Source organism: Grampus griseus, assembly GCF_964374135.1.
Source record: "Grampus griseus genome assembly, chromosome: 17".
In the NCBI taxonomy this organism is placed as follows: domain Eukaryota; kingdom Metazoa; phylum Chordata; class Mammalia; order Artiodactyla; family Delphinidae; genus Grampus; species Grampus griseus.
The window spans coordinates 6203298-6275386 of NC_139011.1; the positions used below are offsets into that span (position 1 = coordinate 6203298).

A 72089-nucleotide genomic window follows, 5' to 3' on the forward strand; every position below is an offset into this window, starting at 1 on the left:
TTTTATTGGAGTATAGTTGATTTTAAATGTTTTCTTAGCTTCTACTGTACAGCCAAGTGAATCAGTTATACATGTACATATATCCACTCTTTCTTTATATTCTTTTCCCATATAGGTCATGACAGAGTATTGAGAAGAGTTCCCTGTGCTATACAGTAGGTTCTTATTAGTTACCTATTTTATACATAGTAGTGTGGATATGTCAATCCCAATCTCCCAGTTTATCCCTCCCTGACTCCTTCTCCCCGATAACCATAAAAGTTTGTTTTCTACATCTGTGACTCTATTTCTGTTCTGTAAATAAGTTTATTTGTATCATTTTTTATAGATTCCACATATAAGCAATATCATATGATACTTGTCTTTCTCTGTCTGACTTGCTTCACTCGGTATGACAATCTCTAGGTCCGTCCATGTTGCTACAAATGGCATTATTTCATTCTTTTGTATGGCTGAGTAATATTCCATTGGATACGTGTATCTCATCTTCCATTTCTTAAGTCATTAGAAACCCGTGTGAAGGAGGGGTGAGTAGTTGGCATCCTCAAATTCTTCCCATTTACCCTCCCGACTGATATCCAGATATCACTGGGTGGTTAAAATCCTTGAATATGTCCCCAAGGCTTAAACTTGGCATAAAATTAAAACTATTTAGAATAATGATAAAAGATGTTTCTTATATGGTCCTTCTCTACCTATCTACCCATCTCTCTCTCTCATCATAGTCCTCCTTTTAGCCTAAATCTCAGCTATACAAAGCCACTGAGAGATCCCTCTGAAATACTGCAGTTCTGGGCATCTCAGAAATACCCCTCTGGGCTTCCCTGGTGGCGCAGTGGTTGAGAGTCCGCCTGCCGATGCAGGGGACGCGTGTTCATGCCCCGGTCCGGGAAGATCCCACATGCCGCGGAGCGGCTGGGCCCGTGAGCCATGGCCGCTGAGCCTGCGCGTCTGGAGCCTGTGCTCCGCAACGGGAGAGGCCACTACAGTAAGAGGCCCGTGTACCGCAAAAAAAAAAAAAAAAAGAAATACCCCTCTGCATGGATTCTGTACCCATACCTGCCCTCCTCCATCTCCACTTCCACATACACATAATTCACTGCTTGGCAAACTTCTACACTTCCCTCTAGAATATGCTAAAGGTTTACAACTTCAATGAGAAGACCAGATTCCAAGTGACTTGATTAGCCAGGATTTCAGCCAAGTTCAAGTACACAAAGGCCACTTATGAGTGATTTAACATTCTTCTTTCAGTTTCTCTATTCTTAGTTTAAATGTTTTCCTTTTTTTTCAGTTATGGTAAGAGCACCTCACATCACATCACCCTTTTTCCAGATTTTTAAGCGGCAAATAATGCTATGTGCAGTATTACGTACAGGCACGCCAGATCTCTAGACCCCTCTTGCATATCTGAAATGTTATAAATGTTGAAGAGCAGCTCCCCATCTCTTTCTCCCTTGGGCCCCTGCCAACCACCATCCTGTTCTTCGCTTCTGTGGATGTGTCTGTTTTAGCTACCTCATACAATCATGCAGTATTTGTTCTTCCGTGATTGGCTTATTTCACTTCGTACAAGTCCCCCCGGTTCATCCACGTTGTCACAAATGGCAAGGTTTTCTTCTTTTATGAGGCTGAATAAAATACTCATTGTATGTATTTACCACCTCTTCTTTACCCGTTCATTTGTGGACTGGGGTTTGGGTTGTTTCCATAGCTCGACTATTGTGAATAATGTTACAATGAACACAGGCGTACATATACTTCTTTGAGATCCTGATTTTAATTCTTTCAGATAAATACCCAGAAGTGGGGTTGCTGGATCACATAGTAGTCCTACTTTTTAATATTTTGAGAACCTTTTATAATGCTTTCGATAGCAGCTGCACTATTTTGCATTCCCACCAGTACTGTAAAAGGGCTCCAATTTCTCCACATCCTTGCCAACACTTGTTGTCTTTTGACTTTTTTTTTTTTTTTTTTTTTTTTTTTTTTTTTTTTTTGCGGTACATGGGCCTCTCACTGCTGTGGCCTCTCCCGTTGCAGAGCGCAGGCTCAGCGGCCATGGCTCACGGGCCCAGCTGCTTTGCGGCATGTGGGATCTTCCCAGACCGGAGCACGAATCCGTGTCCCCTGCATCGGCAGGCGGACTCTCAACCACTGCGCCACCAGGGAAGCCCTGTCTTTTGACTTTTTGACAAAAGCCACTCTCATAGGTGTGAGATGATATCTCATTGTAATTTTCATTTGTATTTCTCTGATAATTAGTTATGTTAAGCATCTTCTCATCTGTATATCTTCTTTGGAGAAATGTCCATTCAAGTCTTTAGCCCCTTTTAAAATCAGGTTATTAGTTTTTTTGCTATTGAATCACAGGAGTTCCTAATATTTTTTTGGAAATTAACCAGTTATCAGATATATGGTTTGCACATATTTTCTCTCATTCCACAGGTTGCCTTTTCACTCTGCTGTTTCCCTTACTGTGCAGAAGCTTTTTAGTTGTAGTCCCATCTGTCTAATTTTGCTTTTTTTGCCTGTGCTTTTGGTGTCATATCCATTAAATACATTTCCAAGGCCAATGTCAAAAAGCTTTTCCCCTGCACTTTTTTCTAGAAGTTTTACAGTTTCAGGTCTTACATTTAGGTCTTTAATCTGTTTTGAGTTGATTTTTGTGTGTGGTATAAGAATCCAATTTTATAGTTTTGCATGTGGATATCCAGTTTTCCCAACACCATTTGTTAAAGAAACTATCCTTTCCCATTGTGCATTCTTGCAATCCTTGTCAAATCAGCTGATCATATATGCATGGGTTTACTTCTGAGCTCTCTCTTCTGTTCCATTGGTCTATATGTCTGTCTTTGTGCCAGTACCATACTGTTTTAATTACTGTAATTTTAGAAACAAATAGCACCGTCTCCTCTCCCCTTCTATTTCCTGGAGTCAAATTACACCCTGGACCTGAATTGCTTGGCTTATCATTTTGATTTAGCCGGTACTCTACTGAGACTGAGTAGGGATATCCCAGATTATAATAAAGTCCTTTCTCATGCCTACTTTTGAACGGTAAAGATAATAGCCTGAATGTCATAAAGATAAACTCATGTAGTAACATCATAAATTCATTCATCGATTTTGTTCAACGAATGTTTAATGAACACCTACTTTATGTCAAGCCTTCTGCTATTCCTTGAGGATTTGAGGATGATTAATACATATGCCTGTGCCTATGAAGTTCACAAATTAGAGGAGACGGAATTTAGATAAATGTAATAAAATGTAAGGGAGTGATGGATAGGATTCGATAGGGTCAGAGAGAAAAGCGAACTTCAGTCTCCTTAGGGTAGGTAGGACATTTTCAGAGAGGAACTAAAACTCAGCCTGGGCCTTGAAGGATGAGGAACAATTTGCAAAGGGGAGAGGAGACGCTAAAGCAGTCCAGAATATGAACGTGAATGAATGCTAGCAGGTAACACAACGGGGGGAATGGCTTCAAAAGAATATTCTACAATCCAGTGTCCAGAAGGTTTTGTTAACTGTTCGCAGATCCAGTTCTCTACTAGCGAATACGAAGCCTTAGCAAAGATCTCTATAAAATGGAAAACCTGTCCTTTTCAATAATTATTTTCAGCAATTTCTACAGTGATGGTGCTAGTAACTAATACTGGAAACAGAGTTCTTGCTATGTGTCAAGCACTCAGCTAAGCACTTTCCATGTATTACCTAATTTAACATACAGAACCCATCTGTAGGGTAAATACTATTATTCACATAGTTATTTCTTAATTAAAATTCTTGGGTCTTAGTCAACAGCAAATGGGGAATGTCACTGATTGTTGGAGAACTAATAATCATTTGCAGGCTGGGAAGAGAAGCAGAACAGATAAGGGCGGCAGAAGAGGAGTTGCTGTGGACAGCACACCTGCTGTTCAGAAACATGTCAGTAGCTGTGAGAGGCACCTGCCAGAGTGGGCAAGGTGTGAGTATACACTGATTCCTGGGCAGTGGTTAATGGCTTAGACAAATAATCAGGAGCTTGGTAGGCATGTGATTAGAAAGTTAGAGAAAAGAAGGACTGGGAAACACATGTGAATGGATCGATAATATGAGCTACAAATTATTAGGCGGCTCTTTATGCCTCCAATTAACGTTCAGAGCTCACCTACCACACAGAAGGCACTAAACAGTCATGCGCATGGAATATCCCGTCCCCTCCCTTTAGGCACCCCAGTACTTGTGCAACAGACCCATGAACATGTTGTCTACGGTGGCACATATGGGGTTTATGCACAAACTTAACGACACAGGTCTCCTCTATCTGGGATGACAGCCACTGACAATGTTGGGTGCCCAACATGCCAGCAGAGATCAGCGCAAATCTTCTCTATGGCATCATTCTTCGGGAAGATAGGTGAGCCCCTAAATGGGAGGTTGATTACATTATACGCTTTCTGTGCTGAAGGAACACTGATTTGTCCTTACTGGAATTGACGCAAACTCCAGATACTAGTTTTCCTTTCCTAACTACCGTGCTTCCTGCAGCACCATTCCCAGGATTTACAAAATGCCTGACCCATGTTATCCCACACAACACTGCCTCAGACCACGGGAGCCATTTAATATATAGAATCAACAATGGGCCCACAGCCATAAGTGTCCCTGGTCTAACTGTGTGTCCCATCACGCAGAAGTCGATTGTCTAAAAGAATCATTGCTTAAAAGCTCAAAGGCATAGCTAAGACACCACCTGGAGACAACACCTTACGGAGTTTGACTACTGACTTCCAGGATTTGATTTACACATTAAATTAGGAGTCGGCAAACCACTGTCTGCATGCCAAATTTGACCCAACGTCTGTTATGTATATCAAGTTTTATTGAAATCGCCATTTTATTTGTTTACCTATTGTCTGTGGTTGCTTTCACACTGAAATGGCAGATATAAGTAGCTGAGAGAGAGAAGGTAGGGCCCACAGAGTCTAAGCTATTTACTAATATTTACTATCTGGCCCTTTCCAGAACAACTGTGCCTACTCTAAATCAATGACAACCATGTGCTTCTGCATCCTCAACAGCTAGAATAAATGGGTCTAGAAACCACAAGCTGCAGAGTAGAGTTGGCCCCTCACGCCATCACTTCCAATGACCCACCTGGAAGAATGTATGCTTCCCATCCCTCAATCTTAGGCTTAACCCAGTTTAACGTCCTAGTTCCAAGGGAGAGGACTAGATAGGAAACTATGATGACCACATGTCCTCTCTGGGCTCCCCGTGCCAATAAACCAGCAAGAAAAGAAAGGAGATATTAACTTTCTGAATGTAACTGACCCTGATTTGCAGGGTTGCTACACAATGGGGGAAGGGAAGAGTTTATTTGGATGCCAAGTATTCAGTCCAGTGTCCCCTGATGCTCTTGTGTACCATTAGTAGTCAACTGGAGTAGTCATGACCTCTCAAGGGCTGAGAATTAAAGGTTCAGATCCCTCCAGAATGAAGATCTGGGTCACTAGGCCGGCAACCTAGAATAGCCAAAGTGCTGTCCAAGGGTGAGGAAAATCTCAAATGAGTGACAGGGAGTAAGATGATGAATATCACTTATGGTTCCAGGATCAGCTGCAGCACCAAGGACTGCAGCTGGGTTTGTTAATCCGATCTTCTGAGGAGTCTGCAATTGGCCACCATTTTGAAAAAGTAGATAAATAAGTTCATCTTGCCCTAGTCTCACAGTGTGAGATCCAAGTGTTCTCTGATAGCGAGTCGCTCTGAGTGACACAGGAGGTAGATTTACATAACCCAGTTTATATAATTCATCAGATTCCCTTGGCCCACCTGCCGCCCAGGTTTAGATTCTAGCTCCTGCTGTCTCATCTCCTAACCCTGCTGGATGTCTCATCCTAACCTGGCTGAGGGCTGGGCTTTGATACGTCCTCTGTTGCACCTGCCACAGTCCTTCCGAAAACCAGGTCCAAGCCAGCTGGACCCACAGATGACCTGACTCTTCCCACCACTTCTGATTTCAGATGAAAGGCTTCACCATGAGACATGAGTCTGTCCTTCTCTGTGGCTTCCTGGAGAGGCGTAGCCATACCACTCAGAAGTGTAGGTGAGCTAACACTTTGTAGGGCAAACATGGACCAGTAAACCAGGAGATGGGAAGAAGCTGGGAGATAAACATTCCTCCGTCCTCCCTTGGACTGACTGCTCTGAGGTGATGTGCTACCATTTAGCCGGTCTAACAGTGACCCTCGTGCCATTCATGAGCTGTGTGTTTCTGTGACCCTATGACCAGGTTGGTAATGAACCTCCTCTTATGCTTTCCCTCCTTCCGTGTCTCACTTTCTCTCTCTCTTGCTACCCTGATATCATACCTCCCAATAAAGTTTTAACGCGCGATGCTTATTTCAGCTTTTGTTTTCTAGTGGAACAGAGCTAAAACCACCTGTTTGAACATCAATCTTGAATGAGGCTTACCCAAGGAGAATAATCACAGAGGTTATTCAAAGCTTTTCACCTTGGAAGCCAGCCAAGATAGTCTTTATTCCCAACTACTGGGATCCTATTAGGCAGAAGTAAATATAAGCTTTGAGATCGGACAAATCTAATTTCAATACGTGGTTCTGCCATCTGCTTAACCTGGACAGATCACTTATCTTCTCTGAACCTCAGTACCTTTGTCTAGAAGCTGGATACAACCATATCTGTTTAATAGGGCCATTTTTAAAAGGCAGCAAGGCAACATACAAAGAACCAGTGTGTCACTTAGCACATGATAGGTAGTCAATAAATATTACCTTTCCTAGTTTGGGGTCCTGACTCCTAGGTATTGTAAGAACTGTGGATATCCTAAAACCAGAGCTCTCTAGCTTCTTTTTGTTTAAGTTCTATACAGAGAAGCCATATATCACAAGAGACCAGTGGTGGCTGCCTGGGACAATACATTTTCAGAATGGCATCCACATGGAAAGGGACTGACATTTCTGGCACCCAGGTGGCCCATTTCCTCCCAGATGCCTGTCACATCCTAGAGACCTTATGTCATTCGTCAGAACTGTCTTGCCAGGGAACGTCTTCCACGTGTGGCTTCTACCTCTACTCTCCTTGTGGCAGAAGACAAATGAGAAAATATAACTCAGAGCCACTTTCACACAGTACAGAAAAAGCAGCTTGGTATTTAATTTGGCAATCCTGCCCAATGAACTTCTCCTGAATCTTAGGATCAAGTTCTCTGAATAAACTGTCATTTCCAACCTTCTGTGTGGGATATTCTTTCCCATTCAATCCAGGAATATATCTACATAAGTACGAATATTAACATGCAAATGTATGGAAATGAGGCCCAGATGGGGCTAAATATAGGGTTGTAAAAGAAAATTAACTTGTATATGTGGGCATATAAATGTTCTATATGAAAAAGGCATTTAGTTATTGTTCTCTATGTTTACGAAATATGTTCAGGAGGAAATTGCCTACAACGAGAGAGATCTTAATTAAACACAGGGAAGGACTTGATTTTCTCAGGGCAGGAAAATAAACAGAAATCTAGAATGGGCTGCTGAGGAAAAGTGTGGCAACTGCGTCCAGTCCGCTTTAGGCAGAACATAGAAAATGTTTAGAGGTCAATACACGTGGAGGCGTGGAGAAGAAGAGGATGTTTTTGATTCACAAGATGTCAAGGCAGGGAGAGATCTGAACACGTATGCATCCCAGGCCCTTCACTAACCTACGTCCTATGTAAGGACACGAAGGTCCAGAGAAGTGGGTCTTTACCCCTCAGAACTTCTGCTGTCCCCAGGCTGATGGAATGTTATAAAAAAAGAGACAGAGGAAGACAAATATCCTATGATACCACTTATATGCAGAGTCTAAAAAAATTTATACAAATGAACTTATTTACAAAACAGAAACAGGCTCACAGACTTAGAGAACGAACTTTTACCAGGGTAGGAGAGAAAGAGAGATTGGGAGTGTGGGATTGACATGTGCACACTGCTATATGTAAAACAGATAACGAACAAGGATCTACTGTATAGCTCAGGGAACGCTGATCTATATTCTGTAATAAGCTAAACGGGAAAAGAATTAGAAAAAGAATAGATACATGTATACGCATAACTGAATCGCTCTGCTGTACACCTGAAACCAACACAACATTGTTAACAACTGTGCTCCAACATAAAATTAAAATTTTTTAAATAAAATACAATTTTTAAAAAGAGACTTGGGAAAAAGCAAAGAGACAGATATGCGTGGGAGCAAAGGGAAGCGAGGGGGAAGGAGAACCCTGTGGGGCTGAAAGTTGTTTTGACAGTTTCACCCTCATGAGGGGAGTGATCGCCAGCCTTCACTCCCGTCTAGGGCTAATTCTTGTCAATCTGGGTCCCAGAGCTCACCTCACTAGGAGGAAATGTCCTGCTGCATCACATCTAGAGCCGGTACAACACCGTGCGGGGAAGGTCAGAGAGAGATTCAGAGTGAACCTGCAAAAACGCACATCTGATCTCCCCTCCTAGACGGGAAGTTACTTCTGGAGAGATGATAAGGAGCTGAGTCTTATTCATCCAAATTGGCCCCTTGGAACACCTAAAGCAGAGCTTACGAAATAGTGGACTCTTCAGCAAACGCCCCGCACATCCCATCACTAACTCACTCAGCCTTTACTGGGTTTCCCGACATGACTACCAGCCATGCAGAGCCAGCCTCTTTCAGCTGTAAACCACTCAGTATGTCTCACTAGACTTCCGGCCACCAAGGAGCAGGTGTTGTCCGAAGCTGCCCCATCCCTGTGGGCGATACCCCATCTCCCCAGGCAGGGTCACTTTGCTTCCAGGTTCCCTTCTTTGCCATTTGTCCCGTTGCCTACCAATCAGCTAAGCATTTCCTATCTTTGTGGTCTTCCCATTTAGGAAGCAAAGCGTGGCTGAACTCATCAGAAGCTCAGATGGAGACTCTGCCTTTTCTCTTCCAGAGTAAAAACCCCAGTCACTTAAAGGAGTGAAACAAAGGCCCAAGTAAGAGAGTGAGTGGGGACTGGAGAACACGGCCAAGTGTGCAACACCGAATGTGCTTGAAAACAAGGGCCTGCTCACCCCTTCTGTGTGTCAGAGGAAATGCTTCTGCTACTTTCAAGTTTTCTGGATGGACTCTGAAGAGTGAGTAGAGTTTGTTAGGAAGACACTAGGGAGGAGAAGGGAGGCCGGGAGGCAGGGGCCCTGAGGTGTGCAGGAGGGGGAGCTGTTTGGGGAGCTCAGCGTGGCGCCCTGTTAATTCTGCTAGGTACCCAGATGGGGTCCTTCAGACGACTTCTCAGAACTGTGGTATTTGAGGCCGACAGCCAAAGAGAGATGGCTGGGTAACAGGAGGGGCCCGAAGCCTCCCTCTCTCCCTCATTGACAAGGGACCAGGAAGAGAGAGCATCTTTGCCATACCTTGGCCCAGAGAAACAGGCCCTGCCCAGCCCTGCTTACTTTCCACGTGGGCACAAGAGGGAGGAAGAACAAGAAAGAGGAACACATGGGCTCCTGCCCCTGCGGCAAAGGAGACCTGCCCCCTGGCCCACGGCCGCCCAGTGTTTGTCTTGGGTTCGGGACCAATCCGATTCTTCCTCCTCTTGCCCAGCGTGGTTGCCAAGAAGTGGGTGGGCAGCTAGCAGGAGCAGACGGCTGGGAGGCCACCTCCGCCGCACTTGGCATCTAGAGGCGGGCAACAGTAGACAATTTCGTACATAGAAATTAGGAAACAAAATAACAGAAATAATAGCTAACATTTACTGAAGCAGCCTCAAAAACTATCTAGCACATTTGAGCGATTTCGCATCTATTATTTGTTTCAACCTTCCCCAAAAGTCCATGATGTCTGCGTGACTAATATCATCTCTGTTTGACAGATAAGGAAACTGAGACACAGGGAGGCTCTCTAGTCTGTGATTCAGAGACTTACAGAATGTTCTGGAAGCCCATGAAGGTGTGTACATGTGTGTATGCGTGTGCAGAGGGTCATGTGACCCGATTTAACGGGGACACAGATATACAAGAGAAATAGTGATCGGGGTGTCGTCCTTGACTCCCCCCTTTCTTTCATTTCCCACACGCTATCTCCGAGAAAACACTCAGGTCTACCCTGAACACATGTCCGTGTTCTGACCACCTCTCAGGACTTTCCCTGCTACTGCTCTGGCCCAAGTCCTCGTCATCACCCATCTGGCTCAGCGGCAGCCTCCTAACTGGTCTCTCTGCTTCCACTCTTTTCCTCTTCAGCCTACTCTCAACACAGCAGTCAGAGCCAGCCTGTTAGAATGGAAGAAGGTTCAGATCGCTCTTCTGCTGAGAACCACCTGACAACCGTCGGAGGACGGTGAAGTAGGACCAAAATCCTCAAAACGGTCAAAAGTTCTACAAAACCTGACCTCCAGTTTCCTGTCTAACTGCATCTTCTATTTTTCTGTGCTTTCTTTTGCCACATTCCAGATGTACCGGTCTCCTCCCCACTCCTGGAATAGGCCAGGCACGCCCTTTCCTCAGAGCCTTTGCATGGCCTGCCCCCCTCCCTGGAATGCTCCTCCCACAGATATCCGTAAGTCTTGTTGACTTCCAGTCTTTTCTCGAAAGCGGTGTATCACTGAGGCTTTTTCTGAACACCCCGCTAATTTTACCCCTCAGCACCAAGTACTAACACTTACCATGCTTTGGCATTTCTAAGATGATTTTTTTTTTTTTTGGTTTTAACATCTCTGAGATCAGGATGTGTTACACAATTGATGGTGAGCCTTGGCATAGGTTCCCCTAAGGAACAGGACTGGGCTTGAGGTGCTACATGCCCACACCCAGACCCCCACGTCGTTAACTTCCCCCAATTCAGGGGTGTGTCTGTGGTCTCGGCTAAGCAGCGTTTTGTGGCATCCTAAAATCACCATGGTGCTCATAGAAGGTAGGCCTCTGACCAGTACAGGCGTGACCCACCACAGCTGCACAGAAATCAGGTGACAGCTGGGATCACAGGTGTCAATTACAGCTCATCTTAACTTCTGGGGTATCACTCCTTTCTTACTGGCCCATAAAATGGCAATGCAAATTACAATCAGTATTCAATAATGTCTTTGACCTGATGAAAGGTGGTAATTTTCTTACCTGTTGTGTATCTCTGCCACTAGAAGCCAGTCTCCATGAGAGCACTGATGCCCCAAGATGGGTAAAAGAAGAACAAGCTGCCCTTTTTGGATATGCCTGGCACACAGTCTTCTTTAATAAATTATTATTGAATGAACAAAGCAACTGAATAAATTCTATATGCAAATGCAACTAAATGAACTGTCCACAGGGATCCTCTGTTAAAACTGCAACCACAGAAAAACCTAAAATTATTTAGCAGGATTGTCGAAGTTACCCTGTGACCAGAGGTGGTCTCCTTGACATGGTTAGTGACACTGGTCTCCAAGGAAGTTCCAACACCCCTTACCCAACGTCTGCCAGAGAAGGAGCTTGGATATGGATCAAAGTCAAGGATGCTCTCTGGCTACCTGGGGAGTGGGCGTGGCTGGCTGGATGTGGAGGGTGGGACCGGAGGAGAGACTTTGCAGTGAGGAACAGAAGTTTGGTGAAGGCTCTTACCTGTGGGTGGTACAGTCTTCCCTCTGGGATGTCTGTTGTTCCTTTAGGATGTATTTTTTCTCTGTTCCTACACTGGGTCTGCTGTAGCATAAGGGGCCAGAAGAAGGACCCTCACCCGTTCCCTGCAATGCCTAGCAGGAAGTGGCCCCGGGGGCGGCAAGCAGCCCTCAACAGGTGTCTGTGGCCGAAGGGAGAGATGGTCTCTTTCCTTCAGGATCTGGGTTAGACCACATGCAATTCGCAGGTATTCCTTTGGACCCAGTCCAACTCTGTGTGCTGAAATTCCCTACAGGGAACAGTCACCAGTGGTGACTTTTTCTCCGAGAGCCTCGTCCACCTGTTTCTCACGTGACACTACATCCACTGACCGCTGAGGGGAGAGGCAGGGGTTTGATACTGCTTGAATATATTTCCTTGCATTCCAAGGAAACGATACAAATTCAGAATCCACAAAGGGGCAGACCAGCGAAGGCGCCTCTGAAGGACTCTCACCATCTATACTTCTGTATCTCCAGAATCTATTACGGTGCCCACGAATAATAGCTATTCAATGAAGTTGCAAGCAAGAGAGTCAAGGGAAAGCTTCATAATGATAAATAAATCAGCACTCACTGGTATTTTGCCTTAAATGTTTCCTTCTGTTTTACATGGAAAAATTAATACACAAAAACATGGCTCTGCTTAACACTGGACAAGTCACTTCCCCTTCTGGGTTTCCATTTTCCCATCTATAGAAATAGGGCACGATCCACATTACCCCTAAGGCCTTGGGCTTCCCTGGAGGCGCAGTGGTTGAGAGTCCGCCTGCCGATGCAGGGGACACGGGTTCATGCCCCGGTCCGGGAAAATCCCACATGCCGCGGAGCGGCTGGGCCCGTGAGCCATGGCCGCTGAGCCTGTGTGTCCGGAGCCTGTGCTCTGCAGCAGGAGAGTCCACAACAGTGAGAGGCCCGCGTACCGCTAAAAAAAAAAAAAGAAGAAGGCCTTGCTCTGCAACTGACCGGATGTGAGAGGTTAAGGGGATCAGAGGATAAAATCAGCTCCTGAAGATGAGGCTACATGAGCACAGCATCACTACCTGTGCAACATTCCTCACGGGCAAGAAAGTTAACCTCAGAGAAGAACACATTACCCCTGGAAATGTGATAAACTAAGTAGCCACTTCATGTGGAACACACTGAAATAACTATGTTAAGGCCACACAACTCGTTAAGCAGGTCTAACTCCCATGTGTCAGGCCATTGGCCTTGCTCTTTTCCCTGCATGGCATGTCCTCCAGAAATACCAACTTCAAGTAGGGTCCACGTGAAACAGACTGAGCAGCAGTAGATCAAAGAACCACCCCAGAGGTTTAAAGTACCACCCCAGCATCTGAAAAGTTAACACCATTGTTCATCCCTCATTGGCATTTCTCAAGATCAATTGTATTTTTCCCATTTACCAGACGAGCAAATCCAGACAAGCCTGGAGTGATCATTGATTTGCTCCAATCAGCAGATCATTTTTGTTTATTTAAGCATAACATAACAGCTGTGACCTAATTGATTCCATATGTATCCCCTAGGAATGCTTTTGTCTGCAGGGAACAGGAAACCCAAAGAATGGCTCTTGGCTCTGAGCAAAGACATTAAATTATCTCATGGAACCAGAAGACCAAAGCTTTTGTTCTGGGGCTTAACTGGGTTAGCAAAGACTCGGACTCTTCCTAATCTTCCTGGCCAACTATCCTTAAGGCCTTGACCTTTTCTTTTCCTTTGTTTATCGCCTTAGGGTCTCAAGAAGACTTCCACAACTCCAGATATCACATCCTTTCAATGATATTTCTCTCAGGAAAAAGTAAGGCGATGCTATATGCTTTCTCTCTTAAGGCTCTGTCTTTTTATTTGGAAATTAAGCCCTTAGCAGACTTCCTTATATGTCTCATTGGACAGAATTGGGTTATACAATAGACCAAACACTAGCAGAGAATATGAGATTTCCACAGCAGCTTTAGATCAATGAAGGCTGATTCTCCAGGGACGAGGGTGGGACCTCCTTTCCTAAAAATCACTTCACAAATCCCGCCAGTCAGGCCAAGAGTAGAACTTGGGTCCCCCAAGTCCTCCCAGCAGTGACCACAGCATTGGCTCCAGGAACCTAAGTCTGACCGTAAAACACCACCAGCAAACCGACAGCTCAACTTTAATAGCTGTTTTCATTATTCACTAAATTTTTTTTGAGACCCATGTTTTATCGTACAAATAGGAATAAAGTGTTCATCTCGGTGTGCTTCCGAAAGCCAAACATATCAACAGATCCTCACTCCAGATGAAGGGAAAACAATGGTTTGGAGCATGGCTCTTGGCCTCAGTACCATTTCATAGGGGTTTGACTCCATCCTGAGATTCTCAGCCCCACTCACCATCCAAACCAGACCAACCGTCCCCAAGCACAAGCTGTGCTTTCTGAATGAATCCAGGCTGAGTATCAACAGAAGGACATCTGAAGAGCCTGAATCTGGAGTCAAGACTGGCTCAATGCCAGGCTGTGCCACGTATAACCTCTGTGAACTGCAGCTGTTTTGCATGAAGACAGGGAACTCCTTCGGGGCAGGGGCTGTGCCATGATCACCCCTAGCTTCGGGTCATACCAAATGCCTAGTATACGGTTGGGACTCAATAGATGCATTCGTTCATTTGTCCATTCATTCATTCATCAGTGTTAGGTCCTATCTAGACAGCAGAGATTAACAGTGAATAAAACAGATGGATTCCATGTCCTCAGAGCATACAGTATAGCTAGCAGTGATACAGACAAAGAAATAAACAGTTACAATGGAGGGCTATAGGTATCTCTATGAGAGGAGGGCGTCCTGCAGGAGCACATAGGAGGGACAGTAGTTAAAAGTCCAAGAAATCCTCATTTATGAGGGGATGTATAATCTGGGGTCCAAGGCATGAGTTGAAGTTAGCTGGGTGAAGAGGACAGGGAAAGAAAGCGCACCCTGAGGGATGGAATGAAGACTTGAGAGCAAAGGAGAACATAATGCTTTTGAAGAAGCAGAAGTAATTCAAAGTGACTAGAATATAAAGTGCACATGCATTTAGGGTTCAGAATACAGTGGGGAGGTGGCAACTGGTGTTAGAAGTGTTAGGATAGCAAGACACGGAACTAGAGAAGCAGACAAAAGCCAGATCATAAAGGTCCTTAGAAGCCCTGCAAAAATGCCCAATATCCCAAAGGAAAGGAAGGGCTTTCAGCAGGGGAATAAAGTGATCATATTTGCATCTTTTAAAATATCCATTTGGTTGCTGTGTAAAGAATGGATTAGAGGAGCCAAGACAGGTGATATGAAGATGAATTAAAAGGCTATTAAAGTTGTCCAGGCTAGAAATGCTGGAATAAAACTATAATATGGAAATGATATTAACTGACCCATCTATTTCATGTGCGTGTTTATTCATTCATTCTCATTCATTGCCTAGCTCACTCATTCAGCCGTGGTTTACTAAATCCCTCCTCAAATGCACCTAACGCCCTACTACAAGGATGGAGAGGCCCCCGTCCTACCATCAAGGGTTATCGTCCAGTGGAGGAGAGACCAGTAACCAACCATTGCGTTCACGTGATAAGCGTTGAGGGGAGGGTGGTAATGTGAATGTTTGGCTTGCTGGTTTGTTTTTGGTCATCTAGGTTGCCTTTCCCCTTTCTCTGGAGAACAGAAGCTTTCTTTCCTGTGGGAAACCCATCCTGTGCGGTCTGGGTGAAAATAAGCAAGCAAATCTGTTCCCTGACTGCCAAGGTTACTGAAGTTTGGACGTATAAACCCACCAGGGACAACCGAGTCCCCATGAGGTTTAGTGTACATACACTGAAGAGAGAGGGTGCCTCTTCTTCAGGGTTGTGACTTGGAAAGACAATGAAGACCCAGCATTGCCAAGGGCCAACTTGCCTCCACCTCAAAGGTCTGGTGAGACTGAAGTTGGGGTAAGCAGAGCTAAAAGGGAGAGAGAGAGGAGAACATTAACGCCCTGATTGTAACATTTAAACCATAAAATCATCTCCGTCATCTCCTTATCCTAGTTACATAAGCCAACATTTTCCTCCTTCTGACTATACAAATTTGAGTCAGGTTTCTGTCACTTACATCTGGAAGGATCCTAATATAAATAGGTTCATGAAAATACAGAGCAAGAGGGGTATACAATTGCTTGTAGAAAAATAAGTTTCCGAGAACTCAATCTTGACCTGGTAAGAGTGATAAGAGTGCGTCAACCAGGTGGAAGGAGGAGAAGAAGAAGACACTGCAGGCACAGAGGAATGGACAGAACCTGAAGGCATGAAAGAACAGGGAATGTCCAGGGAAACACACAAGTGTCTACGGGCAAGTGCACAAGTGTCATGGGTTGGTGGGGAGGGAAGGATGGAGCCTTAGGGAAGGTCCAGAGATGCTTCCTCCTTCTCCTGCATCCACACCTCTCAAAACTCACATATACCCGGACTGGGGAAATGTTTGCTCTAAGCTGTTCTTACTTGATATGTACTTTAGGATCATCTGGGTGTATTGTCCTCTCATCCTTCTACCCACAATCTGTTTTTACGTCCTGAAGCCTTGCTTATGGCATCCCCTAGATTTTCAACCTTCCTTACTTCTCCTATTCTCTGAAATCCTTTAGGACTTAACTTTGAGAAGCCCCTCTTGATTTTACCAGGTGGAATTTGTGCCTCTTCCCCCGAGCTCCCACACCCTTGGCGTGTGCCTCTTTTAAGCACTTAGTTCATCCTACATCCTATGGAACTAATTTTTGAATAGCCCCAGTCTGGTGAGCTCTTTGAGAGCAAGGACCTTTACGTATTCATCTTTGAGGAACCTAGCACAGTGCCTGGCCACAAGAGTTGTCAAATACATGTTCTGGAAAATGTTATAAGTGCCAGCAATACCGCCTTAATCAGTTAGAAGTGTTCTGGCCTGAGCTCAGCAGCAACACCAACGATGAAAAGCCGAAGAACATATTTGCATTTTCTAGGTTGGGAAATAGCTACAAATCTTCAACTTCTGAAGCTTTTCATTAAACAACAGGAAAGAAGTGTGAGACCAGTTCTGCTTACAATAATTTAGCTTGACAGTTTCTGGGCTCAGTTGGACTCCATGAAGGAATTTAAATAATGGAAAAAGCCCACCCACAACATCTCTTGGAGCGAGAAGAGAAGTGGGGGAGACTGCCCACCTCACTTCTGGGATTTGGGGACGATTTTTAAAGTGTCAAACAGTCAGGTTGAAAGGGAGAGAATCCAGTCATCCTGCTTCAGATGTGCAATAGCACCTCTGGGTCCTTGGCATCATAAAGACCATCATTTGAAAGCTCAGGTGATTTTTCATCTTTCATACAGATGTTACAGTATCAAGCAGACTGAATTTATGGAAGATACTTCTGCCAACATGGCTATTCGCTGACCATTCAGAAGGAAGAAAACATGAACTGGATTCCTTGAGCGCAGAGGAGTTTGAAAACGCACATCTTTAAGCCAAAGCACAAGACCTCATGAACTAGAACTCAGGCTTCACAAATGTCCAAAAAACTTTCATACCAATATAGACGACGCTTAGTACGGCAAATTGAAGTTTAAAATAATGATTCGAGTGCATCTGGCATCGGAGACCAACTACACATGCACACATACACACACGTGTGCATGTATGTGTGTGCGTATGTGTTTATGTACCTTTTTTTTGCAGGAGAATAACAACGTATTAAGTCACAGTAAAGATTGCATTTTAGCAAACAGAATCCTTATGTTTCTTATCCAGGACATTCTTGAGACACAGGGCAAGCCACTATAATAATAAGATTTATGACCCAAGACTCTTTCAGTTGCAAATGGCAGAAATCCTTAAGTGAGTGTGTCATGTAACGGACTCTCCAAAAGATTAGTTTCAGGAATAGCGTGATCCAGGGACAGGACCGGGTCACCTCCTCTTCACCTCTCAGCCCTGCCACCCTCCATGTCGGTCGGTCCCTTCCTCTGACAAGGGCTTGCCTTTAGACACAGGAAGGCTACGGCAGCTTCAGATCCGGCAAGCTCTCAAATGAAGTCCTGCAGATAAACAGTGATTTCCTTTTCCAGAAATCTATGCAAAATTTTGTTGTCTCTGACTGTATCATGTGCTCATCCTTGAGTCTGACAAAGTGACCAGGGAAAAGTACTGCCCAGCTGTGCTTGGGCCCCAGAGCTAGGGACTCAAGCCCCGCCCACCCCACTGGAATCAAGGATCCTGGGTGACCAAAGTTAATGCCTGCCGAGTTCACTGTGACAGAGCGTGGAATCAGCGTAAGTAGAGGTGGGGGCTCCTTAACACTTGTCTGCAACGCTGACCACCCCTCCTGCTGATAGGCTCACTCTGTGATTAGATAAATACCATGAATTAGCCATAAACCAATGACTGCTCTGTAAGCAACATTCAACTCCATGTTGAACGGAGAGATCTAGAGAGATCTTAGCTCTACCGACTATGCCCCACCCCCACAATACATAACGCTGGCATTAAGCGAGGCAAAAATAAGCACTGGGGAAAAGGAAATCCTTTTTTATTTCATTAATATTTGTTAAATGCATGCCACATTACAGACACTGATGATACAGAAGTGAAGAATAAAACTGCTATCGTAACGTTGTATATAATTTAGAACAGGCGTAGGCAAGAGTAACAGTATGTGTTGTGGGAAGAGCAATGAACAAAGGCAGGGAGGCTTCTCTGTCTTCTCCTCCCCCCTTTACCTTACTTCTCCATAACCTAAACTTCTCATTCTTCCCCAGTTCAAAAGTAGAATACTTTACTTATGTGAATGGCTATCAATAGATACTGAAGGAAAAAGAGAAGGGGCTGTGGAAGAGCCTGGGATGGCTGCCTGACCCCAGCCCACCCAGCCAAAAGGCTCTGCTTTGTGTTAATGGAATAGCAGCCACCCTGTACTACCCACCCGTTAGTCTGGTTGTGCTTAGGAAAAGTTTAATTTCTTATCCTTATGAAGCTTTGATTTCAACATGCAAAAAAAAAAAGAAAAATCCTCAAAACAGGGGGAAAAAAGGCTACCCTAAAGGCAAAAATCACGTTACCTAATTCCCACGTGGTAGAACAATTAAATAAATGTACAGAGATTGAGAGCAAAAAATACACTGACACACACACACACACATTTATCCACTACAAAAACATATCATTTTGCACACGCTATGTGCAGGCGCTGGCCGAGGCAGCATTCTGTTGACAAGCAGCACACCTGTCAATTAGCACAGCATAAGTCACAGCTACTTGTCATCGACGTGGAAAGTACTGAATAGAAGTATGTTTAGGGTACCCAAGAGTTTGGGGGGGGCAGGCAGCAGCTTCTTGGGGAGGGGAGACTGAGAGATTTTCAGGGGAAAAGATGCCTGGGTTGGGTTTCCAAGGATGATCCCAAATCTCGCTCCGAGAAGTGGGAGGGAGAGCACCGTAGGTGTAAGTGTGTGAAACAGAAGAATGTGGTGTCCGTGGCGAGGGGCTCCGTGTTGACTGATCACCTCCATTGACAGCATGCAAGTGAAGCGGACAGAGAATTACACATACTGAATGCCTGGGCTCTTATTAAGGGCTGAGCCGGCCAGTCAGTGCCTGGTAACAATCTACAGGGGCAGTGACTATCACTGTTAATACACTGTTTATCAGCATGCTGGGGAAAGAGGTATTTTTTTTTATTTATTTATTTATTTATTTTTGGCTGTGTTGGGTTTTCATTTCTGTGCGAGGGCTTTCTCTACCTGCGGCGAGTGGGGGCCACTCTTCATCACGGTGCGCGGGCCTCTCACTATCGCGGCCTCTCTTGTTGCGGAGCTCGGGCTCTAGGCGCGCGGGCCTCAGTAGCTGTGGCTCACGGGCCTAGCTGCTCTGCGGCATGTGGGATCCTCCCATACCAGGGCTCGAACCCGTGTCCCCTGCATTGGCAGGCAGATTTTCAACCACTGCACCACCAGGGAAGCCCTGAGAGAGGTATTTTGATACGGCATTTAGGGGACCAATGGAGAGTGAACCCTCCCCAGAGATCCTGAAACCCCAGATGGCCACTAAATAGTCTTCCCAGGAGAATAAAATCAGGTCCCTGTAGAGAGTGCAAGTCGGGTTGGGCTGAATTTTCAGTGCCTGAGCCAGACAGTCTGAGTGCAGCACCTGGTAGGCTGGCCTCCTTCTCCACCTTTCCTGGATACAAGACTCAGCCTTTTGCCAATATTGCTTATCAATAAGAAGAATGAGTAGTAGTAGTAGTAAGCAACTCTATTGCTTAATGATTGTGAAGCATATATTCAATAAATATCAACTTGGACTGGGCACCAAGTTACAAATCTGCACGTAGGTGGACCTGGTCTTGGTCTAGCCTTTCTGCGTAAGACAAAAGCTCACTGCTTTCACCTCACGGACTGGTCCATCCTCACGAGTCACCGCTAGGAGGTGCGTCAAATAGACTAGTTTTTCAGAATGAGGAAACTGAGGTCCCGAGACAGGAAGTGACTTTCCCATGTTACAAAGCTAAAAGCATCAGCGCTAACACTTGGACTCTGCCGATCCAGTCGAGACACTTCTCGCGCTCTCACCCACAGCCCCTCACCCCATGCCTCATTCTTCCTCGTCAAAAGGCACAAATTATCCTGAGCTTTCCTTCCTTGTAGAGCAACTGTGAGCATTCCACGTGGCAGCCTGGTGGACAATCCCTAAGTTCCTGTGCTAACAATTAGCCATGAGGCTGCCTGAAAACTGCATTTATTAAAGGACACGCAAACCAGCATCAGCATTACCGGCTGGCTTTCTCCTTGGGGATTCGCAACGCTGCTGCTGCTTATGGTGATGAACGAGTTAATAATGAAGATGAAGGTTTCTGGGGGCCTGAGCAGAGAGGGTAGCTGTCCACTAAAATGGATTAGCCTTGGCCAGCGGGGGTGGCCCTGAGGGGAACCCTGGCTTTATGCTCCTCCGGGGACCTCATTTAGCACCGACCACCCTGTCATAAGGATCTGTTGCTAAAGGGAAAGCAATTTTGGCCGCCTGCTCGGAAACGCTGACCACTCTGGCTGCCTGGTGATTTCGAGTTTGCAGAGCGGGTCCGGCCCCAGATGAGGGAGAACAGAGGGGAGACAGAAGTCTGGCTTCTCTGCTTCCTCCAGAGTCAACGGGGTGTGTGGCCTGGGAGAAATCACCTCCCTCTAAGCCTCAGTTTCCTCACATACCAATCAGAGTACAGGACTAGGTGATCCTTCTAGAAAGACCATCTGTGATCCTCTTACTTAAGCCACTATGTAAACTGTCAGTAACGACAACTCACCATCGCCTCCACGAGTATTTGCTGTTAAAATGGAGCCAAAGCCAATAAAACCCAAAAAAACAAAACAAAACAAATGGAGCCAAAGCCTTCAGCAAAAGGCTGAGTTTCCCAGTTTGACACAGTGAGAATTAGCTGAGTTCAGAATGTTAAAATCTCCAAGTTTCAGGGACTGAAACTTTCTCTCTCTCTCTCTTTTTTTTTGCGGTACGTGGGCCTCTCGCTGTTGTGGCCTCTCCCATTGCGGAGCACAGGCTCCGGACGTGCAGGCTCAAAGGTCATGGCTCACGGGCCCAGCCGCTCCGTGGCATGTGGGATCTTCCCAGACCGGGGCGCGAACCCATGTCCCCTGCATCGGCAGGCGGACTCTCAACCACTGCGCCACCAGGGAAGCCCTTTTTTTTTTTTTAAGAGACTAAATAGACTTATCCTTTATTCCAACTGACAAGCTGCAGAGAGCGGCAATCAGACAAACATTCCACCAGGTATCCAAGGCCCTCCCCGGCTAGGCAGAATCCCAGACCCCAGCTCCACCTCACTGTCTGGTTTAGGTTTCTTCCTCCTCCTCCTCCTCCTCCTCCTCGTCGTCCTCATCCCAGCTGAAGGTGCCGTCGGGCAGGCTATAGACACGGACGACCTGCTTGCTGGTGTCCCTGAGGCTGAGGTACTTGCCCTCCTCCAGCTTCATGCAGGTGTCGATGACGCAGCACAGGATGCCCCAGGCGTTCTCCACACTCGGGTTGATCTGGCTGGCAAACTCATTGGGCTTGAACTGCTGGGCGCCCAGGATGACGTGGCATGAGGAGTCTTTCACGTGGTACCAGGACACGTAACCAAGCTTGAGGTACTCGGATCCGGCCAGCAAAGCACAGCAGGTCCAGCAGGCCAGCTTGTAGCTGTTGTTCTTCATCTTGGTGGCAATGACGGCCCCTCACTGAAAACCCAGCTTCTGACGCCAGTCAACGCCATTAGGGTGCCTGGAGTCCCACTCGTTGAGGGTCTTGATGTTGATGAAGGACACAACCCCACTGGCGCCGGTCATGACGCTGTCGTGCTCACAGCGGACGATGAGGTCAGTGTCAACTCCGAGCTTCCACCTGTGGTGACGGCGTGCCACAGAGGCGACCCCATTCTTATCCATGTCGTCCTCCACAAACGGGTTTAGGGTGGGGAAGTGGTATCTTTCCTTCCCCATCCTCAAGTACTGTGGGCAGAAGTGGTGGTTGATGTAGGTTTGCTTCCATGGCCAGGTTGCGGGGCGAGTTGAAGGAGTTACCTTCATCTTGAGGGGACTCGTTGGCTGCCTCACTCACCGTCAGGAGGTCAAAGTCACAGTTTTGTCCCTCTTGTCAAAGAAGAGCTTGGACCCGACTCTCTGGACAACCATGTCCCGGGAATACACAGAGCGGGTGCAGCTCGTCAGTGTGGGCAGAATGGCGTCAGTGGCAAACACGTTCCCCTGAGTCTTTACCAGCTTCCAGATGACTGGTCCCTGGTGGCGCAGTGGTTAAGAATATGCCTGCCAATGCAGGGGACACAGGTTCGAGCCCTGGTCTGGGGAGATCCCACACGCCGCAGAGCAACTAAACCCGTGTGCCACAACTACTGAGCCTGCACTCTAGAGCCTGCGAGCCACAACTACTGAAGCCCGCGTGCCTAGAGCCTGTGCTCCGCAACAAGAGAAGCCACCGCAATGACAAGCCCGCGCACCGAAACGAAGAGTGGCCCCCGCTTGCCGCAACTAGAGAAAGCCCGCACGCAGCAACGAAGACCCAATGCAGCCAAAAATAAAAAAATAAATACATTTATTATTTTTTTTAAATCTCTAAGTTTCAGGGGCCACCCCAGATGGAAAGAACTATAATCTACAGGAAGAGGCCTGGGGGACCCTTAACAAACAAACACCTTAGGGGATTGTCCTGATCACGCAAGTCGGGAAGCAGTGGGATAGAGGAATGTAGCCTTGATGGTGGTGTGTGGAATCTGCAGGTTCCAGACCCACGGTTCTCGAGCTTGGGAGCATGGGAAGCACCAGGAACTTTACCTTCCCTGCCACTCTGATGCCATTTCCAGAAATTCGGATTAAGTTGGAATAGGATTTTGTTTTGGGGGTGTTGGGGGTCTTAAGGACTCCCCAAGCGATGTTCATATGCAGCCAGGGTCAAGAACCTCCGCCCCAAACTCAAACTGGCTGTTACTCCTACGTCCTCAATGTTCCTCCTCCACCACCAAGGGGGTAAGTGGCAATCCATCCAAGTTCTGATGTTCCTGCCAGGGCTCTGCTGAGCCATCTGGCGCCTGGTAGAGACAAGGGAGGCCAGAGGACCAAGTTCCACCACACAGCAGCACGGGAGCAAGAGATGGGAGGTTCCTTGTGCATAATGGGGGCGTCGACTGCTCCGTGTTGCCCGGAGATGGGACTCACATTATGTCTGTTCACGTCATAAGTACTCAGTGGAGGCTGGTTGGATTGAAACCTGGAAAGAACCAGGACGGCTTTTAGGAGATCACAGGAATCCTTCAGTCCTAAGATACTTGGCAAATACTGCCAAGAGCAAGTTGATCATTTTATTCAATTTTTAAAAGCAGAAATCGTGGTAACTATAGCTGCTATTTTTTGAGCTCCGACTATGCCCTCTGCAATGGGTTAGACCCAACAATGAGCACCACCAACCCTCACACCATCCGCAGAAATTAGGAGTCTGACCCCATGCGTCTTAGGCAAGGACACTCAAGGTCAAAGACGCGAAGGCTGCACAGCCAGCACAGAACAGAGGTCCAAATCCACGTCTGCTCCCTTCCCCAGGACACGCCAGCCCCACAGTTTATTCAGTAGATTGTCTGATCTCTGTGTAATGAAGCGTCTCCCTCTGCCCATCACCTAATTCCATGTAATCTCCGTGAGCGCTGTCTCTGGAGCACTGTCTCTGTAGGAGAGAGCCGCCCTTCTCAGCCGTCTGAAATGTCTAGACAAGGAGCGGGGGCCCGTCTGTAGGAGGTGGTGTGGCAGTTAAGCGGCCAACGTAAGTCTATTACGGGAGGAGCGTCCATTCTGAGGGTGACCTGACATTTTTTAAATGTCTATTTGCCACCAACAATATCCTTTCAAACGTTTCAAAAATCCTCTAAAACCAACAAAGTCAGCCACAGTGTGAATCAGCCTACCTTCCCTGTCACTGCCTGAGTAGTGCTATTTCAGCAATGAAAGGAGATGTGTGTTTCTGTGTGTATACGCATGTGTGGGCGTGTGTATGTGTGTATGTGCATCTGTGTGTATGCATGTGTGGGCACATAAGTGTGGGCACATGTGTGTACATGTATTTGAATATACGCGTCTGTGTATGTGCATGTGTCTATGCATGGGTGGGCACATATGTGAGTGCATATGTGCATGTGTGCGTATCTATGTTTGTATGTGAGTTTGCGTGCATGCGGAAACACGTGTGTATATATGTGTGTGGTTTAAATCCTATGGATTTAGAAGCCATAGGGACTAGGACGTGTAGACAAGACAGAAAAGTCCCCAACAACAAAGTGGACACAGGACAGAATAGAAGGACCTGATTCCGTTCATTCCTTTCACGATGCAGAAGGAGAGAAAAGAGCACAGATCTGAAGACACAACCAGGCCTCGAATCCCAGCTCGCCTCTGGTAATTTATCAAATGGGTTATAGGACTCAGAATCCTCAACTATTATATAGAAGGAGAAAATAGCTGTATATGCAACTGATGCCCACCTTGATCACTTGCAGATCTCAGCAGGTCATTTAACTTCTCTGTGCCTCAGTTTCCCCATAGGATTCTTATGATGATTAAATGAGCTAATAAATGTAAAACAAAACATATGGCATGTAATAAGTGTCACTGTTACTCCTAACTCAAAAATATTATTGCTTTGTTCCACTTCACTATCCTGGGAAAGACATCAAAGACATATTTCCTTTAATATTCAAGTTAGAGAAACTGCCACCCCCATGACTGTGAATCGACAAAGCATCCGGTCTTTCTCCTGGGGCTGCCCCCTCTCCGAAATGACTATGGCTCTCCAAGCATTGCTTAATGGTTCTACTAACCCGCTCTGGTTGCAGATATTTCTTCTTTCTCCAGCCATTCACGGTCCAAGTTGTCATTACTCCACAATTTCTTTTACAGAAAGTATCCTGGTTTGTTCTAAGCTTGGGCACAATCTTCTCTGTTCACTTCTCCGCACCCACTACCCCGCCGGTTTCTAACATTGCCTGGTATTTGGCAAACCTTACTCCATGCTAGAGGAATAGCAAACAGAAAGCAACGAGTGGCGTATGTTTCTCCCGAGGTTGTTCCTGGGTCTCACAACTGTTAACTCAAACTTGGGATTTCATTTCACAGCTGGCAGCCTTCCTGGTGGAGGAGGCATCCAACCCTCACTGATGAGACCCCCCTGCCAATCCCTCCTTCAGAGACCAGACAGCCATTCCTTGGTGCACAGAAAGAAGGTCCCCTCCAGCTCCCTGCCCACATCTGGCTCAGGCTGGCTTCTTTTCTGACCCAGAATGTGAGAAAGCAGGGAGCACCCATTTCTTCAGGACACGCCCTGTTCTTCCTTCCACCTACGGGATGGAATCTGATTGCCTAGGACAGACAGGGCAGTCGTTGTTGTTGGCATTTGTTTCTCAACTTAAATAGAGCAGGTTGAGAACACCAAGAGTCCAGCACAAATCCACATTTAGGAGGAGTAATTCTCCAAGGGCTGGGTCAGGAGAAAGACACGCTCAACTTACATCAAAAGGCCAAGTGGTACTTCCCTGGTGGTGCAGTGGTTTAGAGTCTGCCTGCCGATGCAGGGGACACGGGTTCGTGTCCCGGTCCGGGAAGATCCCACATGCCGCGGAGTGGCTGGGCCCGTGAGCCATGGCCGCTGAGCCTGCGTGTCCGGAGCCTGTGCTCCGCAACGGGAGAGGCCACAACAGCGAGAGGCCCGCGCGTACCGCAAAGAAAAAAAAAAAAAAAAGGCCAAGTGCTCCGTTCAGCAGAACAATAGGTGGTGGGTTTTCCTGATATGAAACCAAAGAGCTTCAGTAGTAATTTTCCGACAGATAATTAATGCTCCCCAACTGCAGGAAGCAAATGTTATCAGTGACCCCAAAATGTCCACATTCCAATGAAAGAAAAAAAATTAAAGGCCCTATTCCTTGGGTACCTCATCAACAGAGATGTGGTGCAGACAAAGTGAAATGTGCTTTGTGAATTTTAGAACTTTTAGCAAATTAGGGCACAGGGAGACCTTGAGAGGAAGACAGCAATTCTTCAAATCTGGTAGTTAAATCCTAGAGCAGTGACTCAAAAAACTTAAGAAACATCAATGTGTTTTTGCCCCAAGCTGGTGCCGCCAGCCAGACGGGGAGCATGAGGGGAGTTGCCTACCTTGCAAGCTGTTGTGAGGATTAAATGAACAAACAGATGTGAAATCTCAGTGTAAATGGCTGTTCTACCCCCATCACCTTTCTTATTTCCACAGTGCCCAGAACTGCACCTTATACACTGCAAAGTCTGAGATGAGTTCTGTACAGTAAGTGATGAATATAAAGCTGGAGTCTGAACAACAGGTGAATGGTACCCTGCTGCCCCAAGGTCAAAGGAAGCGAGGGCTCCCAGGGGCCTCAGAGGTCATGCCGGCCAGTCCCCCTGCTCTGCAGGAGAGGGAACCTGTCCTGAGCGGCCAAGGAGCCTTCCCACGGCCACACGACGACCTTCCTCATTCCCAGACGGGAGGTCACGCCGCCTCCTCTTCTGCTCCAGAGCTCCCTGTGGGATCAGGCTGAGGCCGGGACTCCTCCTGAAATTTCAGCCTTGCCTCCCTCCTACCCCTTCCCTATCTTGCACCCTCCACCCTCCACCAATGCTTTTACTTGTAGGCTCTCCTTCGAAAATCCCTTGCACTCAGATCCTTGTCTTGAAGTGTCTTTCTTGGAAGAAACTGCCCTAAGACAGACCCTATCACTCTAGCACCCCTTCTATTGGATGTCTTTTTTTTTTTTTTTAACTGAAAAATGTTATTTTATTTTGAATCCCAGTTTTAATCTTTTCATGCTTAACTTTTTTGTTTGTTTGTTTTAATTAATCTTTATTGGAGTAGAGCTGCTTTACAGTGTTGTGTTAGCTTCGACGGTACAGCAAAGTGAATCAGCTATACGTATACATATATCCCCTCTTTTTTGGATTTCCTTCCCATTGAGGTCACCACAGAGCACTGAGTAGAGTTCCGTGTGCTATACAGTCGGTCCTCATTAGTTATCTAATGCTTTCTGTAGATTCAGGAAGTGTCTGCAGGGTTTCAAAGCTACTCTAGGTATTCTGGACAAAATTGGTAGTTTTCAAACTGTCTTCAGAAGCAGCAAACCATTTTTCAGATGAAGCAAAACCTTCCTTGGAGCCACAATGTAGAAAATAGATACGAGCCCCTTGCTCAGTCCACAGATGGTGGGACTTGAAGCCCCTTCTGTCGGTGTTCTCTTTACCCCCGTCATCCCCAAGTCACCTCTTGAAGATGTGAATACTCAGTGAAACCCTACTGGCAAACAAGCAAATTGAGGTGTTTGCTGTGATGCCTCCTGATTTGACTCTGGTGCTCTAGAATGCAGTTCTCAGGTCAATTTCTATTTTTGTAGAAGAAAAGCAAACGGGTCCCATTCCTCCTTCTTTCAGCAGGTGACCACTGCTTCCGTTCCTGGCACCATTCCCAGACCCCTGGCTGCTCGCACCCCACCCCCTTGCCAAGCTCCACTATCAACCTCAGGTGACCAGGCGAGCTGCAATCTACTTTCCTTTTACTGCAGCTTGGGGTCTCATGCATCACGCTGCCAGATGTGACCAGAAGCCTTAGCAGTCAAATGCCCGCTGCCGTTTACAGTCTGAATTCAGAAGTGGCGAGCACCTCTTTCCCGGGGCAAGCCTGCCTTTCTGCAAGAACTCACCATCCGTCATTTCACTGACCAGCCCTCTCCCAAAAATACATTAAAAGGCTCAAAGAAAAGTAATGTAGCCCAGCAGTGCACTGTAATAGAACAACATTTGCAGGGAAGCGTAAATGACCTGACTCCCTGTCCTCCAGAGCAATGGCAACTTGATACCACCCGCTTCATTTATAAACTACTTTCACACTCATGAAATCATTCCTATTTTCCGGCAGAAATATTTATGCCTGAGGTTCTTTGAAAACCCATATATATACTTCAAAACCCAAATGTGCCAGGGAGACTTGGGATGTGCCAGGGAGAAAGTGACCCAGAATGGCCGTCATGGGGAACAGCGGTTGGGTACTGGGACAGTAACGGGTTGCCCTGACTGAGAGAAATTCTTTTACCTCAAAGGCCAGGGATATTGAAAAACTTTTCACACTTCGTCAGCTCGGAGGAGGAGGCAGATTGTGGCTTCAACAGAGGCAGCTGCTGAAGGCATCGCGGCAAAAACGAAAAAATACGACCTCCCCAGCATCCGTGCAGAGCTGCAGTGTCACAAACAGCAACAGACCTAGAACCTTTGAAAGACGGCAAAAAGACGCAGCCACAAAACGTGCAGTTTGAACTTTCTACATCATTCCGAGAAGAAGAATTTTACATTCTTGGGGCATCAGCCCAGTTAGGAGAAAGCCCACGTTTGATATATACTGACAGAGGCAACGCGAGATTCACATCCCAGAAGGGAGTATGGGAATGGCAGAAGACGGGACCAAGCTTCAACACACACCCATAACCTGTCAGAGCCAGCGACTCCTTTCTCAAGACTTCTTTAGGACTGTTGTGAGGCGGGATTATTATTTAACACCTGTATGACACCTCAAAGAATCTGTGATCTGAGAGGCAGAGGTTTAGGGGATCTGACAAAGCTGAGTTTGCCCCCATTACTTGCTAGTGTGACCCAGGGGAAGTTGATTACTGTTTCTAAGTATTCGCTTCATTTGGAAACGGGAATAATGTCTAATTCACAGGCTGGCTGCAAGAATAAAATGATGCCTGTAACTTTCCTGACATAATGTATGAAATAAAACAGGTGGTTGAAAATGTCAGTTCCTCTCTTCCTTCTTCTTGCACATTGTGCGACTGATAAACATATATACAATCTATCACATAAAAAAAATCATCTGCTCGGAGCCTTCTTTCTGATGGTGGATGACACCAAATTATACCTTGATCTAATTGAACACCACTGTCATCATCATTTAGTGAAGACCCACTGGGTTGACTAAGTTTTGAATGACTGGGTCTGTTCACTTGCATCTTTATGCTCAGCTCTGCTGTTAACAGCCTGTGGGATTTTAGGCAAGTTAATTAAAAAGTCAAAGTCTCATTTTGCTACTGTGAAATGAACATTTATAGCTGAGTAATATTCCATTGTATAAAAAAAGAATGAAATAATGCCATTTGCAGCAACATGGATGGACCTAGAGATTACATACTAAGTGAAGTGAGTCAGAGAAAGACAAGTGTCATGTAACATGGCTTATATGTAGAATCTAAAAAAATGATACAAATGAACTTATATATAAAACAGAAATAGACCCACAGACATAGAAAACAAACTTACAGTTACCTAAGGGAAAAGAGGGAGGAGGATAAATTAGGAGTTTAGGATTAACATATACACACTATCAGATATAAAATAGATAACCAGCAAGGACCTACTGTATAGCACAGGGAACTATACTCAATATTTTGTAATAACCTACAAGGGAAAAGAATCTGAAAAATATATATATATGTATGTATATATCTATACATATAGATCACTTTGCTGTACACTTGAAATCACTTTGAAATCACTTTGCTGTACACTTGAAATCACTTTGAAACAACTTTGCTGTACACTTGAAATCACTGAATCACTTTGCTGTACACTTGAAACTAACACAACATTGTAAATCAACTATATTCCAATTTTTTTAAATGAACATTTAGCCCAGTGATCTCTCCTTTCCCTTCCAGACCATTTCCAGAGAACGTGTTACAGACACAAAGTGTAAAGGGAGTTCTGACAGAGATGAAGATACGGTGGGATGCTTCTTCTTGGAGGTGAGTGTTTGGGTATCACCACTGCACGAGGTGGAAACTAACCCAGAAAAGAAAGGACCTGCTTGCAAAAGTGAAGCACATCTGACAATAAGTGACGGGGAAAATATTACATATGCAGATTCATCACCTATGAGGATGCGCTCAATCGTGTTGAAAAGAAAGATCACCAGTTATTAAGGTAAACTCCTTTTGGTTTACTCTGATCAAGAAATCCAAGCAAAATTCCATTCTGCTCTCAGGTTGGCTCACCTTCATGAGTTCTCTATGATTAACCCTAGCGATAAGTGACACACCGTCTCACCACTCCTCACCCCAGAGACACCATCACTGCCCTCTCCTCTAGACAACTCATCCTATACCTCTTCCACTTCCTCTCTCATAGAGGTGGTACCAAATTGTTCAAGACGTCTTTCAAAAATATGCAAAACCTTTGCTGTTTCATAATTGCCTACTGAATGCAAGATCAACTCTTTCATGGTCTTCCTTAGAGTCCTTGAGGACCAGCCTTGTGCCGGGAACTACGCCAGTTAGAGAATAAAGGGGTGAGTGGAGCCTGGTCCTTGCCCCCAGAAGCAAAAATTCTGAGTGAGATGCAGAAGACAAGTCAACAGAGCATGTTAATATTGGGGAGAGATGCCTTATGGAAGAAAGTGCTGTTGCAGGCGGAGGAGGAAAGATTCCTCCTGACACTGTCATTGGGGATGACCTTGAGGACAAAGTACAGTAACCGACGGACGTGTTGAGCACACCCCATAGTTTCCTGCCTTCCTGCCTCTGTTCATGGTGTTTCCTCTGCCCACATTCCACCCCATTCCCTCCTTCCAGATAAAACCTTCCTAACATGGGTCAAGCAACAGCTCCTGCCGGGAATTTTCCCCAACACACCCAGCTGCAATTACAGATTTCCTCCTGAGGGATTGCTCACAGTGGGCTGCTGGGCGCTCTATTTAGCTGTCATTTTATTTTCTGTTCTTGTTAGAGCCACTTGTTTACATGTGTCCCCCAGCTCAGCTGTGGGCTCTTAGAGAGCAGACTCCATGCTTTATTCATCTCCTTAGTTCCCATAGCCCTAAGTACAATGCATTGCATCTAGTAGGCAATGGATAAACAGCGGCTAAATTGAATTGTATTCATAGTCAATCCTTGTTTAAAGAGAGCAGCTGAGGTTCACCCTTAGCGTGTAGAGAGGGAAGTACATGATAATGCCTTATCCTGGGCATCCCCAAACCTCAGACTTTCTGCTCAGGTCCAGGTGTACTTCCTTTCATCTTTCTTCCATGTATCAGCTCGCCTGCAGGCTCCACTCATTCATACCTTTGAAATGTATACAACTGGGACTCTCTTTGTTCCATGTGTGGATTCTGTTCCCTACTTTGCTTGTAACTATTCTACACTTTGATTTTCTCTTGTTTTTTCAAGCATCACTAAAAGTTACTTCTGTGTCTTGCCCGTTTCTTTTCTTACCTGTGTCAGGCTCCTCTTGTTGAGGACCCCTTGTTGAGGGGTTTGTTTCCCCTCTACAAAATAAAACTTTTCTTCCCCCAAACTGTACTTTGTCATCTTCTTTTCCCCTGGAAGCTAATCAGAGGAAGCAATATAACCCTCATCAATGCTCTCATCAGGGAGTTGATGATCCTCTGAAAAGGTTCTCTCCACGTGGCCCAGGGTGACCATTCAAAACTCCCCCTCTTCCTCCCCAGAATCTTTGGTCCATGCATCTCACCTCGGACAGCCAAAGGATCCTTGCTGACCAGTCTTAACACATAGATTCTGTTTGTGATCAGCTAACCCTCTATCTGCTCACAGATAAGGATTTTGCCTTAGTCTGTACCTTCTATCTAGACTCACAGCCTGGTTTCTACAAAAGAGCTGCCGTTTGTCACATGTTCCTGTAATTTGCTCTCATGAGTCAACCTCCTTAACATTCTTTGAAACTTCACCATTATCTTCATTTCCATTTCAAGTGCCTCACCTGGATGAACCGACAGCACCTCACCTCACTCAAGTCTTAACCTCTCTCCAACCCATTCACTATGGAAACGGTCTCCTTTTTGACTACATTTGATTGCACTCCAAAAGTAAAAACTATTTCAGCGTGCTCTCTCACCCTCAATCTCTATGTATCTACCTACCTACCTAGCCATCCATCTACCTAGCCACTACCTATAATTTATGAGTTGTATAATATAGATTTATCATTACCATTACTTAACATCTCAACACAAGACATACATTTCCATGAGGCTCACCATTAATGATTATGAACAGAATTCACATTCTGCTTTCCTCTTATGCAACAGAGTCACTTACTCACCCTTCCTGTGTATCAGGCAGCAGACTCTTGCACGGGGCAGGGGCTGAACTGGGTCCGATGACTAACTCAGAGCTGGTGGTAAGTCAGGCACATTCACACACCTCCACCCCCGAGTCCTCCAGGCAGTGGATCAGAGCTGTTTCTCGCTTCCCGGGCATCTTCCTCCCCACGTGACCCCAGCAAAATGCAGCTGCGCTCCAGGGCTCCGCGTAACCTACACAGGGAGACACTCGCTTAGACAACAACCCAGGAGGCTCACGGTCCTCAATTCACGGATTTCCACTTCCTGGGGAACCTACAAACCAGTGGGATTTGATGTGGACACAGGACTCTGTTAAAGCAGGATCCGCTCGGCGTTTTACTGTCGTTGTTTCACTGACCCTGAGAATAAGGGATCTGGAAGAAGCCCTGGCATCACTGTATGGAAGACGCGACTGGGCTGCTTCTCCTCGGGCCCCTTCCTGAGGCTTTCTGCTCTTCCTCACCTCTCAGCCTTGGGGTGCCCCTGGGCTCTGACCCACTCGCTTCTCATCGCCCTCCCTCGTTAGCAGACCTCCTATATTCCCATGACTTCAAATGACATCTGTTTTTCAAGTTTTTTTTTTTTTAATTAAGTAAGTGACATAAAGTGAAACGCATATATCTTAAGTGTACCGTTAGATGATTTTTGACAAACATATGGACTTGCATAACCAATATCCCAACCCCAAACAAGATACAAAATATTTCCGTCGCACCAGAAACTTCTTTTATATTCTCTTCCACTCAATTCCTGACCCTCCCCCAGAGACAGCCACTCCTCTGATTTCTGTCCTCCTAGATGAGTTTTGCCTATTTGTAAACTTCATACAAGTGGAATCATACAACACATCCTCTTTCCTGTCTGTCTTATTTTGATAAGCATAAAGTTTTCAAGATTCATCCTGTGTTGATGAGTGAATTAGTAGTTCCTTATTTTTCATTACGGACACGTGTCCCACTGTGCAAATATAGCACAATTGGGTTGCAGCTCAACTTGAAGGGAACTTAGAGGTTGTCACTCCCATCTTTACAACAAGAAAAAAACTGAACCATGAGAATCAGTGATTTCTGTTAGACCCATCAGAGAACTGAGGTTACGGGGAAACTACGGCCCTAAAATCTGGAGAGAGAGGTGAATGCAGAGTCTCATCTGAGAACAGAAGCATCTGAAGCCAGAAGCTGGTGGGAACACTTGCATGGTAATTTTGACAAATCGGTGGAGGCTGAGGGGGGGTAGCCTGTGTCTTAGGGAGGCCACCACACCTTTGCAGGTTTTAGCTCCAGCAATCCTAGTGGGTCCTCACACTGCAGAGCTGAGAGAGGTTCCCTTGTGGCCCTGGCAGGTGGAAGAGAACAGTAATCCTTGTGAAATGCCCCCAGCCCCTTATTCACAACAGAGTCCAGCCCTCCAGGGGAAAATATTTCACCAGCATTCTATCCCACCTTGGAGAAAAGCATCTGCAACCAAACATTTCTGGTACTAACTTCTGTAAGGCTGAGGTGCAAGGCCAGGCTGACCCTTCTCCAAAAAGACCTCTCTGGACCCCCATGGTGGGCACTAAGAACTCTTTCTCCAGCCCCTGGCCCAGCCCTGTCTTTGCAGATATGACACTATATTAAAAATATGTGCCCATCTATTTGTCTTCTCTATCAGAATATGATCCTCAAGGCAGAGGCAGTGCCTTGTCCATCTTGGTGTCTCCAGGACCACAGCAGGACTTGCACTTGGAGAGCCCGCAGATCATTCAAGTGCAAGTGTGTGATAATGTGAGTTAAAAGATTGTCTTTGTAGTGAGGGGGAAATGAGCTCAAAATTCTTCTTCAATTTAGGAACTCATGATATTTCACAGAAATCCGGTTCTGTAACTTGGTCCCGTGTGTGTAAGTCTCCTCACCACCTAAGGTATGAATCTTCATGCTTCCTTGCTTCTGTCCCATTTATTTCGTGTTATCTATCACTCTCCGAGGCACGGCAATGACTTCTAAAGCTTGAGGTTTCAGGTGCCGAGGGCAAGAGCAGGAAGTTCACAAAGCAAAAATACAAATGGATAATAATTCTATAAAAATATTTAACCGCACTAATTATAAAAAGCTGCACTCGTACAATAACACTAAAATAGCACTTCTTCCTTCAATTATCAAAGTCTTTTTAAGTGAATGTTCCCAGCTGCTGACATTCAGCAAAACACAATCTCCAAAGTACTAATACGTCAATGGCCGCAATGACCCCGTTACATAGATGTGACCTCTATTTCACATTCAGGGAAATGAGTCTCCAGGAAGATAAAGCCTCTGACTGTTTAAACTGTCCATCCCCAATCCCAAACCCTCTTCATCTCTTAAGACTATTTCCAGGTATTATCTCTTTCAGGAAACCTTCTAGGATAGAGAATCTTAAGCTGGCACACTCCATAATCTCCTGTGTATAGCCCTCCACCTCCGAACTTGCACAGCATTTCACATGCATTTGTTTAACGATCTTCCTCTCCTTTCATGATCATCATGAAAATACTGACTGCTTCGGTTAATCTCTGTATACCCTCCTCCCATCTTCTGCCACCGCCATACCGTGAACTAGCCAGCCTCAGTGAACGTGCGTTAAATTAAAGACTGAAAGATGGCGAGCCACATCTGAACCTTTACCTTTCTGACCTCAAAATCCAGGCTCTTTCTATTATAAGACATAATGCAGCCTTGCTGAATTTATTGATGTCTAGCTGCTGATGGGCTTGGAAATACAGCCTACAGGGCAGGCGAGCCAAAATTCCTCTCCTTTGCCTGGTATGTATGATACACCCTGCCTGAAAAACAGCTTGCTTCACCTTTCTTTGGTAGACAAAATTTCAGCAATAAACATCGTATTCTGTAGGGAATGAGCATCCTCCTGGAAACCCACCTGGCCTTTAACTGCCAGGCAACGAGAGAGAGAGGCTTTTTTTTTTTTTTTAACATCTTTATGGGGTATAATTGCTTTACAATGGTGTGTTAGTTTCACGAAGTGAATCAGCTATACACGTATACATATATCCCCATATCCCCTCACTCTTGCATCTCCCTCCCGCCCTCCCTATCCCACCCCTCTAGGTGGTCACAAAGCACCGAGCTGAGCTCCCTGTGCTATGCGGCTGCTTCCCACTAGCTATCTATTTTACATTTGGTAGTGTATATATGTCCATGCCACTCTCTCACTTCGTTCCAGTTTACCCTTCCCCCTCCCCGTGTCCTCAAGTCCATTCTCTACATCTATGTCTTTATTCCTGTCCTGCCCCGAGGTTCTTCAGAAAAAAAAAAAAAAAAAAAACAGTTTTTGTTTTGTTTTGTTTTTTTAGATTCCATATATATGTATTAGCATACGGTATTTGTTTTTCTCTTTCTGACTTACTTCACTCTGTATGACAGACTCTAGGTCCATCCACCTCACTACAAATAACTCAATTTTGTTTCTTTTTATGGCTGAGTAATATTCCGTTGTATATATGTGCCACATCATCTTTATCCATTCCTCTGTCGATGGACACTTAGGTTGCTTTCATGTCCTGGCTATTGTAAATAGTGCTGCAATGAACATTGTGGTACATGACACTTTTTGAATTATGGTTTTTTCAGGGTATATGCCCAGTAGTGGGATTGCTGGGTCATTTGGTAGTTCTATTTTTACTTTTTTAAGGAACCTCTATACTGTTCTCCATAGTGGCTGTATCAATTTACATTCCCACCAACAGTACAAGAGCGTTCCCTTTTCTCCACACCCTCTCCAGCATTTATTATTTTCAGCCATTTTGATGAGGCCATTCTGGCTGGTGAGAGGTGATACCTCATTATAGTTTTGATTTGCATTTCTCTAATGATTAGTGATGTTGAGCATCCTCTCATGTGTTTGTTGGCAATCTGTATATCTTCTTTGGAGAAATGTCTATTTATGTCTTCTGCCCATTTTTGGATGGGGTTGGTTTTTTTTGATATTGAGCTGCATGAGCTGCTTGTATATTTTGGAGATTAATCCTTTGTCAGTTGCTTCATTTGCAAATATTTTCTCCCATTCTGAGTGTTGTCTTTTCATCTTGTTTATGGTTTCCTTTGCTGTGTAAGAGCTTTTAAGTTTCATTAGGTCCCATTTGTTTATTTTTGTTTTTATTTCCATTTCTCTAGGAGGTGGGTCAAAAAGGATCTTGCTGTGATTTATGTCATACAGTGTTCTGCTTATGTTCTCCTCTAAGAGTTTTATAGTGTCTGGTCTTACATTTAGGTCTTTAATCCATTTTGAGTTTATTTTTGTGTATGGTGTTAGTGAGTGCTCTAATTTCATTCTTTTACATGTAGCTGCCCAGTTTTCCCAGCACCACTTATCGAAGAGACTGTCTTTTCTCCATTGCATATTCTTGCCTCCTTTATAAAAGATAAGGTGACCATATGTGCATGGGTTTATCTCTGTGCTTTCTATCCTGTTCCATTGATCTCTATTTCTGTTTTTGTGCCAGAACCATACTGTCTTGATGACTGTAGCTTTGTAGTATAGTCTGAAGTCAGGGAGCCTGATTCCTCCAGCTCCATTTTTCTTTCTCAAGATTACTTTGGCTATTTGGGGTCTTTTGTGTTTCCATACAAATTGTGAATTTTTTTGTTCTAGTTCTGTGAAAAATGCCATTCGTAGTTTGATAGGCATTGCATTGAATCTGTAGATTGCTTTGGGTAGTAGAGTAATTTTCACAATGTTGATTTTTCCAACCCAAGAACATGGTATATCTCTCCATTTGTTTGTATCATCTTTAATTTTTTTCATCAGTGTCTTATAGTTTTCTACATATAGGTCTTTTGTCTCCTTAGGTAGGTTTATTCCTAGGTATTTTATTCTTTTTGTTGCAATGGTAAATGGAAGCGTTTCCTTAAGTTCTCTTTCAGATTTCATCGTTAGTGTATAGGAATGCAAGAGATTTCTGTGCATTAATTTTGTATCCTGCTACTTTACCAAATTCATTGATTAGCTCTAGTAGTTTTCTGGTAGCATCTTTAGGATTCTCTATGTATAGGATCATGTCATCTGCAAACAGTGACCGCTTTACTTCTTCTTTTCCAATTTGGATTCCTTTTATTTCTTTTTCTTCTCTGATTGCTATGACTAAAACATCCAAAACTATGTTGAATAAGAGTGGTGAGGAGAGTGGGCAACTTTGTCTTGTTCCTGATCTTAGTGGAAATGGTTTAAGTTTGTCACCATTGAGAATGATGTTGGCTGTGGGTTTGTCATATATGGTGTTTATTATGTTGAGGTAAGTTCCCTGTATTCCTACTTTCTGGAGGGATTTTATCATAAATGGGTGTTGAATTTTGTCGAAAGCTTTTTCTGTGTCTATTGAGATTAATAAATGGTGTTTATTCTTCAATTTGTTAATATGGTGTATCACACTGATTGCTTTGTGTATATTGAAGAATCCTTGCATTTCTGGGATAAACCCCACTTGATCATGGTGTATGATCCTTTTACTGTGCTGTTGGATTCTGTTTGCTTGTATTTTGTTGTGGATTTCTACATCTATGTTCATCAGTGATATTGGCCTGTAGTTTTCTTTTTTTGTGGCATCTTTGTGTGGTTTTGGTATCAGGGTGGTGGTGGCTTCATAGAATGAGTTTGGGAGTGTTCCTCACTCTGCTATCTTTTGGAAGAGTTTGAGAAGGCTAGGTGTTAACTCTTCTCTAAATGTTTGATAGAATTCGCCTGGGAAGCCATTTGGTCCTGGGCTTTTGTTTGTTGGAAGATTTTTAATCCCAGTCTCAATTTCAGTGCTTGTGATTAGTCTGTTTATATTTTCTATTTCTTCCTGGTTCAGTCTCAGAAGGTTGTGCTTTTCTAAGAATTTGTCCGTTTCTTCCAGGTTGTCCATTTTATTGGCACAGAGTTGCTTGCAGTAATCTCTCATGATCCTTTGTATTTCTGCAGTGTCAGTTGTTACTTCTCCTTTTCCATTTCTAATTCTATTGATCTGAGTCTTCTCCCTTTTTTTCTTGATGAGTCTGGCTAATGGTTTATCAACTCTGTTTATCTTCACAATGCACCAGCTTTTAGTTTTATTGAAGTTTGCTATTGTTTCCTCCATTTCTTTTTCAATTATTTCTGACCTGATCTTTATGATTTCTTTCCTTCTGCTAACTTTGGGGGTTTTTGGTTCTTCTTTCTCTAATTGCTTTAGGTGCAAGGTTACGTTGTTTATTTGAGATGTTTCTTGTTTCTTGAGGTAGGATTGTGTTGCTATAAACTTCCCTCTTAGAACTCCTTTTGCTACATCCCATAGTTTGGGGTTGTTGTGTTTTCATTGTCATTTGTTTCTAGGTGTTTTTTGATTTCCTCTTTAATTTCTTCAGTGATCTCTTGGTTATTTAGTAGTGTATTGTTTAGCCTCCATGTGTTTGTATTTTTTACAGTTTTTTTTTCCTGTAATTGAGATCTAGTCTTACAGTGTTGTGGTCAGAAAAGATTCTTGATATGATTTCAATTTTCTTAAATTTACCAAGGCTTGATTTGTGACTCAAGATATGATCTATCCTGGAGAATGTTCCATGAGCACTTGAGAAGAAAGTGTATTCTGTTGTTTTTGGATGGAATGTCCTTTAAATATCAATTAAGTCCATGTTGTTTAATGTGTCATTTAAAGCTTGTGTTTCCTTATTTATTTTCATTTTGGATAATCTGTCCATTGGTGAAAGTGGGGTGCTAAAGTCCCCTACTTTGATTGTGTTACTGTCGATTTCCGCTTTTATGGCTGTTAGCATTTGCCTTATGTATTGAGGTCCTCGTATGTTGGGTGCATAAATATTTACAATTGTTATATCTTCTTCTTGGATTGATCCCTTGATCATTATGTAGTGTCCTTCTTTGTCTCTTGTAATAGTCTTTATTTTAAAGTCTATTCTGTCTGATATGAGAATTGCTACTCCAGCTTTCTTTTGATTTCCATTAGCATGGAATATCGTTGTCCATCCCCTCACTTTCAGTCTGTACGTGTCCCTAGGTCTAAAGGGGGTCTCTTGTAAGCAGCATATATATGGGTCTTGTTTTTGTATCCATTCAGCCGGTCTATGTCTTTTGGTTGGAGCATTTAATCCATTTACATTTAAGGTAATTATCAATAGGTATGCTCCTATTACCATTTTCTTAACTGTTTTGGGTTTCTTATCGTAGGTCTTTTCCTTCTCTTGTGTTTCCTTCCTAAAGAAGTTCCTTTAGCATTTGTTGTAAAGCTGGTGTGGTGGTGCTGAATTCTCTTAGCTTTTGCTTGTCTGTAAAGGTTTTAAGTTCTCTGTCAAATCTGAATGAGATCCTTGCTGGGTAGAGTCATCTTGGTTGTATGTTTTTCCCTTTCATCACTTTAAATATGTCCTGTCACAGCCTTCTGGCTTGTAGAATTTCTGCTGAAAGATTAGCTGTTCACCTTACGGGGATTCCCTTGTATGCTATTTGTTGTTTTTCCCTGGCTGCTTTTAATATTTTTTCTTTGTATTTGACTTTTGATAGTTTGATTAATATGTGTCTTGGCATACTTCTCCTTGGATTTATCCTGTATGGGACTGTCTGCACTTCCTGGACTTGACTATTTCCTTTCCCATATTAGGGAAGTTTTCAACTATGATCTCTTCAAATATTTTCTCAGTCCCTTTTTCTCTTCTTCTTCTGGGACCCCTATAATTCGAATGTTGGTGCATTTAATGTTGTCCCAGAGGTCTCTGAGACTGTCCTCCATTCTTTTCATTGTTTTTTCTTATTCTGCTCTACGGTAGTTATTTCCACTATTTTATTTTCCAGGTCACTTATCCTTTCTTCTGCCTCAGTTATTCTGCTATTGATTCCTTCTAGAGAATTTTTCATTTCATTTATTGTGTTGTTCATCATTGTTCGTTTGCTCTTTAGTTCTTCTAGGTCCTCGTTAAACATTTCTCGTATTTTCGTCCTTCTATTTCCAAGATTTTGGAACATCTTTACTATCTTTACTCTGAATTCTTTTTCAGGTAGACTGCCTATTTCCTATTCATTTGTTTGGTCTGGTGGGTTTTTACCTTGCTCTTTCATCTGCTGTGTATTTCTCTGTCTTCTCATTTTGCTTAACTTACTGTTTGTGGTCTCCTTTTCGCAGCCTGCAGGTTCGTAGTTCCCACTGTTTTTGGCGTCTGCCCCCAGTGGCAAATGTTAGTTCAGTGGCTTGTTTAGGCTTCCTGGTGGAAGGGACTGGTGCCTGTGTTCTGATGGATGAGGCTGGATCTTGTCTTTCTGGTGGGTAGGACCGCATCCAGTGGTGTCTTTTGGGGTGTCTGTGAACTTATTATGATTTTACGCAGCCTCTCTGCTAATGGGTGGGGTTGTGTTCCTGTCTTGCTAGTTGTTTGGCCTGGGGTGTCCAGCACTAGAGCTTGCTGGTCGTTGAGTGGAGCTGGGTCTTAGTGTTAAGATGGAGATCTCTAGGAGAGCTCTCACCAACTGATATTACTAAGGGCCAGGAGGTCTCTGGTGCACCAATGTCCTGATCTCGGCTCTCCACCTCAGAGGCTCAGGCCTGACACCTGGCCAGAGCACCAAGACCCTGTCAGCCACATGGCCAGGTATGCAGGGAGTTTCTTGCCTTTTGGGATGTCTGAGGTCTTCTGCCAGCGTTCAGTAGGTGTTCTGTAGGAGTTGTTCCACATGTCGATGTATTTTTGATGTATTTGTGGGGAGGAAAGTGATCTCCACGTCTTACTCCTCTGCCATCTTGAAGGTCCTCCCCAAGAGAGGCTGTTTCTTAACACACACCTCAGTCACCATAATTGGCACCTTACTCCTATTCTCTCCTTCTTTCTGCAGAGTCCAGGCTCCCCGGATAAGTGAACTCTAAAATGAGCAATCTCTTGAGTCTTTTTAATGCTCCAGGAAAATAGGCTATTTTACCTGCTTTATCACTTTGAACCTCAAACTAATTCTGCAAGGCAGACTTTAGAATATTATTCAATATTTTTTTTCAGCTGAGAAAATTGTGGTTCAGAGATGTAAGAAACTTGGTTCAGGGTCATCCAGAGAGGAAGAGACTTGGAGTTTTAATGGGGTCTGTCTGACTCCTAACCACAATGCCATATTCCAGTCTAGGCCTCCTGCCTTTCCCTTTATGCTTTGTGACTCCATCCTGCCACTGGTGGCCCGACCCACTGACACCGTGGATCTGCAGTGAAAATGTTGTATGCTCCCACTTCCAAATCCAGTCACTCATTCCGTTCTGCTGCCGAGTGACAGCGACCTCTGCCCCCTTGGAACAGCACCCCACCCCCTGTCCACCCAGTTACAACTTTTCTGGGCCTCTTCTTTCTCCAGATTCAGCACAACAAATTTTTCCATTATATTAGCCGGCTACAGGTCAGCACCTCTCTCAAATTGAAATTTACTATAGATAGCCCGCACACCACTTTATTTTTCTTCCTCTGTGTGTACCTTTCCGAAAATAGAGATGCTTTATTTCTCTACCTTCTCATCTTCTCGAGCAGCTCAGGTGGACGAGTGGAACCACAGCCATGATTTCTCCTACAGTTTCTTCCAGCCAGTGTCTTCCTCACGATAATTGTTATTCAGCTGAATTTTAAAATCCCAGATGGAAGTAAATACATGCCAGGCGGCAGGCAATTTCCCGGGAAGAAAGAAAGGGAGCCTGCCAGGCAGATGAGATAGTTATACTAAATTTAATTCCCTAGGACACCTACAGGGGAAGGAGGGAAGGAAAGACAAGGAATTGTTTACGGAGCACCTACTATGTGTCTGGCCAGTGCTAGGTTCTTCACAACCCACCGTGAGATATTTTCTACACCTTTAAAACTGAGGGATATATGGGGTAGACAGGGATTTATCAGAAACTAAGCTCATTACAGATCATGCATACCCGTTAGGGAAATCTGAAATGCTTTCTGCAGTCTTGGGGAGCCAACCAGTCACCAACACCAACAGGTCCCACCCTAAGACTTGAGTCTCCAAATCTCAAGACAGCACCGGGAAGTGCATCAACAGCCTGCGGCCAGAGGCAGGCGTGTCTGAAGAGTGTGGGTCTTGGACTTGGGGGCCATTCAGCTCCACCCTGCCCTTCTGGCTCAGCCTCTAAGGTTAGGCGCCATCTCCTGTCCTAGGGGACCAGTTGGGCTCCCTGTTTAGAATTTGAACCCATTGCTTACTAATCTGACTTCCCCTGAAAACTCCCATGTTTCACTGCAGAATATAAATGGGTTTGATTATAGGATTCTGCCCCAGACACCACTCAGTGATGCATACTACCCAGTATATGCGCAGCGTTACCTCTCTAAGATCCAGAAAACTGAATTCTTAAAGATGCCCCCCTCAAAGGATACAGGTAAGAGACTGCAGGAAAACAAGGTAATCGCCCCAGACCTGCTGGGGTGAGGAGTTGAAGGAGAGACGTGCAGGCTGACCGGCCTCTGGTTTAGCCCTTCATACCCCCATCTCCAAACTCCCAGGGCTGAGGGGTTACCACCTAGGAGACCATCCCCAACTGCTTCTTCTCGCAGCTCTAGAATGAAACTCTGACCTGAAAAGTGCCTGAGGGAGGGAGGAGGGAAAACCGAAGTGCTTGTGGTCCTGGCAATCATGCTAATTATATAATCCTTCCATGCGACTGCCTAACTTATTCTCTTCAACTGTGTTTTACGCTAGTTTCCTTGTTTCCTTCTCTTCTCTGTTTCTTTCCCACCATCACACAACGTCCCAAACACTTCATCATGCTTTTCCCACATTGTATTCCTGAGGGTCCCGCAGGTAACACAGGACACATTCAAATTAGGAGAATTTTAGGGGAGTTTAATAACAGGTCTATTTACAGAGGTGAAGACAAGACATGGGCAGACCACAAGGGCAGTGCATTGCTCTGGGCTTGTAACCACCCACTGGCCTGCAAGGGTTAGGGAAAGGAAGGATTATCAACATCCAGAAGGAGAAAGTCTAATGGAAAAGGACCCCTTGGCCTTCCTTCTAGAGATACAGCCTGAGTGAGGAGTGAACCTCCAGCGAGAATGAAGATATACCGTGACTCGACTTTCATTCCTCCCATGTCCTACTGGGCTTCCCACTGGCTGAACCCACTACGTGTTATCTGATCTAATCCCTACAGGTCAGCTTCCGGGGGCAGCAAGGAAATTAGTAAGCAAGACTGGAGACCGATGACATTACCCAGAAGCCTGGTCCTCACCCAAATCACTGAGGAAGGAAAGAGGTGGCTCACAGGAGGCAGTGCAGGGCAGAAGACATTTAAAGATAATTAAACGTACTTGTAATCACCGGTTTTACTTGTTCGTTTCTGGCAGCTGCAGAGGAGCAAAGAGTGTTTCTGCTCATCTTCTCATCAGTAGGGCCCAGCCCCAAACCTGGGATGTAGCCCGTGCTCAGCAACTTGTAGAAGAAAAAGAGTAAAGGTACAGGGTGACCGAAGCGAGTCACAGGTCCTTTCAGGTGTCATGGTTATGTTTTGGTTTTGGTTTTGGTGTTTTTTTGTTCTGAGCATTTGGACTGGATGATCTCTAAATCCCACAAGAACACAGGGCATTCTTGTGGCCATGACAGTAACACCGTTTCATTCATCTTTGTCGACGAACTTGAAAAATGCCCATGGTTGTTATTCAGGCCCTGGGTATTCCGGTTGGCCTACAAAGACCCCTAACAGGAACTGGAGAATCAGGCGAAGTTAACAAGTGAGCCCAGATCTTCCACTGCCGAAAGCCCTCCCAGTTGAATAGGTCATTCATGCCTTTGTTAATTCACAGCTCCCTTATCCCATCTGTCCTGCTATGGCCTCCATGGCCAAATTTCCAGCTATTCAGAAAACCACAGCTGCCTCGGCTGCCTGAGCATGATGATTTCTCGAGAAGCCAAGCATATTATATGAGAAAGAGACTCTTGGATTCATCTCATCTGGGGCTTTCTCAGTTTACAAAAAAATGCTCTGTGCATACACCTAGTACGGAGGAAGGAACTAGCATTTATTAAGCACCTGTTCTGCTGTCTCATTTAATCCCTGCAAGAGCCCTTAGACCATGAATCCCCTGCTGTGTAAGGAGGAGAGGAGACATGCCCGGTCTAGATGGGACCCCAAGCAAGGAGGTCACTGTCACTGTCTCCCAGAAAATCAGTGGCAGAGCAAGGGGATAAGAAGTCCAGCCTTCCTGATCCCAATCTAGCATTGTTTCTGGAAGCATTTGTCAAATGATTACTATATTCAGCTTCCACACATTTTTTTTTTTTTTTTTGGCGGCACGCGGGCCTCTCACTGTTGTGGCCTCTCCCGTTGTGGAGCACAGGCTCCGGATGCGCAGGCTCAACGGCCATGGCTAACGGGCCCAGCCGCTCCGCGGAACGTGGGATCTTCCCGGCGAGGCACGAACCTGTGTCCCCTGCATCGGCAGGCGGACTCTCAACCACTGTGCCCTCCACACATCTTTTGGGCCAATTTCAGTGTGTTGAGCATGGCTCCTTGAACCAAAGACAGCTCAGAAACCTCCGTTCTTGCTGCTTGGTAGCTAATAAAGTCTATTACACATGCTATAATAGTGATGATAGTAATAATATTAGTACTGGTCATTTAATTTAATAGTAATAATAATAATAATAGGAGGCAATATTGTGGCACAGTTACTCTGTGCTTGGCCCTGTAGTAAGAACTTTACGTTAATCAACTCCTTTACATCTTATGATAACCTTCTGCCTTAGGGATTAATATTATCCTTGTTTTACCAATGAGGAAACTAAGACATCAGAGAAGTTAAATCACTTGGTTGATGTGGGACAGGGAGTAAGTGGGGAAGCTGAGATTCAACAGACTCTGATTCCAGAGTCCCCGTACTTTCCCAGTCTTATCTGCAAATACCAGCAGGGAATGTAGGGCAGTGTTTTAATAGGAGTATTTTATAGGCAAGAATCATGAGGCTGGAGAGTGGAAGTGACTTGCTGATAAACGGTGTACTGTGTCAGTGGTTAATGAAAGGGCCTAACCTATCTGCAGAGTCAGGATTCTTTCCCAGGTCCAGCATCCTGAGAATGTATGTCCATATGGGTACTTGCAGAAATTAAATGAGATAACGGACATGGAAGCATAGAGTAAGGAACAGTTCCTCAGCTATTACTGGTTCTTTGCATTTTAAAAATTCTGTCCTTCAATGCCTGAAGTCCTTTTAGAAGGTGGTAGAGCCAGGACTCAAACATAGTTTTCCTGACTCAGTCCTAATGCTCTGATATCTATATATCTATAGACCTCAGGCTTGGCCATATGACTTTTGGGAGTAATGAAAATGTAAGCAGAAGTAACAAGTATAACTTGTAATAAGTAGGAGTTCTAATGTAAAAGGGGAGCTGCCTCAAGACCAGAGTATTAGGCTACTTGGGCTGCCATCACAAAATACCATAGACTAGGTGACTTCACAACAGAAATGTGTTTTCTCACACTTCTAGAGGCTGGAGGTCCAAGATCAAGGTGCCAGCATGGTAGAGTTCTGTTGAGACCTCTCTTCCTGGCTTGCAAAGTGCCACTTTCTCCTTGTGTCCACACATGGCAGAGAAAAAGAGAGAGAACAAGCTCTCTGGTGTATCTTCTTATAAGGGCACTAATTTCATCATGAGGGCCCCACCCACATGACCTCATCTAAACCTAATTATCTCCCAAATACCACTACACTGGGGCTTAGGGCTTTAGTATATGAATTTGGAAGGAACAGAATTCAGTCCATAGCAGCCAACAGTTGTCCAGAAAGAGGCTCTCCCTAAGCCTGGGACCAGAAGCGAAGACCTTGTGGAACAGAGACACAGCTGACTCATGACGGACAAGTATCTTGGTACTTGTAAGCCACTGAAGCTTTGGGGCCATTTGTTACTGCAGCATGCCCTGGCCCGTCCTGACTAAAAGACCACCCTACTCCCTAACATCTACTCAGATGAGTTTGCTCCATGGATGAATAGAAAATTCACCCTTTGTCTAGACAGACAGATTTTAAAGAGGGGAGAGAAGAGACTGAGTTGGACAAGTTCAGTATTTTTTCCCCAGATTTGCTCATCAGTTAAGTTACTTCTGCTTCAGTCTTGAATTGTTCATATTCAATAGTTTCCTCTTTGGGGAAGAGGAGTAAAAGTTCCCTTCTTACTATGAAAATCTATTCAGTGGCAAATAAAGTTAACCTATTTTCACACAGGTCTGGGCTGTGCAGGACATTAATACTAAGCACAGGAGTGACAGGAGATTTTTAAAGAGCCACACAAGAGCTGTGATTTTTTATTCCAATTTGGAACCCAGAGTTTAGAGTGTTCTAAAACATATCCTATCCTTAGCATTGATTCCCTCTGCTCCATATTTGTTCACTTCTTGGTTGACTCTGCCATAAGGTCCTTTAAAGGATGGTAGCAGGTCTAATTCAGATGGTGTTTCTCACACGACCTTCTACCGTTTCAGCCAAGGTCAGCTCTTGGCAATAGTAGGTCCTCAGTAAATCATTGTTTGTAATGTCTTTGCAACTGCAGATGTGCCCCCAGCCCCTTCCCTCCGCACTTTGTGCTTCTCTGAAACGAATTCCAAGTCCTAGGGAATGCCTACCAAGAGCCCCAGGGCCCATGAAAAGGCATCATCCAACCCCTTTGCTATGGCATTGTTCATTTATGACAATTCCGAATCTCTTCTCGTCTTTCTCCCTCATGGCTAGGGATCCACCTGCTCACTGTCGCATCTGCTCCTGCCAAATCCCATCCCCAGGGAATGCGCTTGGCTCTTTGGCAGTACTAGCTCTAATCCTCCTGCCAAGAACAGAGGAAGGTAAATGACACAGTGCACAGATGAAATAAAGCCGAACTACAGAAATCACACTGTATTTTTTTAGACGCAGATTTTTAAAATTAGGCAAGTCAGGAAAGATCTTACGTAACATTTGGCCCAACCTTCTAACTTTCCACACTGAGAAAAATAAGACTGAAAGACTTTGTGGGATTGGGTCATGGTTACCCTATGAGGAGAGTCATGTCTCTTTCAACTTTGCCCTGCTGAGCACTGATTAATTAGAGCGCTGTGCGTCTCAGACATGTTCTCATGCTATAAAGATGTAAGTAAATATCTGAATTCACCTCAACAGTGAGCATTCTGAACATCTCAGTTAACGAATATTTCCCTTAATGTCAGGTCACCTAGTCAAGCAGAGAGAAGCCTCCATAATCATATTGGCCAGTTCCTTTGTCTCTCTCTTTTTCTGTCTCTTTGTCTCTCTCTTCCTCTCTCTCTCCCCTCCCCCCATTGATTCTATTGATTCTGTTTCCCTGGAGAAGCCAAACTAATACAATACCTCAATTAATGAGGTAATGGTGTAGCCTGACACCCAGTTAATGAGGTTGTCATCAAGTGATACCTTCCTCTCCTCCATTCCTACGGCCTCTGTCAAACTTTAGATCTTCGTTTTCTCTCCCCTGGATACCTGTGACTACTTATTAATGTTCTCCCTGCTTCCTTTCCTATCCTTTTCAAAACCATCTTCCTCATTATTATAAGAGTCACTTGTCGAGGAGACCATCTGCCTAACTTTTTTTCCTTCTAAGAACCCATGAATGATGATAATACGGCCACACTAGGTTAAAAGCACGATTCTAAATGTTTTATGTAATTTAACTCATTACATTCTCCCAGCCACACTATGACGTGGATACTTTCAGCATTCCCATGCAGATGAGGAAATCAAGACAGAGTGGTTAAGCAACGTGTCCAAAAACACACAGTGGCGGAATGAGGCTACAAGCCCTAGTAGCACAGTGCCCAAGGCCATGTTCTTAACCTCCATATTGTAATACATCTCACTGCCCTTTGCCATCAGGAAAAACCCCATATTCCTTGGCATGCAGGTCTTCATGACATTGCCTTAGGGCTGCCACAATGAACAATTCCAAGAGCATCATTCACAGCCTAGCGCACCTTGCCAGCCTCTGGAATTCTCATGATTCAGTAACTGAAACTCCTGCATATTATACATACCATTCTCATGAAAGGACTTAAAATTCCCAATCATACCATGCAAGTTCCAACCTCACTTCCTTGGCACAGGCACCTGACACCATCTGGAATGTCATTTCCATCCCCCCCGGGCCGCTTGGAAACTCCCTCTTTTGAGTCTCCACTCTTCTTACCTCTTTTGTAATTCCTCCTCTGAGACCCCTGGGCCGTGGGCGAAGCCTCCATGTGGCCCTAGAGGCCTGAGCTCTCTCTATCATAGAGCTATCCAACTGAACTGGAGTGATGCATTTCATACTTCTTCCTCTCTTAGGGCTATAGCTTGTATAGAATCTTGTAGACCTTAATATTTACTAACTCAATAAACTGAATATATGGCTAAATGAGTGACTTATTGGGTTTATTGAAACAGAGTGTTAGAGGATCCAGAAGATTCACAAGAACCACAGGGGCAAGAGTGGCCTCCTTCGTGGATACAGACACAGGGCGAAGTCCTCAGGAGTACGAGCCTATTGATCAGTTAAAGCCTACAGTTCCACCATCAGCGTTGGACTCTTTTAGCTTAAAGTCATCACCGACCTAAGAAGCAAGTCCAGGAAAGGGTCAGAATCAGCGGAGAGACAAGAGGGCTGAGACACTGGATTAGTGAGTCATTTTTCTGAGTGCGTCAGATGAAGACCTGGAGGGAGCAGCCCCAGCCCAACAGCCGATGATTTTCTGAGGACCTCCCTTCCCGCAGACACAGCCCTCCCCCATGCGCTCCCCCCAGGCCATCTCAATCTTTTACTTTGTGAGGCTAACAGAGGTAGTGAGTCGAAGACTCCAACACAAGCCCTGGTTGGGCCATTGCCAAGCTGTGCATGTGTCCCTGGGCGAGTTGCTTTCACTGCCGTGTATCACGTTCTTCCTCCAGGCCAGGCCCTCTGCTCAGGACTTTAAAGCTAGTGTTTCTGGTTTCCTTAACTCTGTGAAGGAGGTAGGTCTTTACCATTTTACACATGAGGATACAGGGGTCCAGGACCACAGAAGGACACGGCCAAGGCCACAGGACCAGCAAGTGGACAGACGGAAACCCCAACGTGGGTCAGCTCACCCCGACTCCCTGCTCTGCCTGGGCTCCCGTGAGCCTCAGTTTGTTCATCTGTGAAATGAAGGGGTTGGGATGATTGCCTTGCCAGCTCTTCCGTTTTATGACTTGATATTCAGTCATGATTGGGGCAGGTTTCAAATTATTTCAGAGACCTAGCGCCTGCCAAACCATAATCAAACTGGCTGTCTCGTCAGCAGTCCAATGAACAATACTGTGTCCATGCTTGAGGACAAGCCCTACGTCCAAGCCCTGCTTGAGGATGGCGACGGCGTGTTTCCAGGGATTTCGGGAGCCCATCGGGGGACTGGCCCCAAGTCATGTCATTCCTCACGCTGCACGCAAGGAGACACCAGCCTTTCAAAACACATCAGCACGTTCCTTTTTGCTGTCATCAAATCCTCTGCTCGATGACTCAATCACGGTGATTTATTTTAATTGAGAAGTCTACCAGTCACCCTTTGCCAAAGCATCTGGCCATCTCCTATTTGATTTCCTACCAGAAAATGCCCAGCTAGCCAGCAACAATTAAACGGGCCGCCGAAAGGGAGGGGGAGGGCTGTAAAAGGCCATTTGGCTTCAGTCTGACATTTAAGAAGATCCTCAAATTTAGATTTTAAACTTTTTTTCCCAAATGACAATATAAAAAGCGTTGCATGGATTTTTGTAGCAGTTTTTAAAGTGTTTATAGTAAGTAGGACCCAATATTTCACCTTATTTTTATATTTTTATCTTAAAATTCAGTCAATGCATCAAACAAATGAGAGAAGCCAGGATTTCCTTAGTTCCTGAGATAGTGGGGGCGGTCCGGGTTTCACGCCTGTCTTTCCTGCCCTGTGTCTTCAGACACATTGTTTAATTTCTCTTGATCTTGGTTTCCTCACCTGTAAAGTTGAGCTACTACCACATACACATGAATGGTCTGGGCTTGCTTTCTTCTTTCATGCTTTTTTTTCTTTCTTTCTACCCTCCACTCTGAAAACTTGTTCACTTTTCAGTGAGGACTAACTGACAAAGCATCGGAACACATATTTACAAATTTAAAAGGACCAGGCGAAATTAAGAGATTCCTATTAGGGAAAGTGGAGGGGAAAATACACACACACACACACACACACACACACAGAAAAAATGAGGGAGAAAAGTAGGAGGGGGGGGCAAGAAGAAAGGGAAGATGCAATTGGGGAAAGGAGGTGCAAGAACTATCTGCGTACGAGGTTCTTTCATATTTTTCCAATTGGTCTGCATTTGATTTTCAAAAAAAGCCCACGATAGACCACTTGTAATTCTTATTTTACAGATGAGGAAAGCCAGGCTTGAAGAGTTTGCAAAACGTGTCCCCGGTAACTCTCCTGTGAGCAGAGCGGTCGAGATCTAAATGTAGCCTCCCCACTTCAGTGCCAGGCTGTCCCCCAAAACTGCAGTCAGGGAAGCATCCCTGGAGTGTCCTCTCTGGGTGGCCTCCAGAGTCACTGGGGACACCACGACTTTATCAGGCTCCTGTGGGTGAGGCTGCACCACAATGCAAGGTGCCAGAAACAGACTTATCGCACGTGTGATATTGGAACAAAGCAGGTGTGGGGGCGTGGCAGTTGCCAGGAAGTGACAAAGGAAAAAAAAATTCCATCCTGATAGTTCATGAACACACAGACCGCAGGGGGTGGAAGGGAGCTCGTCCACCTTCCACTCAGTGCAGGAATTCTCCCTACAAGTTCACAGTCAAGTGGGTTCCTTCCCCCGGCTTGATGGCAACAAGGAGCTCACTCCTCACCGGCTGCATCCTCTGCGGGGCATCCTTTCCCAGACTGAACTGACGAAGTCTGTGCACTGGGGGTAGCTCTGCCTTCTAACCTTAATCTCCCTCCATTGAACATGAGAGACCTTAAGATACAGGCTCTCATTTCTCCTAAAGACTCCTATTCGTAAAAGTATCACTTCTTAAGGCAATTCCTCCCGCGACTCTCGGTCATTGCGTGATTAAGCTAATGTTCATTACCCACTACGTGGTAGATAACAGCAAGGACCTTTGATGTCTTGCTTGTCAGAGGACCTTGCTGTCAGGCTCCCCTCCCTCACTTTCTCTGTATAATATTGACTGGGTTTTCTTCTGATTAAGGAAGTAATACATATTAATTGTAGACACCTTAGAAAATAACATGGATAAACAGATCATTATTAACTTCTAATTCCGAACCAGGCACTGTGCAACGTACACTTGAACATACTTTATCTCATTAAAAATTCACAACAGCCTTGCAAGGTCATCTTTATTCCCATTTTAGAAAGAAAGTTTAGGGGATTCAGGTCATGTTCTCAAGGTCACACCCATGAAAAGAGAATTCAAACCCAGGAATCTGCCACAGACCAATAAAGACAATGACAACCACCTCCAGTAACCTGGAGGAATTATGCCGGCATATTTAAATGCATCTCCCCTGCACTTATTCTACTCACAGATACCCGTACTTTCGTTTTGTTTTGTTTTCCTTCAAATTGGAAACATGCTGTATGGACTGGAAAAGGTGAATATAAAGTACCATTCAGTGGATACACTGCCGATGTACTTAAACTTTTCCCTCTTGATCTACATTTAGGTAGATCTCCACTGTTTCCTAACGTAAATAATGTTGTGAGAAGATCTTTATAAATAGATACTTGTGCAATCTGCAATTTTTTAAAGATAAATTCTTAGGAGCAGAATTCTCTGTTAAAATTACCTGGAGCTGAGCACAATCTCCCCAGTAGGGGTACTACAGCATGGACGATAAAAACAACTACGCCCAGGAAATCCTTCATCTTTTTCCAGATAAGTCTATGAAGGCAGCAGCCTGGACTGACTCATTACGCCTGGTATCCCAGGGCCTAGAGCAATGTCAGGCATACCCTGGGTACTCAATAAATACCTGGATAATGACTGAATGAATGAATGAAATGAAAGTGACTTCACTGAGCCCCTTTCAGGGGAAGGTTCTCGTATTCCCTGAGGTTCCTAGGAAATGAATAACTATGTATGAAACAAGGACTGCTAAGTTTACCCCATTGTTTGACCCAACGATGCTTTGTCTCTCCCTGTTCTCCCCAGATTTCCTGTTCCAGCACATAGGGAAAACCACAGGATTTAGACTCCAAAAGACTTAGGATACAAGCCCATATACCAGCTGTTCGTGTACTAGCTGTGCATGTGCCAGGCTGTGTGTACACGTACGCGCATATACAGGAGTGCTGTGCATACACAGCTGGAACAGACAGGGTGGTGGACAGATCTCTAGGTGGCAGCTCCTCATTACCACGGCTGGTTAGATTAGATGATCTCTGCGTAAAACCCTCTAACTTCATCTAAGTTAATGAGAAGGTAATTGGTATGTCTCTAAAGGTCAGGATTTGGATTACAAAAAAAGAGAAAGGAATCTAATGCTTCTTAACTGTTGGGTAAAGGCTCAGCTAGTTAATGATCTGATTTCCATTTCTACAGCACTTTACAGTTCATATACAACTTTTACACACATGGGTCATATAATAACCTCATAAGATACACCTTATCATTTCCATTTTGCAGATCAGGAAAGTAGAGTCTGAAATTCATTCTCTTAACTAACTCAAGACCACATAGCAAGTAACTGGCAGCATCAGAATCTGCAGCCGTGCCTGTCTGAGACCCGACCGGGTGTTCTCTCCACTACAGCATCCTCCTGTAGACCCTGCTGCCGTCTCCCCCCTCACTTTCCCCTTCTGCTCCCCCCACTTCTGCACTCCCCCGAGGTCTCCAGTCACATATGGATATGCTCAGACCCCCCAATCAAAGATCCCAGGCCTCCTCTCCAAATGGCCACCTCCTGCCATCTGCCTCAGGGACCAGGCCCACACAGAAGAAAGGCACAGGCCTGGTGTTGGGTCTGTCCCTGTGATAAGAACAAGAAACAATGACTCACTAGGGCCTGGCCTGAAAGCACACCGTGTCTCAGACACACTGCAGCCCAGCTGTCCAACACAAGCACTTCTTATCACCAAGAGTCTGGGCCATTTGCAAACCAGTGACCTCAAGGTAAAAAGATTCGGCCAAGCAGCTCATTAGCAAGCCACAAAGCCTTGGAAGCCAGCCATTCTGCCCCAGCGGGCTTGCCCAAGTGTGGAATCATCTAGGAGGATGCGGTGAAGGGTGCCGTCTGCAGCGATGAATCTAACTGGTGTCATCTTTATTTCCCAGGGGGAGCTTTGCGCATTCCAAGTAGGAGAGAGAGGCTTCCTGGCCCAGCCTTGGAATAAATCAAAGACGGCAGCAGACGCCTCGGCTTTCACGGAAATGGCGTCATTTTAAAGCCAGGGACCCTCCCTTGATCGCTCAGAAATTCGGAATGGCCAGTGACATTCTGAAGTTCTTAGGAGGGGCCGGTCCCCGGTATGGCTGAAATGATGGTCATGGACACAGCCTGAGAACTCGGGTGTCCAGCAAGGAGGCTGGCAGGCAGACAAAACTGTGGGAGGACTGCCGGGCAGAAATAAGCCAACAGGTAAGAAAGGACAGTTGCACAAATTGAGTTCAAGAGTAAAAGCTGAACAAAAGTGGATCCACCTCAGGAAGTTCATTCATCCACTCATGTATTCACTCATTTACCAAATATCTACTGAAATGCTGCTCTGAACAAACTCCACAAAGATCCCTGTCATCATGCAGGTTGTATTCTGTTGCGGGAAGACAGATGAAAGACAACTAACTTACAAAGTAACTAAATTACACAGCACATTACCATAGACACGAGAGCTAAATCTCAAGGAAGGGTTTTATCCTAAGATAGAATAAAAGGTAAAGGCAGGTGCAGCTACGAAAGGGAAGCATTCAGAGGTGAGACTAGATGGCCCAAGGCAGGGGGAGGAGGAGGCCACATGGGGCAGACGTGGAGAGCCGGTTTGTTCCCATGCCGCGCAGGGCATTGTCATTCATTCACTCACTCATCCAGCCAGTGAGCGTACACTGTCCACCTCTGTGTATGAGTCACTCTGCTAAGCACACAACGTTTACAAGAGATGCCCAGGCTCAAGGAACTCACAATCCAGAGAAGCGGTTTTGAACACACCTGACATCATCTGGGGAAGATATTAAAATTCAAACTTTCAGACCTCACTCCTGAAAGGTCTGATCCTATATCATTGGTGTTTTCAACGAGATCTCCAGGTGGCTCTTCAGAGATGGGTTTGACATATAAATAGTTAATTATAAACAGGAAGACCAGAGATAGACATAATGCAGACTGAAGGAGTGATCAATGAGGGCTTCCTAGAGAAAGACTATTGCTATAATTCCTCAAGGTGAAGTCGGAGTTGGCCAGGCAGGTTTGAAGTAGGGCAGTATAGGGGCCAGCGGGGAGAGCACAGGCAATGCCACTAAGACGAGGTGGGTTACCCAGAAAATGGTTAGCATTTGGTGTTGCTGGAAGCCAACGGGATTAGAGACAGTAAGGGAAAGTTAGCCAGGCGAAGTCTTACTGAACAGAGCAGTTACGTGATCTGTTGGTTCTCCATTCCACAAGCTCACCTTTCTTCTTGAAGAAGACAGTAGGCGGGACTTCTAATGTGGACTTGACCAACCCTTGGCCATGATTCTGAGCCCTCACTTCCTTTGTTTCAGCTTAGTGTCCACCCACCGTCAAGCGCTGGTAAGAGCCGCCTCAGGACAGAATAGCTAACCTGCACGTGTTTGTTAGTAAATTCATTTCACAAGCAGTTGCGGGGCTTGGGAGATGCTGCATGGAAGTGACACTTAAGCTGGATCTTAAAAGTCTGCCAAGGGTACTCTTAAAATATATACAGGGCGTAAGAATGCAATGCTGTTTGGGAAGCTGTAGTGGCTGCAATACGGTGATTCAGTAATTGTCAGGGGAAAGTAGGACATGAGGCTGATTAAAAAAAAAAAAAAGAAAGAAAAGAAAAAAAAGGTTAAAGCCAGACTTTGAAGTGTCTTGAATGACATGCAAAGGAACCTAAACTTTATTCTGAAGATAAAGGGGCCTTTGGTTATTCTGAAAAACATGCGTTGAACACCTGTTTTATGCTGGTCGTTGTGACAGGTACTGAGGACATGACGATGCTTAAGAAGAAGGCAATTCTGTCTTCTCGGGACTTACGGTCCAGAGGAAAAGGGGGACAGCTGGCAGTGCATCAGGGTGAGTGTCTAGCACGGCCCCAGCTGGATGAGGGACCCTAAGCTGGCCACCCTGATGATATCTGAAGGTCATCCCTTTATGTCACCACTGACCTTCCAGTGGTCTCGGTCCTGCCTTCTATTCCTGGGGAATCACAAATGTGCTGGGAAGCCGAAGACGTTGACAACACAAGCAGGCCAGATTGAGGACAGAACAGGGTATGGGATACAGACAAGCCTCACTTCTGGCTGCAAGTTCAGTAGGCAACGTATTGGAGTCAGTAACAGGAAAAAGGGGGCACTGCCTTCCACATTCCTCTGCCTCCCTGGTGCTGGTTGGCTCCCTGCTGGTCAATGAGCAGGGTGTTCCTGAAGACTGACTCTTGGCACCTCTCTGTCTTACACTGGAAACAGTGTTTTTTAAATCTCAGTAGTGAACTACACCAAACAAATGCAATCACAAATGCCAAGAAGCAAAACCCACATGAATAAATGATCATTTTCCTTCTCACCGCTTTTGGAAAGCTCATTATATCTGAACTCACTAAACAAGATTTCAGAGACTATTTGTCTAGCTTGTAATTAAAGCACTAGTTTTCCCCAGTCTGAAGTCAAATAAGGGGGGAAACTTCGGCAAATTGTTCTCAAAATGGCATTCTTTCTAAATTACTTGGAAAATTTACATTGCAATCAGCTCCCCATTAATAGAGTGTATATTTTAAATTTGTGTTATTCTAGCTTAGTTAGCTACTTGCTACTCAAAACAAAAAATAATCGGGAAGGCAGGGGATGGAGAATGCACAATGTCTATGTTCAATAACTGCTTAATGATGACACTGGAAGGTCCATATTTAAACAACTCCAGCACTCCAAAATCCAAGAGTGCCAGCTTTTCTCTACTGGAGGATCAGCCTACAGATTAGTATCCTGGATTTCTTAGAAGGGAAACTGGGAGTAGAATTGTGAACTTTGCCTGAAAGCTGTTACATGGTGCAATAGAACAAGATGAAAACTGCAGTTAGAAGAAGTTATGTCAGTTAAGATAAGGTCCATTTGAGAACAATGGGGTATCCAAAGTAAAACGTAGTAAGACACAAATATATTTCTCTCACCCATAAAAGAGGTATGAAGACTGGCAATATAGAGCAGGGTAGTTTCTTGAATTTTTCAGCATCAAAGTTTCTTCTATCTCGCTACTCTGGCAACCTCAGCATACAGCCTTTACCTCAGAGTGCAAGATGGCTGCTCAAGTACCAGCCATCACAACTCCCAGCAGGATGGAAGAGGGTAAACAAACATATGCTCCCTTTGGAAACACCTCTAAATCCCACATGACACTTCAAGAACACAGTCATTTTGATACACTGGACTGCAAGGGAAATAGAAAATGTAATTCTATTCAGGGCAAGCACACATTCAGCTGAAATTTGCTGGTTGGAGATGTTTGCAAATAAAGAATTAAAAAATAAAGATTTGGAGTCGAAAATCAGTCTCTACTGGGGCCAGGAAGTGGTGTACAATTTCTCAGCTCAAGGGGTGCACCCATCCAAAGGACTGGGGAAGAACTAACTTGAGCACTTGTTGGGCGCAGAAAGCCTTAGTGCTTCTACAACTCACTAACTGCTTTCTCAGATGTCTTGGGGTCCTCTAACCTCATTTCCATTCCTCGTGCTGAAAAAGAGGAGAAGCACAAACACTGTTTGCACATCTGTGAGGGAAATTTTGGCTCCTTTCCGCCCCAATACTAGCTGGTGAAATCTTCCCTTGTTCAATGAGGAGTTTAAATCATTTCACATTTCAGATGGAATTTTCATACACATATAGTCACTTTGATCTGATGAAGAGACATGCCTGGTACGGTTTTTCACGTTCTTTCAAATGACACTGGCAGGCTGTGGGCAGGCGAGAAAAAAAGAAGTTACTGTCGGTGGTGAGACGCCAGACATTTGCCAGGAGAGGAAATGCAGACATGCCAGAAATCCAGCATCTGGGAAACCACCCAAAGATCCACTGCCCGCTCATCCCTGCTGTTCAGAGGAAACCGCTCCTCTTTTTACAGAAGTTCTATCCTTTGTTCCTATAAATTCTTCAAATACATATTCTTGAGAGAAGGAAAAAAGCAACAACACAATGTCAAATCTCATCTCAGATTCATGGGGTGGAAATGAGGGAGAAAATCACAGTCAAGTGTAGCTCTGTTTAAAAATACAAACCCAAGGGCTTCCCTGGTGGCGCAGTGGTTGAGAGTCCACCTGCCGATGCAGGGGACACGGGTTCGTGCCCCGGTCCGGGAAGACCCCACATGCCGCGGAGCGGTTGGGCCCGTGAGCCATGGCCGCTGAGCCTGCGCGTCCGGAGCCTGTGCTCCACAATGGGGGAGGCCACAACAGTGAGAGGCCCGCGTACAGCAAAAAAAAAAAAAAACAAACAAACAAACCCAAGTGCTATTAAGGGGTGGTGTTAGAATGAGAAATCAAGGGTGGAAACACTGCATCTCCCGATCACATGGGTATCACCCTTTGCCCTGTGTTTGTGTTTATTACGCTAAATCAGCTTTTATCATTTCAAAAACAATCCTTGTTCATTTCAGATGATATGGAAAATATAGCAGTAGAAAAATATAAATGAAGAAGTTAAAATTCCCTATTGTTATGGAAGGTTCTCATTAAACTACCCTCTACGGGGCCTATCTGACCACCAAGTAATATTTTCCATTACTTTTCAGGTGGGATTTGCAGGCTGGCATCACTTCCTACTGTTCTTAAGCAAAATATTCCAAGGTCTACATGAGTATAGTGCGTAATCCCTGGAACTATACTAAACATAAAGGATACTTCTAGCAACCTGGGCAGTCTAAGGTGCTAGAGATAAGCCCACTCCTGTTACAAAATCATATATATGCTGAAAAATTATAACAAACTGACACAGAAATGAACTCAAAAGAATGAAAGGGAATTACAGGGTTTTAGTAATAAAAGAGAAATAAAACCAGCACAATAAACCTGGACTGATGCTGGGAGGGCCCTCAGGGTTTCGGACTAAGATCTGTGTCATAGATGATGAGAACAAATGTTCTGCTACCCAGAAAGACAGAAAAGATGTGTCTTTAAGTCCATGAAAACTATGAACTGGAACTAAGTCCTCGCATAAATTCCAGATTCCTAAAGAGTTTTTCCTTCCATGAAAACTCTGCTGACTGCTCTGGGAAATAACTCTGTCAAGGGTATTAGATGTGGTTTAAAAACACCAATGAGGGGCTTCCCTGGTGGTGCAGTGGTTGAGAGTCCGCCTGCTGATGCAGGGGACACGGGTTCGTGCCCCAATCCGGGAAGATCCCACATGCTGCGGAGCGGCTGGGCCCGTGAGCCATGGCCGCTGAGCCTGCGTGTCCAGAGCCTGTGCTCTTCAACAGGAGAGGCCACAACAGTGAGAGGCCCGCGTACCACCAAAAAAAAAAAAAAAAAAACAGCAATGAAAAAACAAAACCCAGGCCTGTGTCATAAGATCATAAATTAACATTAAAAACTAGTCTGGGGGCTTCCCTGGTGGCGCAGTGGTTAAGAATCTGCCTGCCAATGCAGGGGACACGGGTTCAAGCTCTGGTCCGGGAAGATCTCACATGCTGCGGAGCAACTAAGTCTGTGCACCGCAACTACTGAGCCTGTGCTCTAGAGCCTATGAGCCACAACTACTGAGCCTGCGTTCCACAACTACTGAAGCCCACACACCTAGAGCCCGTGCTCTGCAACAAGAGAAGCCACCGGGATGAGAAGCCTGCACATCGCAACAAAGAGTAGCCCCCGTTCACCGCAACTAGAGGAAGCCCACATGCAGCAACTGAAGGCCCAATGCAGCCAAAAAAAAAAAAAAAAAAAAAGTCTGATAACGATGGATACACGTCTTCACACAGTTGTCCAAACTCATAGAATGTACAACACCAAGAGTGACGCCTACTGTAAACTGCGGTATTTAAGTGGTTACAATGTGTCAATGTAGGCTCGTCAACTGGAACAAACGCACCCCTCTAGCCAGGATGCTGGTAATGGGGAGGCGGTGCATGCGTAAGGACCGGGCTGTAGGGGAAATCTCTGCGCCTTCCTCTCAATTTTGCTGGGAACCTAAAACTGTTCCAAAACAAAACAAACAAACGAAAACCTAATCTGGTCCATTAAAAACCCAAGGCCCCTCCAGAATCAATGAGGAAACCCCACACAGTACTCCAGTGAGAAAAACTCAAAACATTAACAGCCCCATAAAGATTATCAGGTGTAATGAATTTAAGAATTAATGTCTCAATAACTGGCTATTCTTAGAAAACAAATTTAAGGGGAAAGATGGGGGGGGATAAATTAGGAAGTTGGGATTAACATATACACGTTACTATATATAGAATAATCAACAAGGACCTACTGGATAGCCCAGGAAACTCTACTCAGTACTCTGTAATAACCTATATGGGAAAAGAGTCTGAAAAAGAATAGATATATGTATAACTCGATCACTTTGCTATACACCTGAAACTAACACAGCATTGTAAATCAACTATAATATAAAATAAAAATTTAGAAAAATAAATAAAAATAAAAATGTAAAAAAAGAACTAGCTATAAAAGCAACAAAATGAAAGAGTATATTAACTAACTATATTAAAGACACAAAGGAGATTAAAGCATAAATGTAAAAAATAAATTAAATAGAAATACAGTGTGAAAAAAGCAAGCAAATTTGAAAATGTCCAAAATAAGACTTTTACTAATAAAGATTTAAGTAGAATAACTTTGCCTGAAATTAGATATGATTGAAGTAACATTTAGTAAACTGACAGATCTGATGGAAGCATCATGAATGTAAGAGAGAGAAGGAAAATCAGTAGCAAAGAGAGATAGAGGTGGAGACTGAGAAAGTCCAGCATACATCTAAGAGGAGTTAAAAGTATAGAGAGAATGAGAGGGGCTCATATTTGAGGAAACATAATGAGAAGTTTCTCAACATTGAAGAAAGATGAGTCTCCAGCTCGATAAATAAGTTCTCAGCAAGATAAACACAAAGACATTGTAGTTTTACTACAAAAAACAAAATAGAACATCAAAGGAAAACAACTGGAAAAAATACTGGAAAGGGAAAACAAATAGACTGTCAGCAGACTTTTCATCAGCAACAACAGATGCCCCAAAACCGTGAAATAACCTCTTCAAAGGACTGAGGAAAATAGCTATCAACTCATAATTCCAGAGCCAGATAAATTACCCTTCCAAAGTGAGGACAACATAAAGACATTTTTAGATCAATTCTCAGAGGCTCTTACTGAAAAATGCCGCCTTAAAAATGCATTGCAGGGACTTCCCTGTGGCGCAGTAGTTAAGAATCTGCCTGCCAATGAAGAGGACGAGGATTCGATCCCTGGTCTGGGAAGATCCCACATGCCGCGGAGCAACTAAGCATGTGCGCCAGTAGTACTGAGCCTGCGCTCTAGAGCCCACGAGCCACAACTACTGAGCCCACGGGCCACAACTACTGAAGCCCGCGTACCTAGAGCCCGTGCTCTGCAACAAGAGAAGCCACTGCAATGAGAAGCCCGCGCACCGCAACGAAGAGTAGCCCCCGCTTGCGGCAACTAGAAAAAGCCCGTGTGCAGCAAGGAAGACCCGATGTAGCCCAAAAAAAACAAAAACAAAACAACAACTAAGAAAGCTTTAAATAAAAAGAAATTCATTGCAAAATAAAGGAATTTGAGGGCAGAACAAAAGCATGAAGTTCAATAAGTACAGGTGAACAAATTAAATATCTAAGTTTGTGGGCTTAAAAGAATTGCTTTGGACTAGGCTACCACACATATTTCTTCCTGTTAACGGGATGTACTCCAAATTTATTATTAATTTTATGAAAGTATTTGAGGCTTGGTTTGAATTTGTTGGCCTAGCAATGTTTTGTTTTCCAGGCAGTTATAATCTTTTAAAACCCCAGTGTCCCATTTCAGATAAAGTAAATTTATTTATTTGTTTATTTACTTATTTACAGAGACATCAGTGGTTTAATCGATGAGGGAGCTTACACATCTGAAACAAGGTCCTGGAGCGACACCCCACCGTGGGAGGCGCTTGGCAGGCAGGACGTGTTGGTAGCCTTCTTCCAGGGTGGGGGGAAGGGGAGATTACCAGTTACAGGGGAATTGACATCAGGTGGGCTCATTAGTTACCAGGGAAACCAGTCGAGGGGCACACCCCTCACCGCCCCTCTGATAAGCTGTCACCAGCTGGGTCCAGGGACAAGTAGGTAGGAAGGGCAGTCAACGTGAGCAGGTGTGGGTGCAGCGGGCATTGGTCAGGCAGGCGATGGACAGGAAGCAAGAGCGCAGCCATCCTGACCACACTCTCCACCCCTACATACCCTGCACAACCCTGACATCTTGGTCTTCCCCTCTTCTGCGGGGTCAGGCATGTAGGGGGCACTGCAACCAGATGCCACAAACTCAATACAGACTGCAGCAGCCAGAGTATGAAGAATAAGACACCTACTATGTTCAGGACAGTCATTTGCCCGGATGTGGGCAAATTCGGAGCTTACCGAGTCAATGGAGAGGGCGTCAACAGCGGCAGTGCCCTGCCCAGTTATAAGGAAGGTAAGGCCACCTCTGTTTTTCACAAACCCAGAGCCACCCCCATGAGGAGGGGAAGGCCTGGCTTTAAAAGAAATATTCTGGTGGCCTAGCCACCAGACAGACCGTGTTGGTCACAGTACAGATCTTTGCAAACAAAAAGCAGTTAATCTCACTAGCTGGACTTGTGTGTCCAGAAGCCAGCCTATTCCACTCCACCCAGCATAGTCCGGGGGGGCTCAAGGGCAGTCAGTTGTACAGTAATGTCTACCGACGGGGGTCCTTCTGAGGTACTGGCTTGTGGGACAGGAAGATGGTGAGAGTCTTTCTCCCCCATGGTTAGTAGTCCCCACAGTCACAGTACCCGGGTCGATTTTTCATGGAAGCCCGGAGGAGGGCGACAACGGCATCTCGCTGGGGACCCAGCACTTGGTCATTCCACAGGGAGGGCGGTGTTGCTACTCAGTCCTTGAATAGATTTCCTCCCTCAGGTTAGGGAGGGAATGTAAGACATCTAACAGGCACGACACAGGGAACATGATGACAATTGAGCAAAATACAAGCAGTAACCACATTCTGAGATAGTACCACACCCACCGATGGTTTTTTTGTCCTTGTCTGCAATGCAGTTCAGAAAACTCAAGTTTTCAGTAATACAGGAATGTGCCCCAAATCATGTATACAATGGCCACCTAGTTTTACCTTGGATGTCTGAACCACAGCTCCTCCATTTTGACTTTCAAATCCATCCCCTTCCTCAATGGCCAAAGCAGATGTACAATGCATGTCTGAAAGGCCACAAAACAGGCTGCTCTGATCAGTAAAATTTAAGTTAAACCATGTATAAACCTTCTGACTTCCTCAGACCTCAATATGTGAAGATTTTTCCATCATTTCCCCTTTTGACTGCAAATCTTTCAATGGAAAGCACTGATGATCAAAATATCCATCCCTCGGTGCTGGGGTGCTGACTGCTACCCTCGGTTCAGATCATGTCCCTCCGTGCTAGGTCTCCTTTATGTTTGCCTAGTCATTCACTTTGGGGGAAAACTAACCAGATCTCATGAACAGGCTCAGAGGTACGTTAATGGGGGACACTTTATAGGCTGTACATTTTACCACGTATACCTCATTGTGACGGAAGCACTGTACATGTGCTTTTAGCTGCAGACTTAAAGCAAGCAGTGTCACAGTTCATGAGTAGTTACACTCTGTGATAATTTCACTAGATAATTTTCTTTCCATCCAGAACATCAGGGCAAAAGTATGGATAACATAATAACTTTCATAAATACAGACCTCAATGAACAGAACTAGAATTTAACATCCACTGAAACATAATATTGTTCTCTCTAAAATTACCCTCATCTCCACCAAATACGGCCAAGTCAGGACTAATTTGTTTGCAAAACAAGTCTGGTCAGTTGATCATACAGGCTCCTCCAAACTGGCTGAGGTAGAACTCCCCAGAAGGAGTTCTCAGACTGAGTTCCCAACAGACTTCTCAAGGCCAGGAAAGTCAAGCCCAAGGCCTGCCATCAGGCTCTGCCTCAGTGGATTTCTCAGTCCCCAAAACACTGAGATTCTTGCACGTGCCAGAAAGACATGCCAGTCCATCCCGTTCACCTGACTAGGCTGCTCAGAACTGGAGTTCCCAATTTCTGGTGGGACCAGTCAAAGAGAAAAGAAAAATGTTTCAATTCTACCCACAGGAGTAATTTCCCAAATTGCTATAAATCATAACCAACTTGAGGTGAAGGGCTTCCCTCTATCCTGTTCAGCAGTGTAATCTGACATTTATCAGGGACGTGTTATTGTCAAAAGGTTCTCCCTATGGATCTTCTTGAAGATGAAGCACTTACATTTGAAGCCAGGTCCTAGAGCGACACCTTCTAGAGTAAATTTAAATAAGAATTAATTTTAAGAATAAAAACTATGAGGATGATAATCTGGATTGATTTAAAAACAAGGTGGAACTTATGTATTTGGCTGTATTAAGTGTTGATTAACTTTAGACTTTGTGAGAACGCCTAATACAACTGCAGAGAGCCACAAAATAATTGCAATAATTATGTTTAACTTCCAAACAAGAGATGTGAAATAGATTTAGATAAAACTCAATCTTTTATCAGAAGGTAAAAAAGAAAGGGAAACAAAACTAGAAAAAGTTAAATATAAAATGCAAAAATAAGATGTAGAAATAAGTCCAAATATCTGCCTAATCATAATAAATACTAGAGTCTCAGATTTTACTTTAAAAATATGTTGTTTACACTTATTCACAACTAAAAAGAAATTCTAGTTTCAACAGATATTGATGATCCATCCACGAGGCGCTGTGGATATATCAATGAACAGAACAGATAACGCTTTATCTTTGCGGAATTAATATTTTAGAAGGATGAACTCATAGCAAACAAACAAACAAAACAGACAAATACTGAATATCAAATATAAATAAGTCTGTAGTGGGTTGAAGAGTGTATCCCAAAATTCATGTCTACTCAGAACCTCAGAATGCGACCTTATTTGGAAATAGGGTTTCTGCACATATAATGAGGTAAGTTAACATGAATCATATTGAATTAGAATGAGGCCTAAATGTAATGACTGGTATCCTTATAAGAAGAGAAGAGCATCTCCAGAGACACACACAGGGAGAAGGTGTGTGAAGATGCAGGCGGAAACTGGAAGGATGTGTCAACAGGCCAAGGAACCCCAAGGATTGCCAGCAACCACCAGATGTGGGAAGGGACAAGGAAGGATTCTTCCTTAGAGCCTTCAGAGGGAACATGGTCCTTCTGACAGCTCCATTTCAGATTCCCAGCCTCCAGAGCTGTGAGCGAATACATTTGCTGTTCTTTTAAGCCACTCAGTTGTGGTGCTTTGTTACAGCGGCCCTTGGGATCAAATATCATGAAAGCTTCCTCGTGTAGGTATGATTAATGATTAACACCATTTCTAGCCTTTCCCCCTCCCTGGAGGATGCGGGGGGCAGCTAGAGCTGAAAACTCCAACCTTCTGATCATGGCTTGGTCTTTCTGGTGACCAGCACCTCCATCCAGAAGCCATCCAGGAACCCAACCAGAGTCGCCTCATTAAAACAAAAGATGGTCCTACTGCTCTTATCTCGGGAATTTACAAGGGTTTTAGGAGCCCTGTGTCAGGCACTGGGCACAAAGACGAAAATATATATTTTCTATTTTCTCACAGACATCAAATGAGTAATTAATTTCCTCTTAGTTTCCTCACCTGTAAAATGGGTTTACTAATAGTATCAGTTTCAGGGAGGGATGGACTGGGAGTTGGGGGTTAGTAGATATAAACTATTACATATAGAATGGATAAACAACAAAGTCCTACTGTATAGCACAGGGAAGTATATTCAATAGCCTGAGATAAACCATAGTGGAAAAGAATATAAAAAATAAGGTGTATATATGTATAACTGAATCATTTCGCTGTACAGCAGAAATTAACACAACACTGTAAATACTTCAATAAAAAATAATAGTATCCGCTTCAAAAGTCTGTTGTGAGAGTTAAATGAATTAATACATGTAATACATTTACACCACACTGGGACTCATGATAATTACCTATTAGGTGTTACTCTTTACTAAGATAAATGCCCATGCTCCCAGGGTACCATGATCCCCTTTATTTTCATTACACGCTACCTTGGGCAAATTTGGGTTTTTTTAATTGAAGCATAGTTGATTTACAATGTTGTGTGACCTCCTCCTCATTCCTGCTACTCTCTATATACTGATGATGTCCACCTTCCCCTGGATCACCACACTAGAGACCACAAAGCTTTGCCAAGCCCTCACCATTTACTTCTGATTTACCTCTCAGTCCTGCCTGACCATTCCATTTCTTTAAACTATCTCTTCGTTCAAGATCATTTTAATTATTGGAGGTCAAGGGCCTCACATCAAAGATATTTACTGATCTATTCCCTTCTACATTGCCCTCACTGCTGCTGGCCTCTTCGATCACTCAGTATTCTCCATACCAACTCTTTCAATATCCTTTCAGAAAGTCCCTTGTACCTTCAGCCAGTGCCCTCCCATTCTCCCACAAATAGAATTGACTTTTCCAAATAATTATCAAGTTTTCCATAATAATATTAGTTCATTTAATATTTTTCATAATTTAATTCAATAATATTTCTCTAGTTTACCTATTCAGTAGTTCTGGAAAGACTTCTCTTAGTGGAATGTAAATTTAATCACATCACTTCACTTATTACAAATGTATCAGCCATTCCCCATTGCTACCAAATGAACCCAAGCCCCTTGGAATGATGCACGTGGTCCCCCAACAGGATCACAGGAGCCACAGAGAATTACTCTGAGTTTTTCAAAGAGAGTTTGCTGCGTCATGTTTCCATGCCTTTGTAGACAGTTCTCACTCTACCTAAAAGGCTTCTCCCTCTCTTATCTGAAGATCACCTACCTACAGATAAAAGGACAAAAATGACAATACAAATACTGTACTTCTCAGTGTATCTTTTCTACTGACTTGTGTCTTTCTTATTGCAAAATATTCAATCAACGTGGTTTTTAAAAAGTATAATTAAATGTCTCATAAGTTTATATTTTTGTGACTTTTATTATAAAAAGATCCACAAATCATAAAATAATTAGTTGGCAAATCTCATGTCTCAATATGGGGTTTGCACAACCTGGTGAATGGTAGGTTTGATATCTTTCTGGGAGGCACAGGGCAATTATTTAAGCTCTAGAGGAACAGGCAGGGAGTTCTGCATTGTTTTTTTCAAATCCAAACCTCAAGGACTCTGATTTTGCTATTTGAATTTTGTCTATGGCCACATAATTTAATGTACTAGCCTGGATGAAAGGACTGATTATCCAACCACCTTTTTCTCAAACTAAATTTGGTGAGTCAATGAACAAATCAAAGACCGGGATTACCTTTCCCTAGTAGTGTCTGAAAACACTAAAGTGATTTTATAAAAGAGAGAGTAAAAGAATAAAAGTAAAAAAGTAAGTTCTTATACCTAGTGCTTGGGATAATAATGAACCCGCTGTGTGTTCAGGAAACACAAAATAATTATACTTGCCTAATACATACCAGTCTTGTTTATCTAGAGTAAACCTACCCAAAAGATTCAAATAGCATAGATCTTCCTTTCCATACAGCACAATCTAAGTGAACCAGAATCACGCCTCGTCTTACGTATTATCAGGGCAGAGAAAAAGATACGTGTAAGAGGCCGTAGTCACTATGGCCTAGTCAGTCCTAGGTACCAGACACCACTCAATACATTGTACGTGAACCAACCCTGCTAGGATGGCCGTGCTATGCCCATTTCAGCAAGGATACTGGTCTTCAGAGAAGTTAGGAAACCTGACTGAAGCCACACAGTGTGTAAACCAGGTGCTGCTGTTAAAATTATATGTGCTACTGCATATAAGGTGTTTAGAAAAATGACGAGCACATAGCATGCATTCAATAATCGTCAATATTAATATTACATATAACATAATGGGTAAAACTTGACAGTTTGCAAGCTATATGTAGTCATGCCCATTAAATCAAGTTTCAAAATAACAACAAAGAAGAAAAATTATGGAAAGATAAGCAAGAACCTGCTAGTGAGAAAGGATAGTAGAGATTTGGTGAGGAAGGAAGACTTAATCATTTTAGCATATGCACATATGCTTTTATTTAAGAAACTATAATGTTCTTTATCTGCTATAAATTAAGATCAGAATATAGATTTCAGTTTTAGCTAGAATGGTCTCAGTAGAAAAGGATGACACGATGAATTACAATTTAGGTTGGGGGGAGGCTGTGGTCTCAGGGAAAAAGGTCACACAATGACTAATCTTAAAGTAATTCATCATCTGTTCCCATCTCTGTCCTCAAATCCCACACTATATCCCGATGTCAGGCAGGCAGGAATCCTGTCCTCCAAGTTCTCAGTCTCAAAATAAATCTGCCCACAGATCCACTCAAGTTAAAAATGGTTACACTGAACTTCTGCTTTGCAAGTATTCATTAAATCTTAGTCCTGTGTACACAGGAAGTTTTATTGGATTATTCCCTTATTTTGCTTCAAATATGAACTGCTTCATCATACTCAATAAACTTTTATCTATGTTTTATGTTGCAAATTTTTAAAGTTTTATGGAGGCTTAATTGACATACAGTGAATTGCACATATTAAAAGTGTACATTTGGGACCTAATGAAACTTAAAAGCTTTTGCACAGCAAAGGAAACCATAAACAAGACCAAAAGACAACCCTCAGAATGGGAGAAAATATTTGCAAATGAAGCAACTGACAAACGATTAATCTCCAAAATTTACAAGCAGCTCATGCAGCTCAATATCAAAAAAACAAACAGCCCAATCCCAAAATGGGTAGAAGACCTAAACAGACATTTCTCCAAAGAAGATATACAGATTGCCAACAGACACATGAAAGGATGCTCAACATCACTAATCATTAGAGAAATGAAAATCAAAACTACAATGAGATATCATCTCACACCAGTCAGAACGGCCATCATCAAAAAATCTACAAACAATAAATGCTGGAGAGGGTGTGGAGAAAAGGGAACCCTCTTGCACTGTTGGTGGGAATGTAAATTGATACAGCCACTATGGAGAACAGTATGGAGGTTCCTTAAAAAATTAAAAATAGAACTACCATACGACCCAGCAATCCCACTACTGTGCATATACCCCGAGAAAACCATAATTCAAAAAGTGTCATGTACCACAATGTTCATTGCAGCCTTATTTACAATAGCCAGGACACGGAAGCAACCTAAGGGTCCATCGACAGAGGAATGGATAAAGAAGATGTGGCACATATATACAATGGAATATTACTCAGCCATAAAAAGAAACGAAATTGAGTTATTTGTAGTGAGGTGGATGGACCTAGAGTCTGTCATACAGAGTGAAGTAAGTCAGAAAGAGAAAAACAAACACTGTATGCTAACACATATATATGTAATCTAAAAAAAAAAAAATGGTTCTGAAGAACCTAGGGGTAAGACGGGAATAAAGATGCAGATGTAAAGAATGGACTTGAGGACACGGGGAGGGGGAAGGGTAAACTGGGACGAAGTGAGTGTGGCATGGACTTATATATACTACCACTGGTAAAACAGATAGCTAGTCGGAAGCAGCCACACAGCACAGGGAGTTCAGCTCGGTGCTTTGTGACCAGCTCGAGGAGTGGGATAGGGAGGGTGGGAGGGAGACGCAATAGGGAAGAGAGATGGGGATATATGTATATGTATAGCTGATTCACTCTGTTATAAAGCAGAAACTAACACACCATTGTAAAGCAATTATACTCCAATAAAGATGTTATAAAAATAAATAAAGTGTACATTTGACGAGTTTGGACACAGGCAAATACCCATGATACCATCACCACAATCAAGGTAATAGACATAGTACCTATAGTTTAAAATATGGTGCTTTGTACTTCAAAGTTTATTAAGAGGGTATATCTCACATTAAGTATTGTTACCACACACAAATAAAGGACACCAGGCACGGCTTCCCTGGTGGCGCAGGGGTTGAGAGTCCGCCTGCCGATGCAGGGGACGCAGGTTCGTGCCCCGGTCCGGGAAGATCCCACATGCCGCGGAGCGGCTGGGCCCGTGAGCCATGGCCGCTGAGCCTGCGCGTCCGGAGCCTGTGCTCCACAACGGGAGAGGCCACGACAGTGAGAGGCCTGCGCATCGCAAAAAAAAAAAAAAAGGACACCAGGCAATTCTGGAAGATGCTGGTTTATCAATAAACTTCTATTGAATGAGAGATATTGACACTTACTGTGTATTTTCTAACCTGTGAGGTTAAATACCATTATTGCTCTCAATTTGATCATCTGAAATGGAAGTTTCGGGTGACACATTGAAGATCACACGGGGAGCAGAGGCAAGACCCAAACCCAATCTGACTGATCTCCAAGGCCCAGAGCTCAACATTACATAATGCTGCCCCAATAAATAAAAGTTATTCCTGTTTTTAGCTCTTACCTCCATTTTTAGCTCTTGACTCCATTTTTAGAGTCACTGAATTCTCTCATACCTGTGAAAAATGTTTTAAATGTCCTACCAACCACTGAAACAACTACTTTATTTTTTTTACTCCTTAAACGTTTGACCGTTACCTGTACACAGTGCACGGCCTGCTGATCTTTCAACCCATCCAGTCATGTTGCAGTGAGCACCCAGTTTAGACAGACTCAGACAACCTCTGGACTGCCTTCCTGCATCCTTTAGGGCATCTCTGGGTAATACGTTCTATGCTTTGAGTTGAAATGATGAAGGGTACTTACCCTGAAATGAGATGAAAACATATGTTTTCACCTTTCCCTGTTGTATCCCTGAAATTCAAAACTCACATCGTCTGACTTAGTCTGAAGCCCGGTGAGGTTTTTTTTCTTTTTCTATGTCCACACAGAAGCTTAAAGCCTGGCTCTGGGCCCAAATTGTATCATATTTCCTTTCAGTTGGAGTTTTGCTTTATTCCATCCCCTCTGCTGTGAGAGTGATTCCCTCCCAGAGCTGTGGAGCTTGGGTCCCATATAAATTAAAGTTTAATGTGTGTTATTATGATCACTATTATCATTACTGTTATTAATATTGTTCTTTTCAGCAGCTTTTGGGAGCCATTCCATCAGTGACATTTGGCTCCCAGCATAAGGGATCTTTTTATGTACAGGCTTGTGGACCTGATGCCTGCTGTTTTCACTTCAGGGAGGGCAATTTCCTGACATCAGGAGGCTTGTGGGAGCCGGAAACCGTGAGCCTTAGTTGTATTCTCCAACGTGAACCAAAGCTCTCTGGGTGACCAAGATGGAAAGACTCTGCCACAGTCACCGATGCAAACATCGAACCCACGTGACTATTTATTCATTCATTTATCGAATAAAAGTTTGCCGTTCACTTGTGGACCATTTATTTTATTCTTTTTAAAGTAAAGTGTGGGCCAAACTCTGCCGTAAATGCCGGAGATAATACGGTGAGCAAAGTCAATTACTCTTCCCGCCATCTGGAGCTAAGTGCCTTGCAATAATGTGTAAAACGCCGCAAAGACAAGTGCAGAGAGTCAGACCCATGAGAGTGATGGGGGCAGAATCTGCAGGTGTTGGAGATGACGTCTTTGAGTAAAAGCGATGATGGGTCTAGAATCTGAAGGATGAGTGGAAGTTGACCAAATACAGGAAGAGAAGAACATTCCAGAGAGACAAAACAGCATGATGCGCAAGAGCCCTGTGTACGAAAATGAGATGAGGTACTAGTCCTCATTCATCAGAGGAGGCTGTGCTAGCAAAGGCATCTGATGAGGGCTGCCATCTACAAACCGGCAGGGAAGAGACACGCGCACGCGGCTATATTTAAAATGCATAACCAACCAGGACCTCCTGCATAGCACAGGGAACTCTGCTCAAAATTATGTAATGATCTAAATGGGAAAAGCCTCTGAAAAAGAATAGGTACATGTGTATGTATAACTGAATCACTTTGCTGTACACCTGAAACCAGCACACTGGTAATCAACTAGACTTCAATATAAAATAAAAAGTTAAAAGAATAATATTAGAAATGAGTCACCCATGGATACGCATCCTAGCTTGCTCCTAATCTAGTAGGGATATAAGACATGCCTGATAGCTTGGTAAGTCCCACACACTACATCAGTGAGAAAGTGTGACTAGATTTCCGAGAACAGCGAGACAGTTAACGGCTGTAGGCTACTGGGAAAGTTCCCCGAGTGCTGTAGAATCTGAACATGAAGATGCCCGTCCAGCTCCCTGATCAATGCTGGGCCTGGGCGGCATGGAACTGGGAGCCACCACCAACAGTTCAGCGTGGGCATCAGGGCAGAACAGGAGTTGGGGGGCTGCAGGGTATAAAGTGAGGAAGGGCAATCGGGGACAGCACTTGGGGAGAAAAGGACCCCAAAAGTGAGGCAGATCATCTAGGTA

The 72089-nt window shown here is 44.3% G+C and overlaps 1 pseudogene across 1 annotated transcript; it reads right to left on the reverse strand.

Moving 5' to 3' along the window:
• Nucleotides 1-21470: 21470 nt before the first annotated feature.
• Nucleotides 21471-49670, reverse strand: LOC309835700 (eukaryotic translation initiation factor 3 subunit D-like; annotated as a pseudogene). Its single transcript has 2 exons — nucleotides 49614-49670; nucleotides 21471-22415 (listed from the first exon to the last, which is right to left on the reverse strand). The product of its transcript is annotated as a eukaryotic translation initiation factor 3 subunit D-like (transcript).
• Nucleotides 49671-72089: the final 22419 nt, after the last annotated feature.